This window comes from Zootoca vivipara, chromosome 4 (assembly GCF_963506605.1).
Source record: "Zootoca vivipara chromosome 4, rZooViv1.1, whole genome shotgun sequence".
NCBI classification, from domain to species: domain Eukaryota; kingdom Metazoa; phylum Chordata; class Lepidosauria; order Squamata; family Lacertidae; genus Zootoca; species Zootoca vivipara.
In genome coordinates, this window is record NC_083279.1 from 86044060 (window position 1) to 86116148 (window position 72089).

Consider the following 72089-nt stretch of genomic DNA (forward strand, 5'->3'; position numbering starts at 1 on the left):
GCAAGAGATAACTAGAGCATGCACCACTCTGGAGAGACAGTCAGTGGGCAGGTAGGGACTCAGCCTGCGTACCAGATGGAGCTGATAAACAGCTGCCCTGGACACAGAGTTGACCTGTGCCTCCATGGACAGCTGTGAGTCTAAAATGACTCCCAGGCTGCGCACCTGGTCTTTCAGGGGCACAGTTACCCCATTCAGGACCAGGGAGTCCTCCACACCCGCCCGCCTCCTGTTAAGACGAGCTCGACGAGTTCCCCCCACCCCCAAATAAAAATGTTGTCATAACAAGGCACACTGATCAATGGCTGTGCTCCACAATTTTGGGGATGCCACAGTGAGCCAATTCTCTGATATTTAACCCCAAGATGTGAAGGGTGGTGGGATGGCACCATCAAGAATATAGCAGAGGGATGGCACCATCAAGAATATAGCCTTTCCTCACACCTCCACTCCACACAATGGGAATCACCTCTATGTGAATGCCTGAATAAGATTAACTTGGTTATCAACAGTAAGGGAGAATTGTCCTTAAATTGACCTGTCCTTCCTATCCCTTGTAAGTACTGTACCATTTTGCTGGAGTGCTGTTTTTAAATTCCTTGGCTTTAGAATACAAGCAGCCTTCTTCAACCAGCACCTCTGAGCTCCTTAGACTTAAACGCACCGAAGGTAGATTTTTGAATGAAGTGATATTTACAGTCACACACGCACAAAAAAAGAGTGTGAATTCAATAGCTGCTCATATGGAGACCTGCTGAACAGGAACAGAGTTAAGCCATGCACTTCAGCTTTATGGTGGCTACTAGTGATGGTTTTGTGATAACTTTATGCTGATTTGGGGGCCGGGTTTTTTGTTTTGTTTTTTGTTTCCCTTTGCATTTTTATATCCATTGCTTTTGGTTATATTTTATTCCTTTACATTTGCAGTCTGCACAGAGGACATAGTTTATAGGGTGGCAAAAAAGAACACAGAGATATGTAACAGGAGGGAGTTCCGAAGGACAGATGTTGCTACACTAACATACCCTCCAATGTTTCTCTGATAAAAATAGAATAGAATCATAAAATCATAGAGTTGGAAGAGACCACAAGGGCCATCCAGTCCAACCCCCTGCCATGCAGGAAACACCATCAAAGCATTCTTGAGATATCCCTGTCAAGCCTCTGCTTAAAAACCTCCAAAGAAGGAGACTCCCCCACTCTCCTTGGCAGCAAATTCCACTGCTGAACAGCTCTTACTGTCAGGAAGTTCTTCCTAATGTTTAGGTGGAATCTTCTTCCTTGTAGTTTGAATCCATTGCTCCGTGTCCGCTTCTCTGGAGCAGCAGAAAACAACCTTTCTCCCTCCTCTATATGACATCCTTTTATATATTTGAACATGGCTATCATATCACCCCTTAACCTTCTCTTCTCCGGGCTAAGCATACCCAGCTCCCTAAGCTGTTCCTCATAGGGGCATCCTATTCTATACTCTCCAATATATCTCTGATGAAAATAGAGACGTCCTCGTCCTAAGGAAAAGCAGGACATTCCAAGATCAAATCAGAAACAGGGGCAGTTTCCATAAATCTGGGACTGTCCTTGGAAAATAGGGTCACTTGGAGGGTCTGCACTAAAGGCTCAATTCCAAGGTGTAGAGTGGACCACCTGATAAAATAGTACCTGCAGGATGCTCTTTCCTGGACAACATAGTCAAATGAAGGATGAGAGAGATGGTTGTCTGGTTCTATCTCCCAAGCTGTGGCACCATCCTTTTGATCTGACAGTTCCAGTTGTGCCAGTAATTTTGTGTTCTGCTATGAATAGAGTGATGAAACATAATGGAAGCAGCCGAACATGGCAGTGAAATGGTATCACGCCAAATGAAACAAGACAGGCTTCTCCAAAGTGGAAGGGGAAGCACGGGCTTTTCTTGGACATCCATTGTTGGATTCAGCATAACATCATTTCCTGCGTAGGTGTGAGTGTGTCCCTCTCAGAAATGTGAGTTTTGCACACATGACTCCAACCTTGTCATTGCCCTATCTCAGGGCTTGGAAACCTCAGATCTAGGAGCTGAATTAGATTCTCAAGGCTTCCACTTTTACAGTACCTTTTCAAACCTTATACTTGTTTGCTTCCCATCATTTCCCAATCGATCCCATTCCTATTCTTATAACAAACAAACAAACATGGTTCATTTCCCATGCCTTAGTTACTTAGGAAGTGCCACTTTCCTTAGTGTCCTAGTTTTTTAGGTTAGGATTGTATTTATTTACAGGTGTTTTCTGCGCCTGTCTTTATTAGAACTTTGTCATGTGTGGGTGAGTGTGGCGTTTCACCTCTATGGGTCTAGAAAGAGTTAAGTTGCCAGGGAGGTAAACAGCCAATGGGAGCTCTCCAGGCAGAAGCAGGGGTATATAAGGAGAAGCAGGCAGACAGGAGGGGGAGATAAAGGAGTGGAGTTGAGGGGATTTGATGAGAGAGGTGGAGAGGATTTTGAAATAGAGGGTTAGAGAAGCTAGTGAGGTGAGCGGTGGTGCAGAATCTGTAAGGGTTAAGAAGAGAACTTCAGTCAGGGAGGACAAGGGGGGAACTAAGACTAAAGGTTAAGTTTAAAGTAAACGTATTTGAGAAACCAATAAGAATTGATATGCTTGTAAGATCTTCACATTAAATAAACTTAATTGTTTTGTTCACTGTTCATCTGACTGGGTTAAAATCAATTGTGTACCAGTACACAGATTTACTGGTTGGTGGCAGCAAAAGGAAGAAATAGGCGAGGGAGGTATTGGGTCAATAGACCGTCAAACGTCCGGGGACCCTTTACCGGTGTATCTCGCCACAGTGTGTTTCAGCAGTGCTATTTTTCCTAGAAAAAGAGGTGCTGGAACTCATCATGAACATCTCTCCGAATCTCCTTTTCCCTGAAGAAAGGGAGGAATATTTACTTGAATATTTGCCAGATATTCTCTACAAGTTGTTCTGGTTTTGTGGGGTCAACCATATTCCCTCACAATACCCTAGGATGATGCTATATCCTAGGCATTGTGGGGGATATAAAATAGCAGCAAGGCTGCCATTAAGGACCTCTACTTTATAACAGCAGCAATAAAATAAAATAAAATAACCTTAGAAAAAAGAGAGGAAAAAACTTTCTCCAACACTGCCTTAGTTCCCTCCACCTCCCCACCCCACCTCCACCCCCCAAAATTCCCCTTTCTCAATGTTCAGTGTTTGTTTGGCCACCAGTCATCAGAGTGGAGAATTTCTAAATATAGTACGGAAGCAAATATGATCAGAACAAACAGCTTGGCTCTGTCCAAGATTTGTGAACCATTTTCATGCTATATAATCTAGTTCTCTTTTCCTTTAGCAACTATTCTCTTTGTTGATAATGTTGGCTGCTGCTGTCAGTGTCTCGCTGGGTCCTTTTCCTCCCCTGTTGTTCTTTTAACATCTTCTCCTCTTTCTTCTTGCCTTGTGGCATCGTTTCATTTCCTTCTCCAAAGTTACCATAGAAATATACATCCAGACGTTTTGGCGCAGATGAAACAAAACAACAGCTATTTAAGGATGAATCGGGAAATAATCACATCCATGTGTTGTCATTAATTGTATGACTTTAAAAAAAGAAGAAAAAAAAACACCAAACCAAACATGACTCCAGGCAGAAACCTGTGCGTCTTGCTCTCTAATATTTCGAAATTTGTGCTTATATCCTGTTGTTTTCTTTAGTGCCATTAGCTGTAAATAGCATCCTTGTTTGAAGCGGGTCTGCTTTATCTTCCTTCTACAGGAGTCTTTTGAAACTGCTGAGAGAATGAAATGATGGCTCTTGCTAAAGCAAGAGAAGCAAAGCTAAACATATTTCAGACTCCTCCGAGGACTGAGGGTGGGGAGGGTGGAAAATGGCATGTTTAAAAACCGTGAAAGGCCCAGGCAAGGCTTTTTCAGAAAAGCAGCCACGGGGGGAAGAAATCAGCCAAGGATGCTTGCAGTGGGGGTTGACCCATTGGGGCAAATGGGACAGTGCCCCCACCAACCTCTGTCTGCCCTCAAGCAGCCTCCATGCCCTCCAACATTCCTCAGATAAAAAATAGGGACATTTCACACTCCTCCCGCAACTGACCCTCCTCCCATATTTTGCCCGCGCACCCACTTCCCCTGCCAGAGCATCTCCTATAAGAAGAAAGGCAAGTGCCATCAACAGGACACAGCACACATGCCCTTCCTTCCTAACAACCACAATCAGCACCAGCTACGACAGGGTGCTTGACTTATATGTGCAGCCTATTCAAATTTCACAGAGTGTTGAGCCACACAAAAGCACCAATACAATACAAGCAGCACGCAAGGGCACAAGATTCAATCAAGTTTCAATCAAGTATTATTAGTACAAAAAGAAAACAATAAGAGAACTATATACAAATGCTGACACAGAAGCCAAAACCAAACGTCAAGCAGATAGCATATACAAATAAATACCGAAAGGCAAACCTTGATGTTTGGTTTTGGCTTCTGTGTCAGCGTTTGTATATGGTTCTCTTATTGTTTTCTTTTTGTACTAATAATACTTGATTGAATCTTGTGCCCTTGCGTGCTGCTTGTATCGTATTGGACTTTTGAAGAAATTGGCAGCATTAGCCCATTATTTCAGTTTTTGTTTTACACAAAAGCACCAAACATCTCTCCCTTGATTAAGCTCACCCACCAATCATCCCATGTGAGACACGGAGAGGAAAGGAGTGTCTCTTTTTGTGGTTTTCTTCTAATGCTTTTGGATTTTTTTATTTATTCAGTGGGCCTATTTTTCTGCACACAATTATCAGTTAATTAATGGTTAGTTCAGGGGCGTAGGAAGATAGGGGCGGTGGGGGCGGGCCGCCCTGAGCGGCGGGCTGCAAGGGGCGCCATCGCAGGTGCCCGCCCCACCCCCGGGATGTGTGTAACGCCCCTCCGGGAGGCGCGGCATGCCTCCGGAACGCGCGCCCCACCCCCCGGAATGCATGCCATGCCCCTCCGGGAGGCGTGCCACGGCCCTGGAATGCGTGCCCCTCCCCTCCAGGAGGCGCACCCTGCCCCCGGTACGTTCCTCCTGCCCCTCCGGGAGGCGCGCCCCACCCCCAGAACAGGCGCCAGCCCCACCCCCGGTGCCGGAGCATGAAGCTCCACCACTGGGTTAGTTCAACGTTGGAGTGCTTTCTTGAAACAAGAATTGTTTGAGTGGGGTGATGTGATGGGTATAGGGGCGCTGTGGTCTAAACCACTGAGCCTCTTGGGCTTGCTGATCGGAAGGTCGGTAGTTCAAATTATTATTATTATTATTATTATTATTATTATTATTATTATTATTACTACTACTACTACAGTGGTACCTCGAGTTACACCTTGGGTTACAAACACTTCGAGTTACAAACTCTGCTAACCCGGAAGTAGTACCTTGGGTTGAGAACTTTACCTCAGGATGAGAACAGAAATCGTGTGCCAGTGGCGTGGCGGCAGCGGGAGGCCCCATTAGCTAAAGTGGTACCTCAGGTTAAGAACGGTTTCAGGTTAAGAATGGATCCCCGGAATGAATTAAGTTCATAACCAGAGGTACCACTGTATTGTTGTTGTTGTTGTTGTTGTTGTTGTTGTTGTTGTTGTTAAATATTATTATTTATATGCCACTCATCTGACTGGGTTGACCCAAGCACTGTGGGTGGCTTCCAACAATTTATAAAACCGTAGCATCTAAGAATATGTGAGAGGAAGACATTTGAAGCAAACCAGTCAGATAAATCTATTCTGGTAACAGTTTTTTATTTAAGAAATGAATTTTTAGGGAGGCGGGGGCGGGGATGTGAATTAATCTTGTATTGAAGCTTGGGGTGGGATTAAGGTAGGGATGGATACATTGACAGTGCTGCTGATTACATTTCTTCTCTTGGTATGAAGGCAGAAGAACAACTGATGGATTGAACTTCCCTCCCTCAACCTCTGTACTCTCTAGAAATATCAAATTATTTCAGCCTTTCATTGCCTGGTTTGTCTTTCAGAAAGCAGTTGTATTGTCCTTTGAGTTCTTCTCTGCATTTATTCCACTTGTTTGACCAACTGCTTTTACTTTATAACACATATAGCTGAAGTCTTTGCTGAATTATGTTGAATGGGATGTTTTAAATTTATCCCCCCCCCCCGGTTTTAATGTATCTCTGTGGGGGTTTGTTTGTTTGTTGTTGTTTGGCTGTGAGTTGCTTTGGGTTGCCTTGGGCAAGATATAGGTTTGTTGTATTAAAAGGTAAATAAAGTTGTGACCCTAGTTTACTCCAATGCCCAAAGCATCTATTCTATTTTTCTAGGTGTTGGCAAAAATATTGCACCATTACAAGTGCAAGCTGGGTATCCCAAACTAATCTTAATGAATGCCATATCTGATCCCTTATAGAACATACATGCCTCTTCTTTTCCTAAAATGTCCCAGTACCATCAGAGGAAAGCAGTGGAGTACTGCAGCTGTATCAGACTAGCACATAGCTGCCAAGTACCCCGTATTTCCCGGGAAACCCCCGTTTTTCCTTACCATTTCCTGGAGGTTTCCTGTTTCAGCTCCTCTCCCGTTAATCTCCCTTATTTTGGTTCCTGTTGGCCCCATTTTTCTGGGGCCGCTTTGCCCATTTATGGGCACCAGAAAATGGCCAGCGCCGGCGCCGGAAGTCGCATCTACGCATGTCCGGAAGTGCGTAGACGCAACATCCGGTGTCGCTTTGCACATCGATGGGCACCAAAAATGGCCGACACCGGAAGTTGCAGCTACGCACTTCCGGACATGCGTAGACGCGACTTGTGACACCAGCGCTGGCCATTTTCTGGTGCCCATAGATGGGCAAAGTGACACTGGAAGTTGCATCTACGCAACGCCCGGTGTCATGCGGCTGCCGATCCCGGATTTCTCCGCGGGAGACTTGGCAGGTATGGACTGGCACCATCTTGATGTTAACAGCTAGTGCAAAGCACTTTTGGACACCCAGCAGGTGGGACCAGCAATGGCAACCGTTTCAGACGGCTTTCTCTACGTTCCTGCCAAGTTGACACTTCCCCTTAGGAAATACACACACAGAGAGAGAGAGACCAAGTCTTTTCAGTTTATACTTCAGGCACACTCCATCTTGATGTGGTGCATATTTTTAATGTCAATGCGCCGTGGAAATTTCTATTGATCTCCCACCAGAAAGTGCTGCATAACATTTTAAGATTTGGCACTAAACGTGTTTCTGTGAGTGTATCTGTAATAAATGGTTGATGAACAGACTCAGAACTAGTACATGTGTAGCCTATCCAGTGTACTAAAAAAAGCCTACCTGGGGAGGGATGTATTTCAGACTAGGGATGGAGGATAAATTTGTTCACTCTGCATTTTTGAAGCAAAGCGACCTAATTTGCCCATCCGGAATCTGAACACAGCTATCAATCAGACTGCACACACCTCTGCATTTCGTAATGTAGTTTCAGTTCAAAACTGTGCTAAAAAAAATGCAACAGAAAAAGAGTGAGTTGTGCAGCTATATGGTGCTGGGTGCTGAGGTTGAAAAATTGTAAGCGTGCCTGAATGGTAGAAATGACTATCTCAGGGGTGGGGAAGCTGTGGCCTTCTGTGCATCACTGTGCCGTCGTTCCTGGCCATAGGCCATGTTCACTGGGAATGATGTAATCTAGCAACACTTGGGGAGGGGGAGCAGGTTCTCTGATGACCTACCTGTCACAGTTCTATAGATACAGGTGGATACATTCCTGATGGGTCTCGGGAAGAGGTCTTTCTGTACCATGGGAGATCCTTTGACTGAAGGCATCAGGGGTTGAACCTGGGATCTTCCACATGCTGATGGTCAAAGATAGGAGCTGTAGTCCAGCAACGGCTAAGGGCCACAAATTCCCCCCATCCCTGTACCAGCTAAATGATGCTCATTTGGGTCTTTTTTTTAAATCTGAACACCAGACCAGAAGTAAAAAATGACAGATACAGTGGTACCTTGGTTTACAAACACAATTGGTTCTGGAAGTCTGTACTTAACCTGAAGCGTACTTAACCTGAAGCGAACTTTCCCATTGAAAGTAATGGAAAGTGGATTAATCCGTTCCAGACGGTCCGTGGGGTACTTAAACTGAAGCGTACTTAACCTGAAGCGAACTTTCCCATTGAAAGTAATGGAAAGTGGATTAATCTGTTCCAGACGGGTCCGCGGAGTACTCAACCTGAAGCGTACTTAACCCGAGGTATGAGTGTAATTGGTTCCGGAAGTCCGTACATAACCTGAAGCGTACTTAACCTGAAGCGAACTTACCATTGAAAGTAATGGAAAGTGGATTAATCCATTCCAGACAGGTCTGCGGAGTACTTAAACTGAAAATACTTAAACCGAGGTAGGACTGTATATCACCTGATACACACGTGGCCTTGTATGTTGACTATCCTTGTCTGATGTTTCTTTCAGAGCTGCAATTTTTGTATCAGTTACGTGTGACTGTGTACACCATCCATATCTTAGTCCCAATTAAATGTGCTTCAGCAATGAATAGAGACTTGATTAGAGATGGGAAGTGCAAACAGCACTTTGGAGGGAAAACTGATTACACATGGCCATCACAATATAATGGATCACTATTCATTATTGCAGGTTCCCTTTGATTTTTGTACTTTACGCAGATTGTAGTGCCCACTTCTCATATCATTCTTAATCATTCACTTTACCATGCACCTTTTTGTTCTTCTTTATTTGAACTTTTCAACAATTGCAACAAAGAAAGCGAGAAACTGAGAGAGCAAAGTAAGCCATTTCTTATCTATATATTTTATATAATGTACCTGCAGTCTCTCAAAACTTTTGGATGGGTAAGAAAATCAGTTGAAATTGTAATGAGAACTTCCATCATTTGCACATTCTGAACAAATATGCGAGCCAAAGCATAGCTAACCTTTGAAATTGTCAGGGGCTGGGCAGAGGAGAAGGAATGGTGGAGACCGCCTCTCCATCCTGACCGGGAGCAGGAAGACAGTAGATGTACAACAGTGGTTTGCGCTAGGGCACAGCTCAGAGGCAGATGAGGGGGAAGGTTGGGAAATAATGGGAGAGGAGGCAGGCAGGCAGAACTGGAGCAGCAGCTGGCTGACACATTGTCACTAGAAAGCATTCCAGACCCACCATCTCCCAGAACCCGGCGAGCCTTAAAAGTAGGAGAGCAAAGAGCTCAAAGATAGAGGGCACTTAGCGGTACCCGTGGAGGAAGTGATGATGATGACGAATGAGGAAGTGGGAGAAAAAGGGGTGGAGATTCACTGGGGACAACACCATTACCCAAGAGGCTGGGTTCTATAGCTTCTCTCTGTAAAGTTTGAAATAAAAAAGGACTGTAGGAAACTTTTCCTTATCGTTAGTTTCCTGGGCAACCAGCCGGGAGCCTCTGACAGCATCCTGAAAGAAATTCACACTTCTCTCATTTTCATGATGTGGTTCTTCAACCAAATAATGTGTACAAAAATATCTACATTAAGGGAAAGTTTACATAAAAATGCATGCATTGGTGAAAATAAATGTCAAAAAATGACTTATATTAAGGAAATTTGCTTACAAATTTATATGTGTATTAAATGTGTATTTTAACATGGAAAGTGTATATTAGGTGTATGCATCAACTCTGCATGAGAGTTGAGTAACAAGGCAAATCAAGGCAACTTGGAGGTCTTCTCCACCACTGCCTGAGCCAAAAAGACCTACACAAAGCCTCATGTCACTGTAGCTTCATACCCTCCAACTTTTCTCCGATGAAAATAGGGAGATCCTATTCCATCATCGGGACGTGGATGGCATAGTCCTCACAGCTAGTAGCTTTTGATAGCCTTTTCCTCCATGAGTTTGCCCAACCCTTTGTGTCAATTGGCAAGCAAAATCCTCTCCCTCCCTTGCAAGTTTGTAATGGACTTCCTCTTCTCTATTGCAATATGGAAAACAGGTTTAATTACAGCACTTCCTTACAAGCAGTGCATTGTAAAGAGCAGGCATATGAAAGATTGTGAAGCAACGTAATTGGGGTCACAGGCAAAATAGATGTCTTCTGTAGTTAACGATGCAGTTATATGAGTTAATAATCTGTTGGTTGACAAAACCGTTGAAGTGCATAAATGCACTTCAGGGTAATCCCCTGTCCCATTTTGAGGGTCATTTTACACATCACTGTTTTGAAGTTGCTGGAGTCACCCTCTGTCCCTAAATACAGAAGGAATGTTTGAGTTTGTAATAGAGTACAGTGGTACCTCGGGTTAAGAACTTAATTCATTCTGGAGGTTCGTTCTTAACTTTAAACTTTTCTTAACCTGAGGTACCACTTTAGCTAATGGGGCCTCCCACCGCTGCCGCACTGCCGCTGCGCAATTTCTCTTCTCATTCTGAAGCAAAGTTCTTAACCCGAGGTACTATTTCTGGGTTAGCGGAGTCTGTAACCTGAAGCGCCTGTAACCTGAAGCACCTGTAACCCGAGGTACCACTGTACTTAGTTTTGGCTGTGGAAGACTGAAGGCAGTTCTGGATTAAACTGCTATTCTGAGTTTCACAAGGACATAAGGCATCTTTGGCTGTGTGGTCATTCCATCGGGCTGTCAGAGAGGGAAGGAAGTCCATGTAGCTTAAAGACGAGCTCCCGTCGGGCTCCTCCCTGAGTCATACAGCAGCCATTCCACCAGGCTACAAGAGAGGGAGAGATGGGACTTTAGGGTTTCTCCATCAGCTATGCAACTTTGGACTCCTGTTCTTCTTGAGACCTTTCTATTCCAACTGGTCATTACAAGGATATTTTAACTAAGAAATAGTGTCTGAGTTTGCTTTGTTCCTTCTCCCTTCCAAATATTTGTTTCCTTTTGTGACATGTCTTTTACATTGTAAACCTGAGGCATGAACTGTCTTTTCACTGACATTTGTAAGCCACAGAAGGGAAGATGGGAGGCTTCCCAATGACGTTCTCTATGAGAGCTGGCTTCAGGCAGCAGGCCCATTGACAGACCACTCTGCATTACAAAGGTGTCTGAAAACGTGACAAGAAGACTGGCTGGAGACAGTCAAGTTGTGTATCCTACAGTGACCAAAAAAGGAATGACCACTGGCAGGAGCACAGAAAAAAGAAATGCCATGGCCCATCTGCAGCAGCACAACTGGATGACTTCATCTGCCCCAGCTGCAACAAAACATGTCTTTCCCATATCGGTCTCTACAGCCACAGCAGGCACTGTAACCTTCCAATGACTTCATTCACAAAGGCGTACTCCTCCATTGTTTTCCAAGACAGGTGGATGCCAACCAACCATAAGAGCTGAACAGCAAGGCAGAACTGTTTTACATCATAACTAAGAACCTTTCTAGATCAGATGAGAAAGTCTGTCTAATGTCCTGCTTCTCATGCTGATGAACCAAAATATACAGAGAATGAAGGCACCAGCCCTCTATGTCAGGAGTATGGGCAGGAGTCAGGCTCTGGGGCCTGTAGTGCCTTGAATGACTGGGGCCTGCCTCAGCTTGTGCTGGGGAAGCAAGGCGTGGCCACACAGGTGAAGACATCAGCTTGTGCTGGAGAGGCAAGGAGTAGTCACCCAGGTGAGGCCACTTGAGATCTGACTGCACCTGGTGGCAGGAGCTGGGAGGGTTAAAAGCTCAGCTTTTCCCTTCAGCTCTTTGCCACAGCAACGCTATCCATGCCTGGTTGCATCTGGCCTCCTGATCCTTGCTCCGTGGACCCTTGCCTTGCCGACGCCTTGATCCTGCTCCTTGGACCCTCGTCTTGTCGAGGCCTGAATCCTCGACCCTTGGACCTTCACCTTGCTTCTTGTTCCTTGATCCTTTGCCTTGCTCCTGGCTCCTGAGACCCTTGCTTTGCCTTCGCCTTGCTCCTCGACCCTTGGACCTTCGCCTTGCTTCTTGTTCCCTGGACCTTCACCTTGCTTCTTGTTCCCTGGACCTTCGCCTTGCTTCTTGTTCCTTGCACCTTCGCCTTGCTTCTTGTTCCTTGGACCTTCGCCTTGCTTCTTGCCCCGTGGACCTTCGTCTCTGCCTTGCTCCTTGACCCTGCAACTGCCTGCTGCTGGACCCTCAGCCCTGCACCTGTTCCTGCTTCTTCACCACCATCTTGCCTCTGGTCCTGACGCCCGCCGACCGGACCGTGACACTCTATCAGTGTTTCTCCTCAACAACTAGTCTCTGATTCTTGAACTCCTCTTTATATATCATAATTCAGCAGTCATTGGAATTCCTATCCTCCAGGAATTTATTCCTATCCTCCGTTTTTTTTTAATCAGTGCCTTTGCCGAATTTGCAAATTTGTATTCCATACAACAATTGTACTTTATCTTAAGAACGTATTTTGTTAGAGGATAATTTTTCCCCTCTATCTGCTTTCTGCATGCCACACATAATTTTATTAACCTTTGTCAAACTCGCTCTTTGTCATCTACCCCTCCCCTGATCACCCCCCAACCCCCCTAAAAATCCTCTAGGATCTTTTTACAGTCTCCAGAGGCTTGTTTGTAAGTAAGATAATGCAGATGAGTCATTCACATGTAAATCTGGGCACTCCTGTTTTCTCAGTCATTGGCTTTTCTCCAGGTTTAATTCTGAGGCTGTTCTGTTTTGTAATGGGAGTACAGTGGAACTTGCATTTAAATAAGGAAAAATGTTTACAGTGGAGCAAACTTTTCATTAAAATGTATCTTCATCAAGAACTGTTTGTTGGGTACTCGCATCTTTTTGCTCTGCTACTTGAAAAACAAGCCCTGGTGTTGCAGTTCATGCTGATTAAAGTCTAAAAGACATGCTTTTCAGAAATAATTGCATTAAGGAGGCATTAAACTTAATGCATGAAGTTACTGCACATTTGAGAGACTAAAAACTGCCCTGGCCAAAGCATACCATCACATATACATATTTTAAAAATGTGTTCTAGAGCAAATAATTTTTTTAAAAAAAGAGGAAATGGAAAGCTAGCCTTTTTTTTAAAAAAGCTCATGGGCCACATTCTCTTTTGGACCATGGGGTTTGGCATGCCAATGGTGGGCACTGCCAGAGCAAAGATGGACAGAACAATGGATGAAGAAAACAAGATGGAGTGATTGCCACCAACCTGGATGGCTTTTTAAAAGGATTAGCCAAATCTATGGAAAACAGAGCCATCAGCAGCTACTAGTCATAGAATCATAGAGTTGGGGGGGGGAGAGGTTATGTTCCATCTCCACTGTTGGAGCCAGTATGTGTTAAGTACAGTGGTACCTCGGGTTACGAACGCGATCCGTTCCGGGTCGCAGTTCGTAACCCAAAAAGTTCGTAACCCGAAAAAGGCCCGAACCGCCGTTTTGCGCATGCGCAAAGCGCGCACCCCGCTTCTGCGCCCGCACGCGCGGCGAAAACACTTCCGGGTTTGCGCAGTTCGTAACCCGAGGTGTTCGCAACCCGAGGTGTTCGCAACCCGAGGTATGGCTGTATAGTGATTCTGGAGAGAAGATATAAAGTTCACCGCATGTTCACCTGAAAGAAAACATGATGAAAATGTTTTATCGATGGTACCAGACCCCAGCCAAATTGGACAAAATGTATAAAAAACCTCAAATATTTGTTGGAGATGTAAAAAGGGGAGAGGGCACCTTAAAGCACATGTGGTGGGACTGTGTGAGGATATGAGAATTTTGGGACATAATATACATTGAACTTTTAAAGATCTTTAAATTCTCCTCCCCCCCCCAAAAAAAACCAGAAGCCTTTCTGTTTGGCATTATGTCCACTGAAATCCCAAAAACCCTTTAGAACCATCTTTATGTATGCAACCACGGCAGCCAGAATTCTGGTAGCAAAAAAAATGGACAGGTGACTTAATTCCTACAAAGCTTGACTGGCAAGTGAAGATGACAGAATACCTGGAACTTGCAAAAATGACTGGGAGAATAAGAGGAAACTCAAATCAGAAAGTGAGCAAAGAATGGACAATATTTAAAGAATAGTTAAAACAATACTGTGAAAATACAAATCTCCTGACAGGTATAGACTGAATCTTGAATATTAAAGAAAATTATAAATGTAAAAATTGTTCCTGATATGTAATAGATATAATAGGAAGTGTGTATAGGTTAAGAATATTTAGGAAGCACAATGAGGTGATTCGGAAATCAGAAATATGTGTGATGTTAGATGATGTGTAGTCAATTCCTACCCCTTTCCTATCTTTCTTTTTTTTTGGCAGCCAAAACATCCTTAAATCAGGAAGTCTTTCTATGTAAGAAGAGAGCCATAGCTCCAGGATTATTTTTATTGTCTTTTTTAGGCATTTGCCCCCACCTCTATAGCATCTTTTTGCAATGAGATGACCAATGCTAAAAACAGTATTTTCAAACAGGTCTTAAGAAAGGCATTTTCATGCTTCCCATTTTACAGTAAAAAATTAAATTAGCCTCACTACTTTCTTTCTTTTTTAAAAAAATTAACCCGATGAGTTAATGAACACGCAGTTAAGCACTAAAGTCTCATTGATCTCAATGACATTTTAAGTTGGTTTAATTTCATCTGGACTGCGGCTATTACATTTACTCATGAATGCCAACCCAACATCTGCAGAAACTTAGCATGCAGATCTGCCCTTACCGAGTGTATTTTTGAGATGTAATGGGCTCGTTTTAATTAGCCTCTCATCAGTTTAATATTTTTCTCCATCCATTTAGATACTGTGTAATAAGCACATCTGTGAATCACTTTGCTCTCATGCCCCAACGCTTTCTTATTCAGTGAATGATTGCTTATATACTGTAATGGTCCCCCTGGAAAATTAATGTCTTTGTGTAAGGAAAGTATTTAGCTGGTGCTTTCGTCTTTCTCAAATCTTCCATTTATGTTCCCATTAAATGGGTGCCTCTTCGCTGCATTGTTGCAATAAAAAATTAAATCCTAAACAATAAAGAAATAAAACCACCAGCAGCGTTTTTATTTATTGGTCATTTACCTAAAATAGCCATTTTCAAACTTTCCACCATCAAGGAAGGAACTGTTTCCACATCAATTAGTCTGTCAAGCAACACCTGTGCATCTGCCACCAACACTGCAGAAAAGTCAGGATATATTCTATTCTAGGGGGCAAATAAATTCCATGTGGCCATCCAGTGCCTTCTTAAAAACCTTGAATGAAGAAGCTTCTTTCTTCTAAAGCAGCCGGTTCCAGTGCTAAAAAGCTCACACCTTCAGGAAATTCTTCCCAGTCTTCAGTTGAAATTCCTTTTCCTGCAGTTGGAACACACCGACTTGGGTGTCACCTTGTTGTGCAACAGAAAACCATATTTGCTCCATCTTCTGTGTGACAGCCCTCTGCAGGTTTAATGGTGGGTATTGCAGCACCTCTGACTTGTTTTTCCCCCCAAGTGAAACATACTCAACACTTTCAACCTTTTCTCGTTGCATTTGGTCTCCAAGTCTGTCATCCTCTTTCTTCCCCTGTCATCAGGGAACCCACGGTTAGCATAGCTGCCAAGTACCCCGTATTCCCCGGGAAACCCTCGTTTTTCCTTACCATTTCCCGGCGGTCTCCCATTTGAGCTCCTCTCCCATAAATCTCCCTTAAATCCGCTCCTGCCAGCAGCCATTTTTCTGGTGCCGGTTTGCCCATCTATGGGCACCAGAAAATGGCCACCGCTGGTGCCGGAAATAGCTTCTACGCATGCCTGACGGCCATCTTAGGGGTGGCCACATGGCGACGGCCATCTTGGAGGTGGCCGCATGGCCACCCCTAAGATGGCCGCTGGACAACTTCCGGTGCCACTGCTGCTGCTGATCCCGTATTTTTCTGCTGGAGACTTGGCAAGTATGACGGTTAGTATCCAAGAAACCTCAGCAATCCTTAGAACAGATTGAAAAGCACCATCTAGTATCACAATAGCCCTTTCAGCCAGGGTGCCAGGATTCACATTTCCTTCTGAGCAACCCTTGTGCCAGTAAGGGGCCGGGGCAAGGGAATGCCCAGTGGTGATTTGGGCCACAGGCAGATCAGTGCATATACATCTTACATTTGTACTGTAGGCTTGTTGCATCACACTCACACATCCTTACCTATCCTTTATCTAGGTAGGCAAGAGTCATTATGACATGCCACCCAATATTTCTGGGCAGGGAAGCAGGACAAAAACACCCTGCACCCCCCACCCAAACTGCTGTCTCTTTTTACCACCCCCAAAGTTGTGCTCTTTCTCGCCACCCAATCTTCATGCCGTGGCCACCCCCAGCTGCCACCACCTTACCTTTGTCGGCTGTCTCTCCTTCTCCACCCCTGTGGTGGCTAGGCCTTGGCTGTAGGCCTTCTCGCAGCCTATTCTGCCTTGCTGCAGCTGGCAGAAGAGGTATGTTCGCTTCTGGAAGTGTGCTTTGCCAACTTGCAGGTGCGCAGCGGCAGTGGAGGCCTTGGCAGAGGCTGCCCTGAAGGAGGCTGTGGAGGTAAGGAGGCAGAAGTGGGACATCCCAGAACTCAAACAGAAGCATGAATCCATGGTGTCCCGCTCCATGGTGTCCCTGTGAATCCATGGTGTCCCGCTCAAATCAGGACTATTGAGTGGCATGTTATGAGAGTTCAGTGACATGTTCGAGCCAGGCAGAAACACTCCAGCATGGCGCAAAGTAGGACTGGTGGGGATTATGGCTTGAGTTAAGTCTGTGGGCCAGGCAAAAAGGCCGGGACAGTTGCATTTGGGCCGTGAGGCCTGAGGCTCCCTACCCCTGCCTTGCAGCAATCCTGACCACAGTCGCTGGCTGAGACTGATGGGCATTGCAGTCCAAAACAATGGAGGGCAGCAGTTTCGGGAAAGCAATGCCAAGTGTAAGCTCTGCTGGCATTATTGCACACCTATTGCAAATTGAGAGTGGGGTCTAAAGCAAAGAAATTGTGGCTTGCATAAGGCAAGCTGTGAAGTTCCTTGCAGAGGCGAAAATTGAATCAGAGAGACTTGCTTCCCAGTTCATTTCAGTGCAATCCTGTGCATGTGTGTGTGTGCGCCCAGAAATCAGTCCCATTTTTCCAATGGTGTATAATAATAATAATAATAATAATAATAATAATAATAATAATAATACAGTGGTGCCTTGCAAGACAAATTTAATTCGTTCCATGAGTCAATTCATTTTGCGAAAAATTCGTCTTGGAATCACGGTTTCCCATAGGAATGCATTGGAATTTCTTTTTTTGCCCATAAGAAAACATTAATTAAATTTCAATGTATTCCTATGGGAAACTGCGATTCGCAAGACGAATTTTTCGCAAAATGAATTCGTCTTGCAAGTCACCATCAGATCGCAAGACGCATTCATCTTGTGAAAAATTCGTCTTGCAGGACGTTTGTCTTGCGAGGTACCACTGTAATTTATTATTTATACCCCGCCCATCTGTCTGGGTTTCCCCAGCCACTCTGGGCGGCTTCCAACAGAAAAATGAAATAAAAGAATCTATTAAACATTAAAAGCCTCCCTAAACAGGGCTGCCTTCAGATGTCTTCTAAAAATCTGGTAGCTGTTTCTCTCTTTGACATCTGATGGGAGGGCGTTCCACAGGGCGGGCACCACTACCAAGAAGGCCCTCTGCCTGCTTCCCTGCAACTTGGCTTCTCGCAACGAGGGAACCGCCAGAAGGCCCTCGGTACTGGACCTCAGTGTCCGGGCAGAATGATGGGGGTGGAGACGCTCCTTCAGGTATACTGGACCGAGGCCATTTAAGACTTTAAAGGTCAGCACCAACACTTTGAACTGTGCTCGGAAACGTACTGGGAGCCAATGTAGATCTCCAGTGTATGCTCCAAAATACATGTGAAATAGATTGCAGCCTTGGTCACCATGCTATGCCACCTCCTTCACCATTGAGTTTGTTAGGCCATCGCATTCTCGTCCAACACTAGAAGCCAACGTTAGAAATAATCAGTACAAACCACAGCAACATACCCCAGGCGTTTCCTCCGTAAGTGAAACCATGCAGTGCAATTTTCCTGCAGAACTTGCCAGGCCTCTGTGGGCCTGATGCTTGTACAATTACTGCTGAGATGAATTATATGAAGCATTCCATTCAACCAGAACAGGGATTACAAGGATGAACATATTACTGGCAGTGAGATTGATTTACGTGGAGGAGCTTTATGCTTTCCAAAAGGGCAGTCACTGGGACTATCACATTATGGTAAATCCTGCAAAGATGGTGTTTGATAATGTCCCCTATCTCTAGACCAATGACATCGCAGACACTTAAGGAAACATGTCATACATTAGGCAGGAGCAAACCGGCTAACTTGAAGGCAAACATCTGAGGAAAGTCTTATAGAGCTGGTGTTCAGCCTAGGGGAAAAGATTAGACTGGAAGGTTACAGGAGGCCATGATAACAGAATACCAACATATAATAAGATGTCAGAAGCAGATGACACCCCATCTTCTGACAACAGGAAGGGAAGCAATAGGTTTAGAATTCTAGCAAAGACCCAGAAGTTATGGCAACCCTTAGTTCCCAGGGATCATTGCACTGAGAAGTTGTAGAGAGTTAGCCTTTGGAACCAAACCAGTGGGACCTGCAAGTAAAGGTTGCAATGTCAAACTCTGCCATTTAGGATCTCGGCCATGCCATTTCACAGGATATGCCATTCCTCTCCCTCCCCTCCACCAACAGTTACCCCCTCTTCCTTACACATTTTAAATAAACTGTAGAGACAAGCATGCCATCTCTAACCCATCACTATTCTTCTCGCTCTCTGTGAGTTGGAGAGAAATCTGTTAAAATGTGGAAAGCTTCCTTTACTTATGGAGGCTCCCTATGTGGAACTGAAATGGGAGTAAATACCCAAAAAGAGCACCTAGAAGTTTAAAGGTGGTTGTTCAGTTAGATCAGACATCCCCAAACTGCGGCCCTCCAGATGTTTTGGCCTACAACTCCCATGATCCCTAGCTAACAGGACCGGTGGTCAGTGAAGACGGGAACTGTAGTCCAAAACATCTGGAGGGCCGAAGTTTGGGGATGCCTGAGTTAGATAAAGCAAAACAAGGCAAGTTATTTATTAATAAAAACTTGGAGGAACAGGGTGGACTTGGCTTGTCACCTAAAACACCTGTGGCCCTCCAGGTGTTGATGGACTACACTGCCCATCATCCCTGACCATTGGTCATGCTAGCTGAGGGCTGATGGTGTCAGGAGTATGGGCAGGAGTCAGGCTCTGGGGCCTGTAGTGCTTTGCAGGACTGGGGCCTGCCTCAGCTTGTGCTGGAGAAGCAAGGAGTGGCCACTCAGGTGAGGCCACTTGATAACTCACTGCACCTGGTGGCAGGAGCTGGGAGGGATAAAAGCTCAGCATTTCCCTTCAGCTCTTGGCCACAGCAACACTATCCCTGCCTTGTTGCATCTGGCTCCTTGTTCCTTGGACCCTTGCCTTGCCGACGCCTTGTTCCTTGGACCTTCGCCTTGCCGACGCCTTGATCCTCGACCCTTGGACCCTCGCCTTGCCGACGCCTTGCTCCTTGACTCCCAGACCTTCGTCTTCCCTTCTGCCTTGCTCATTGGTCCTGCGACTGCCTGCTGCTGGACCCTCAGCCCTGCACCTGTTCCTGATTCTACACCACCATCTTGCCTCTGGTCCTGACGTCCTCAGCCAGGGCTTCAACCGCCCGCCAACCAGACCGTGACAGATGGAAGCCTTGTCTTTTAAAGAACTCCAATGGAATTTAATTTAAACACATTGCCCCCCAAAATAGACCAGAGGCAATTGTGTTTCATCCATCAGAGCTTTACTGCTACTGAAGGCAAATGAGCATAATGGTCACAAATCCAACACATTCAGGGTTGGCGCTGTCCATAAGAAATCCAGTTGCAGTAGACTTGACTTAAACTTACAATAACTTATAAGACTAAAACTTTAATGCTAAGCATACAGAAACACCATACCAGACAGAAAATAGATAGAAAGAGAAAGTGAGTTAAACCCAGGCTTCCTTCTGGCCTGTAATTATAGTCAGCATGACCTTGACTGAAAGAGATAAGAGAACCAGTTTAAACCAGCTGTACTCGGCTTCTCTGAAGGAATAACTCAAACATCATTAACCTTCTGCTTGTTTCTTTTACACGGAGAGGCTTCCAGAACCCTCTTGAATTAAGTAGAATAGGAAAGATCTCTACACATCCGATCAATACTTTCTGTACTAAGAAATGCAAACTGACAAGCCTATCAATGTCCAGGGGACCACAGATTCATAGAATCATAGAATCGTAGAGTTGGGGGAGACCACAAGGGCCATCCAGTCCAACCCCCTGCAAAGCAGGAAACACCATCAAAGCATTCTTGACATATGCCTGTCAAGCCTCTGCTTAAAGACCCCCCAAAAAGATTCCCCGTCCTTGACCTAAAAGATAATAATGGTGATGTCAGAATCCATCTGTGGAGAGGTTTCCAGAACTAAGATGTCACCAAAGAGATGGCTGCACTGAACAAGAGGTTAGAGTGGATGACATCACAGGTTCCTCCCAACTCTGAAATGACATTAATCCATTATTCTATGAAATCCCCTAAAAGCATAGTTAAAATGGGAGGGGGCGCTGTAAACATGCCTTTCAGCTATATTTATAAAAAATGTATGTGTGATTTATATCACTGAATGTGTACAGTGCTAATAATATACACTACTGTGTCTTAAACCAACAAACTCTTGAAGGATGACAATCTGGACATTATCATTCCAGTCACAACAATTAACAATTTTAAATTAATGTCAAGATCTCTGTACTTAATTTCTTTAGTGCAAGGTAAACCTCTCACTATCAATCCTCTCCAAGCCACTTAACTTATTTTGTGTTATTTACTCATTGCTATATTTGTACACTGGCTTAATCTGGCCCAGTATGGACTGTGCAATTTAATAGGAAAAGGGAAAGTAAATCATACGGAGACCAGCTATTGTAAACAACTGGAGTAAAATAAAAAAGTAGAGAAAGGAAAAAAGAACAGTGATGAGCTTCAAATCCCATGTACTAGTATGCAGCACAGTGATTCAGTATTATAGAGTATAACTCTATAATACATAATGACTCTATACTCATTCTAAGCAGGTTCTTAGTCGTCATGTCTCCCACATGCATCCTTGCCACATATAACCTGCATATAACCCGCCAAATGCAATGAATGGGCATTTTGTCAGCAATGAATAATGGCAATTGTTATAATATATGCCTAAATTTAGATCTCTTGAGAAATCAAGAGTGGGCAGGGAAATATCCTGCAACCAAGGCTCTTCGGGCAATGCTGAGATCACATTCCCCCAAACATGATTTTGATACACTGAATTTGGAATCAATCCTACCCAGACAAAATTAGCATACAAACCCCTAATTATGTCCCCTCGGTCTCTATCACTGGAAAAAAGTAGAGTTGCTGGCTATCTACCAACTGCCCAGAGGTACGTTACCATCAGTAGAGTAGTTACCCTTCCTCTTTCTTCCTTCTGCAAAAAACAAGCATTGGAAGACACCATCAAAGCATTTCAGTCCTTAATAGGCCTACAATCCATTCAATTATTCACGCTTTTAAGAGGCACTTGATTTAGAATGTTGTTGAGCAGATTGAATATTGCAACACTTTCTCTTACTTGAGGATCTTGTTTCTTGAAAACACTGGCCCACATTTAAAGAGAGAGGAGCTATCTCTAGATTTTAAGAGAACTGTGTAAGTTAAGGGGGATATAAGTTGAGTGGTAAATGTGCATAATAACGCATTGTGAACATTTACCGGTCTCATGGGGGAATGGGCACAGAATCCTTCCACGATGAGGTAATTTTGTACATTTTCTGGTCAATATGCATAATCACCAACAGGACACGAGAAATGTGCATAAATCAACTGAATTTACATCCTCTGGTCATTATGCATAATCTCCAACAGGGTTTGGGGGAATGTGTTTACCTTGAGTCCATATTGTACACAAGGGAGTTTTCAGCTGGTCAACTATTCCTTCCTCTGTATTTCACATGTTGCTATTAAGCTTTTTCCTAAGCGATGGGACGGGGAAGGCTCCATTTGCAGAATTGTGGAAGGGGAAGGGGGTTCCATTCCCCTCTCTGCAAATCCCCCCCTTGTGCTGCTCAGCTGACTGGAGAACAGCTGAGAATAGTGTAAATGTTTCAAGATGATATCAGATGATGATGACTGTCAGAGAATATACAAAATTCAGCCGAGATAGGCACATTCCTCAAAGCCTGTTGGGCATTGTGCATAATGGCCAAAGAATGTACAAAGTATAAGTTTTCTATGTTTCTATGTCTACCCAACTCTAGAAATCGAGGTGCTGGGTAGGTTTTTCTCCACCAGTGTTCTTAAAAGCTCCTCAGTTGAAATGGTTTGGGACTGGGTTCTAAAATAACCCTGAAACTATTAGAACTTTGGGGGACACTAACATATTCACATTGTATCTCATTAAGGTGCACAAGCTTAAAAACTCAGTTTCAAACTGCATTTATCAATTAGTGGGGAGGGAGAGGCAGCATAAATTGGGGAGCCTGTGGCCCTCCAGATGTTCTCCCATTCCCATTTCCATCAGCCTGGAGATGTAGGAGAAAATCAGTCTTGTTCCCATTTTGATGAGAAATTATCTAATTTGCACTTCTCGAACCAATATGCAAACTAGAACCGTAATTACCCTGTGAAATCCACACTTCTCTGAATTTTGCAATGCATCTCGCCAACAAAGTGAGCATTAAAATGCAGATATGTGTGAAAATAACACAGAGAAATTCATCACATCAAGAATAACGTCTTTCAAGAATGTGTATGGCGCTCAAAACTACATACAGCAAGAAAAAATCATGCTGAAGTGCTGTTGAATTTCCATGAACATCCCCCCCCCCCCCAGTCAATTGCAATCTGATGTGGAAATGTAGAGAGCTCAATTTATGGCTGGAAAAATGAGAAACCAAAATTGAGAGATCTGCCCATCCTTACTTGAGCTCCAGCCAGTGTGGCCAGTGGCCAAGGATGATGGCAGTGGTGATCCAACAACTTCCGGAGCACTGGAGGTTTCCCATCCCTGACATAAGGGGATGGAAAGCCGTAGAAGTCAGCAAAATTGTGAGACCCAGTTCCAAGTAAGCCAGACAGTGCTAAAAGGTTATTTCAAAGAGTAGACAGGTGGTCTCTCAACATCTGCTAAGCAAAGGCAAACAGCTGCTCTGCATCCGGGCAAAAGAAGCGCAGTGCATAGGAGGAAAATGTGACTGCAATTATCCTTTCTGAATGCACAATCCTTTAAAGGGAATATCTGGCTGTCTCAGAGCAGGTGGGGCTTTTTAAACACACACACATACACAGAGAAAATGGAGGTTCTGTACTTGGTTTCTGAACATAATGTTGTCGGCATGAACAGCAAAGTTGGATACTTATTTAACATCTTGCTCTTGCAGAGATGTTGCTTTTCTGCAGGTCTGCTGAATATTATCGGTGATGCGGAGAGGATTATCTGATTAAGAACTAGCACTGTGCAGTCCTATGCATATCTACTCAGAAGGAAGTCTCAGTGAAACCTACCTTCCTCCCATGTGCAATGGGAACAACAGGAGCACTGTGTGCAGGCTAGGAGCAGGGATGGGGTGGGGAGAGGATTTGGTTCGCCTCCCTCATTTGCATTTGTGTGCCGAGGTACCAAGATATCTCCCCCCCCCCCAATAACTCACATATCACACGATATTTAAGTTTGAGGTTTTTGGCATTAATTTTGGCCACAACTTTATTTAATGCAACTGAATGTGAGTGGTTGCTTAGGCATTGGTTCTTGCCGCCTGTCTCCCGCCTGGGACAGATCTGACTCCCACTAGCCTAGTAGGGGAGCCAGTAGGTGAGCACCCTCTGGGAGAGATCGGGGCAGGGGCCCAAGCCCTTGACCTCATCCCTCCGATGCTCCCCGAGGCTCATGCGCGGTCCTGCCCCTAACGGGGATAAACGGACAAACATGTAGAGCCCCAGGATTCCTTTAACGGAATACCCCTAAAGGCAGCAGCAACCATGAGGGGCAGGCCCAGCCAAAATCCGTACCCCTCCACCAATTAATATGAACCAATGCCTAACCGCCAACCTTACAAGTTGTGACTTATTGCAGCGTAGTAGGCAAAAACCACGTAGCACAAGCCAACCAGCCAAGTGGCAAAATTCCTACCAGGCCCCTGATCCAAAACAGGCGACCCCATGACAGGCGCAGCAAGGTCAAGCAAGAACACCTAAAATAAGAGGAGGGTGGGCGGGAGATTCGATGCAAGCAGCAAAAGTGGGGAAAAGCTGCTTGCTCAACCTATTTAAATGCAGAAGCTGTCAATCAATCGTTCTGACCGGACACTGAGGTCCAGTGCCGAGGGCCTTCTGGCGGGTCCCTCACTACGAGAAGCTAAGTTACAGGGAACCAGGCAGAGGGCCTTCTCGGTAGTGGCACCCACCCTGTGGAATGCCCTCCCACCAGAGGTCAAAGAGAACAACAATTACCAGACCTTTAGAAGGCATCTCAAGGCAGCCCTGTTTAGGGAAGCTTTTAATGTTTGATGGATTTCTGTATTTTAATGTTTTGTTGGAACCCGCCCAGAGTGGCTGGGGGAACCCGGCCAGATGGGCGGGGTATAAATAATTTATTATTATTATTATTATTATTATTATTATTATTATTATTGCTACATGCTAAATTCCCCAGCAACAGCACAACCCACCAATCAACCATGTGGCCATCCAAACTGACCCGCCTCTCCAACCCTGGGATATCTTGTTAACCCTTCCGCAACCCATATTCATACTTTAAGGGTAGAACCTGCTTTCCTGAAACAATACATGGACCAAAAGTCAGCGCTCCTTCAAAAATTCCCACTTCAGCGAATTTTGTAGTGCGGTTCTCCAAACAAAGAATGCGTGCATTGGAGAAAGTGCGCATAGACTGGTGAAAATAACATGAAAATGCATCATATTTGAGGAAATTGCTTGCTAAATGGGTGTGCTAGGCAAATTCACATACAAAATTGCATATATGAGGGGAAAATAGGGGCGGATTTCCAGAGGGACTCTTTTCAGGGAAAACATCTCACACTGGAAAACAGAGAAACCAAAATTGAACCTATTGATCCATCCCTAGTTTGTGTCTGTATCAGGAGTCTGTGGCTGCTTTGGATTACAGGAAGCTGTATTACATCAAGTTGGACCAATTGTCTATCAAGCCCAGGATCATCTATGCTGGCTGGCAGCAGCTCTCCTGGGTTTCAGAAAAGGACCTTTTCAAGCTCTAACTAGAGATGCCAAAATCTGAATAGAAGAACTTCTGCATGCACAGTGTTTATTCTGTTATTATTCCATGGGTCCTCCCCTCCCAAGTTGTTTCCCGGTTCCCTAGTTGTTTTCCCAATAGAACCCTCCTTTTCGGAGCCTGCTAATGTCTGTTGGGTCAGGGCATCAAAAGATTCTGCAGCAGAGAGGAGGAATCCAATATCAGATATTCCTCTCCAGTATCAGAAATGGGTCTGTGTTGCCATTCCAGGGACCACTGGCCTGCACCCTAAAGTTTTACAGTGGTGCCTCGACTTACGAATTTAATCCGTTCCGAAGGCACCTTCGTGAGTCGAAAAACGCCATTGGAAATGCGATTTCCCATAGGAATGCATTGGAAACGGAAAAATTCGTAAGTCGAAGCAACCCCATCTAAAAATTCGTAAGTCAAAAAATCCCTATCTAAAACCGCCACAGTTTTTTCCGGATGTCCAGACATTCGTAAGCGCGTGGCCATTACCCCCATTTGTAAGTCAAAAAATTCGGTTTATTCATTGGAGATCATAACACCACTAAGCATTGGACAGAGTAATATAGTTGGATTTTTTAAAAAATGAATTGTGATGGGAACTAACGAATGTAACACGAAGTCAACTTTCTAGAACTTTATGGAAGGAAATTTATTGTTTAAATGGAGCTCTGTTCCCCCCAACACACACCTTTAATTGCAAGACTTTCCCCACCCTTTGAAATATTGTACTGCCGTTTTGAAAGATGCCTGTGAGGGGTCTCTCAGCAACCAAGGCAGGAGGTGAAGTCTGCAAGCGAGTGCTCTCCCTTAAAAATGATAGCTTCGCGCTGACTACCTATAGCTTTCTGACCCTGTTTCCACAGAACTCATAGGCTCACACTCGCTATAAGCAATGCTCTTCTGAATAATGCAGTGTGTTCTACTTAAACAATATCACTTTGGTAAAGAAGCTGCTGGCATGTTTAATTATACCTCTGAAGTTCTACCCTTAGTCTTGTTATAGACTGCAACATTTTTATGCGAGTGCTCCAGCTAATTAGATGGTGTTATATGAAGCCTGCGCAGGTAGCATTGTTGAAAGTTTTTAAAAAGATGTGAGTTAACTTTTACTTCAAATTAAAAGCTTGCTAGCAAGCTCAGAATCTTCCTGTCTAGTGTCACCAGCTAGCTTGTGGCATTGCCGGAGTCTTTGACATGGCGTACTTGAGGTCTTCCCAGCTAGCAAGCCAAAAAGAGCCTGCCAGAGATAGGGTAGAAGTTGGTTTTTGGCTACAGACCCCCTAAATGGCAACCAATGGGAAGGTCTCCCTTGCTATGACCACCAGCAGTGAAGCAGTAGTGTCCTTAGAAGTGGAGGAGCCCCAATAGACATACCCTCAAGGAGAACCCAACAACGCAGGGAGTTGCATTGACAGCTGAGTGTGATAGAATAGTGAGGTGCCAAAGGATGGTTGGCATGTCACTTTGGTTGGCATGCCACCTTTGGCATGGACTCAGTCTGACCCCTATGTTTTCCTCCCTTATGGTTTTTGACCTGGGCCTTTTTAAAAATGAGGCTGCATTTAAAATTTTAAATGTAAATTGTATTTTAACCTGTAAAGGTAAAGGTAAAGGGGCCCCTGACCATTAGGTCCAGTCGTGACCGACTCTGGGGTTGCGCGCTCATCTCGCATTATTGGCCGAGGGAGCCGGCGTATAGCTTCCAGGTCATGTGGTCAGCATGACAAAGCCGCTTCTGGCAAACCAGAGTAGCACATGGAAACGCTGTTTACCTTCCCACTGTAGCGGTTCCTATTTATCTACTTGCATTTTGACGTGCTTTCGAACTGCTAGGTTGGCAGGAGCTGGGACCAAGCAACGGGAGCTCACCCCATCACAGGGATTCGAACCGCCGACCTTCTGGTCAGCAAGCCCTAGGCCCAGTGGTTTAACCACAGCGCCACCTGGGTCCCTATTTTTACCTGTATTTTAACTAATTGTTTTTCATTCTTTATGTCTTATTGTAATTTTACTGGTGTCAGCCGCCCTGAGCCTGGTTTCGGCTGGGGAGGGTGGAGTATAAATATTATTATTATTATTATTATTATTGTTGTTGTTGTTGTTGTTGTTATTATTATTTCATATCAGTCACATGGTCTGAGTGCAATTATGTGCCTGGGAGTAAGTCCAAGAACTCCAGTGATGCTTACTTCTGACTGCATAGTTAGCTTTAACAAAAATTGATGAATCATAGAATCATAGAGTTGGAAGAGACCACAAGGGCCATCCAGTCCAACCCCCTGCCAAGCAGGAAACACCATCAAAGCATTCCTGACAGATGGCTGTCAAGCCTCCACTTAAAGACCTCCAAAGAAGGAGACTCCACCACACTCCTTGGCAGCAAATTCCACTGTCGAACAGCTCTTACTGATGACTCCTAGCCATGATGTCTATGCTCTGCCTCTGCAGTTGGAGGAAGTCACGTCCCTGAATACTAGTTTCTGGAAACTGCAGGATCATTATCATCATAATTTTATTCGTATGCCACCTTTCCGAGACGGCTTACAGTGTGATAAGACTTAGATAATTACAAACATAAGCAAAGTAGTCACAAACAATAAATGAAGCACCTCAAAAATGGCACAACCATAATCAAACAAGTCCAACCTAAATTACTATAAGATCTAAAAATAAAGATACAAAAGATTAATATAAATAACAGCAGATACCCCGACCCAAGAGTCTATCCAGCAGCCTCATCTTTTGAAGCTGAAGTCAGTCAGGGACCTACCCTCCCAGGCAGGGAGCAGGTCTTCCAGGACTCACAGCCAAGATGGTCTTATGCTCGGATCCTGCTTGCTGGTTTCCCACAGGCATCTGGTTGGGCATTGTGAGAACAGGATGCTGGACTAGATGGGTCACTGGCTTGATCGAGAAACCTCTTTTTATGTTCTTGTGTTTACCTAGTTCTTTTTTTTAAAAAAAATGTAATCCATCAGTAGAGCTTTGCTTTTGATTTTTCCCAGAAATAAATGCTGCAGATGGGTCAAATTGAAAGATTTATGCTGGGGGGAAACACAACATGTTCCTTGAGATCTCAGAAACCAATGGCAACATCTTTTGGTTGCTGAATTCATACAAGAAATGGCAAAAAAATAACATTAAAATATCCCTTGCCAGTTTTCTTGCACCCGACCATCTCAACCATAGTTTCTGGATGAAATCATAGTTCACTGGATTCAACCATCAGACTGAAAATACTGACCTATGTACATTTCCTCTCTTCCTGCCCCCCCCCTCCCTACTCTTATTAAATCTTTAATGAGTGGTGTCTTATTGCCGGGAGCCCTGGAGTAACGATGGTACTTACCAGTGAACTCTTTCAATCAAATAATTTACTTTCTCAATTAATCTTCTTGCAAGACCCACATTTTTCATTACTCTCCCTTGGTATCATTTTCTTCTCAGACACTATGTCCTCTCAATAGGCTCGATAGTACAAGAACCCCATTAATAATAACTGATGTATAGTGAACACAGAAGTAATAGCCTGTATCCAAGGAAGCTATGTTTTAGTTGGCTGATTTTGCAAATAAAATGCACAAGCCAGCTCAGAACTGTAGACTGCACCCATTTTGTAGAATCGTGCTTCCTTTGTAATATTCAAAATGTAGGTAGTGGTCTTAAATTGTAAACCAGAAATGACCAGCAATGGTTGTTGGTTCATGTTCTGTGATTTGCTTTCAGGGAGGCCCTGAAATATTAATCATTAATGAAAACAGCAAAGCAAAACACAGATGTGCCCAAACCCAGCTAGCATCTCCTTCCATATGAATGCCCTCACACTCAGGGTTGGCTCCAGAGCACTGCTCTGGGGCCTGTAGTTGCCAAGCTCTGGCTCCAAAGCTTCTCCATTCTTACTTTGCAAAGACTCCCAGAGAAGCTGAAAGGAACTTAACTGCCAGATAAGTGCCTAGAGACAGGACGCGGGTGGTGCTGTGGTCTAAACCACTGAGTCTCTTGGGCTTGCCGATCAGAAGGTCGGCGGTTTGATTCCCCACGGCGGGATGAGCTCCCGTTGCTTGGTCCCAGCTCCTGCCAACCTAGCAGTTTGAAAGCACGCCAAAAAAGTGCAAGTAGATAAATAGGTACCACTCTGGTGGGAAGGTAAACAGCGTTTCCGTGCCCTGCTCTGGTTTCGGTGTTCCACTGCGTCAGAAGCGGCTTAGTCATGCTGGCCACAAGACCCAGAAAAACTGTCTGCGGACAAACGCTGGCTCCCTCAGCCTGTAAAGTGAGATGAGCACAGCAACCCCCGAGTCGTCTGCAACTGAACTTAACTGTCAGGGGTCGTTTACCTTTACCTTTAAGTGTCTAGAGATGATTTATAGAGATGGCTTGGAAACCTGAGTTGGTCCAAAATGCAGTTGCCAGATAGATGGGTGAGCATGCATAACTTCTTCTTTAAATAAAAAAAAAGGGGGGGGGGATTCACTGGTTGTCACTTTGTTTCTGAACCCAGTTCAAGATGCTCATATTATTAATTTCAGATATTTATATACTTCTTGACATGCAGAATTTCTAAGTGGTGTACGTAAACTGTTAGAAATAAAATAAAAAAATTCCTTCAGTAGCACCTTAAAGACCAACTAAGTTTATATTTTGGTATGAGCTTTCGTGTGCATGCACACTTCTTCAGATACACTAGAAACAGAAGTGTCAGACCCTTATGTATATACAGAGGGTGGTGGGGGTGGGTGGGAATGGGAGATGGGCTGATGGGAGTGGTAAACCTGTAGATGGCTGTTAATGGCTGCTGATGGCTGCAATTAGTCCTGGGCTGAGGTGCTAAAGAAAGCTTGATCATGCATAATGAGATAAGAATCCGATATCTCTTGATCATGCATAATGAGATAAGAATCCGATATCCAAAATATAAACTTCTTGGTCTTTAAGGTGCTACTGAAGGAATTTTTTTATTTTGCTTCGACTCAGACCAACACGGCTACCTACCTGTTGTTAGAAATAAACCATGCAAAGAACAAAAACAGAAGATCCATGTTGCATGGATATTTTTGCTGGTTTAGCACTGAATGTCATATGGAGGTATATGTGTGTGTATATATATATATATATATATATATATATATATATATATATATATACACCCACTGGGACAAGAATCTTGAATAATCCTACTGAGTAATAAAAGTGGCCTAAGAGTAGATGATAAGCATTATAGAGGTATCGGTGAAACTTGCAATCATCTACGAAGGGGAAGCAGCATGCAGTTGTCAGTCAATCAACAGAGGACTGAGTGATCACTTGATCGGCCAGCAATTTCCAGAGGAAAGTATGGCAAACCCAGGATTCGAAACATTCAACTTTCAGGTGTCCACGCTAAAGGGAATGGGCATACAAACTCCCAACCCTGCTTTGGGAGCAAGCTAAATGGAAATCCAAGTAGATGAATTGCAAAAGCAGTTTGGTGGGTCAGATTTTTAAGGGGTTAAAATCTGCTAGCTGGCACAAATATGAATAATAGAAATGAGTCCGTGATTTGAGAAGCCTTTGATTTCTGTCTATATGCAATATTATTATCCCTGGAGCCAAGCATTCATTCCATCTCCTGCTAGATTTCATCAGCCGTGATGGCCAAGGATCAAGAGGTCTCATTGTCATCTTCCCTGCTACAAGTTTTGTGTCTACATCTTTAGGCTGCTACAACTGAAACTGACCTCACCAAGGAGTAATTTGCTACTGCTTCAGAGACCTCCAGTGGACCTGAACTAATTGTGGCATCAGGTTTGGCATGAATGGGAGTAATTTTGCTTTCAAAACGATTTCCAAATCTCTCACAGCAGGTAATTGACTTGTCCATTGTCAATGATACAGCCCTGTTCTGGGCATTTGTAGAAGATCAGCTCATGACGATCTTAAGTCTTGACAACCTCATAAAAACACAATAAGGAATTAATTATTATTTATTGATTGCACTTGGTTTAGGGATTTGCAGATATTGTTCATGTAGCAGTTTTGAAATGTTTTGTTTGCAGGAGAATGTATATGTAATATGAATATCAATAATAATAAGAATGTAATCACATGACATTAATGATTCATATATAAAATGTGTGTGTGTGACAGGAAACTAAAATTTGCCTGCTGCAAAACCATGTGAAATCCTTACCCAGTTTTGCAATAAAATATATTCACATTGGCTCCTTAAGTATAGGTTTCTTACAAAGTAAAGTCGCTACCTGGTTTAGCCTAAAGCAAAAAATTGAATTTGGAGATTCCTGCCTGGATGAAACATCAGAGGATTTTCAAAGAGAATAGCTAGCAAAAATGAAAATGAAAACCATGTATGTGGGGGGTCAGGAAAGAAGTTCCACATATTCTTAGTGAAGGGTGGGGGAGACATATTAAATTCCGGAGGAAGATCATCAAGATGGCGACGTGAACGGTAGCCTTGTTTTATGCTCGGTAAAGCTTTTGTTTTTATTTTCTGTTTTGAAGGGTTTTAAGGGCTCTAAGATGCCTTAGGGCGTTTATTTTAGAAGTTTTATGGTTTTATGGTTCAGATTATTTCTACTTCTCCCATAAATCTGCAAGATAACGCTGTAGATAAAGACTGTTAAAGGGAGCTGGGCTCATTAACAGCACAACCTGCCCTGACCCTGCAGTTTTGAGAAATTTTCTCCTTATCTTCTTGCCGGTATGAGAGGGAAGAAACGTTGCAGGCAGCATTCCAATGAAGCAACGAGCACTGCCAAAAAACAGACAAATATCAGGGATTTCCTGCCTGACAATGACCTAAATGAGATCTGTAGAAACTTCCCTACCGCAAACAGTTACGAGGTCCTTGCTCCCAGTACAGCTCATGAGGAGCCTACCGGCATTGTGGATGGTCCACAACTAGCCTCGAGCCTGTGTAGGAAGGAACAGAAGGAACAGACTCTCGAGTCCCTGCAAAAAACTTCACCTGAATTATCCCAGTCACCAGCCCAGTTAAACGAGGACCGAAAGGCACTGGAACTGCTAATCTGCCAGACTGAGTTGATAACACATACCATCACCAACTTATATAAAAGGCTGGATGGGATCGAAAAGAAGCTTGAAAAAGTCCTTGGCCTGTTCAGTTGCCCCCCCTCACTTCCTCAGCTTAACAATATTGCAAACTCCGCTCATCCCTGCCCAAGTGTGCAGGCCAACCTTGCACCAAAACAAACGAGATGCCTGCCCAACCATGTACAAAACTCAAGTCTGCAACTCCAAAACAACAAACTTGCAGTACTGGTGGGAAACCACCCTTTGAACTATAACAAATGGGTGGATAAACACTCGGTCGCAAATTCCCTGACCCAACTGTTGGGGCAGACACTACGACCCGTAGATATCGTGGACATCTCATGGTTGCCTTCTGGACCTTATATGAGACGTATGGTTATTAACTTTAGATCTGCCCATCTTGTTGCAAAGATCCTAAAACTAAGAAACCGTACAAGAAAATGGTACATCTATTTTACAAGGGTATTCACCAATCTGACCCGTACATCGCTATGCACCAGGATAGGTGCTGCCTGTGTTGATGCTGGGCCTGTGTGCCACAAAGAACAAATAGACGGGAGAATGGAGCCGGGGACCCCAAACAAGGGCAAATCTATTACCCCACAGGGAGTGGCAAGCCTGCCTGCAAATGACTTAATTGATTTTCTACACCCCCCGCTTGGTACCCTGGTCTCTACGTGCAATGAGCCTGATATTGGACTACCCAAGCAAGACCAATCTGAAATGCTCTCGTCCTCATATGCCTCGATGCCGGATTTGGAGGCTTCCATTATTCTAAGCCCAATACGCAATCAAGATTCACAGCATTTGTCAAATCCTGACCCGCTAGCAGTATCGACGCAAGATACAGTTGTTGACCTGTTACCTTTGCAACCTACACGGGTCAGCAAAGCCCTTGCTCTGGAAAAACCAGCTGAACATCTTGATATTTGTAATAGTGTCATCGAAGATCCCCTGGGCCACATTAACTTATTGGCCCCTCAGTTAAAGTTATTACACCTACCTAGGGACCAGCGACCTCAAACCTGGAACCACCAAGCAGGGCAGAAAGAGGATGAGCCTAACTCAGGAGCCTTAAACCATCAGAAAAGAGATTGACTGCCACTATTTCCACCATCACCCTATTTTCACATTCTATCTTGGAATGTGGCGGGATGGCTATCTAAGCAGGGTGATGTCGACCTTCTAGATTTCCTTACAAAATTTCAGATTATATGTCTACAGGAGACATGGTGTCTAGATCTCCATGTCCCTCCTTTACAGGGATATGAAGCCTTTGCTACCCCTGCGATAAAACCAAATATCCGAGGCCGACCTAGTGGTGGTTTAGTCACTTTTGTCTCTACCAAGCTAAAGTGCAAGGTCCGGCAACAGCAGTGGGTGAAGAATAACAACTTACAAATCCTACTTATCTCTAGCAGTGAAGGAGGAGATTTCCTTTGCTTTAATATATATATCCCTCCCATGGGCACCCCTCCCCAGTCGTCACAAATCTGGGAAGATTTAGAGTTATGTTTGGAGAAGGCTGAACTAGAACTCCCTGGCATGGATATCCTGCTGGCAGGTGATTTCAACGCCAGGATAGGAAATGACATTAATATGTACTGCTCTAAATCTCAGTTCCTGCCAGAGGCAGATTGGTTTATTCCCTGGTCCTCTGATAAGGTCTTGAATAAGGCAGGCATTACATTAATGGAGACTGCCTTCAAACATAATTTGTATAATTTGCATGGTACCTATATGGACAGGTCAGGAGGTTTCTTTTCTTTTCTCGGGCCTAGAGGTGCGAGCGTTATTGATCATATCCTGGTCTCCCCAAAACTTTTGGAGAGGTCACAGGGCTTCAGGACTTTTAATAGAATTGAGAGTGACCATCTTCCTATAGCAATCTCACTAACTCCCCTTGGTTTGGAGGATCCGCTACACCATCACTGTGCAGACCCACCTCCAACTCTGGCCCTCCGTAGGCGTAAATGGAACAGCGACCTGGAATCTAAAATCAAACAACACCTGCATTCATCAGACTTACTGGCCTTGAGAGACCAGTGTATTTTATCTAATTCTGACCCCTTTTCAACATTCCAGCGGGTCTCAGAGTCGCTCTTCCCACTACTTACGAACTCCAATCCTCCCAAACAACAAAACAATTCAAGGGCCTGGTTCGACAGAGACTGCAGGAATCTAAGATCCTTGCTTAGAAAATTACAAAATAAGGTAAAACAGGAAGGGACTCTGTCCTCCATGGAAAACCTGCACAGGTGGCGTTCTCATTATAAAAATACTCTAAAGTTTAAGAAATCCCTCTACAGAAAGGAACAATGGGAGGCACTTGACAAAGCGATCAAATTGCGGGACGACAAAAAATTCTGGGAAATAATTGCTCAGGGAGTTTCACCCAAAGGGAAAATTGCAACCAACAGTATTTCATCTAACTTATGGTACCAACATTTTCCCCGGCTATATACAACTCCAAACATTGTTAAACCAAGCCAGTTTCCTCCTTTTAAAAACGATCTATTAATGGGTTGGGATCCTGTTACCGAATTAGAATGTTTACAGCTAATTAAAACACTCAAAAATGGCAAAGCTCCCGGTGAGGATATGATTCCCCCGGAGGTGTTTAAACTAAATGCCCAGTGGTGGGCCGCTATTTTGGCCCAACTTTTTACGGTAATAAATGATACATGCAGAATCCCACCAAACTGGAAACTGAGTCTCGTAGCCCCCATCTATAAGAAGGGAGACCCCCAAGACCCTTCAAACTACCGCCCCATAAGTCTCCTGGACATCGCGTATAAACTTTATACTCGTTACCTGCTAAATAAACTGGTTGACTGGGCTGACCACTCTAACTTGTTTAATCCGGAACAGGCAGGGTTCAGAAAGGGCCATAGCACAACAGGTCATTGTTTGGTACTACAGACAATGATAGATAAGTATACAAAGGTACATAAGAGCAAACTTTTTGTGGCTTTTGTAGACCTTACATCTGCTTTTGACTCAATTTGTAGGGACAAATTATGGCAAAAACTATATCAAACAGATATTGATAGACGACTTCTCAAAATACTTAGAGAGTTACATACAGATACCACAGTTAAAATCAGAACTGGGATGTCAGGCAACTATACTGACCCACTGCCACTGGGGAAAGGGGTTAAACAGGGTTGTTTGTTAGCGCCATTCCTCTTTAACTTTTATATAAATGATGTTGTTCAGCATATGGCGAAGTACAAGTCATCAGCTCCTGCCCTGGAAGGCAAATACCTGAATATATTGCTATATGCTGATGACATGGCTGTCATGGCACTTACTCGAAGGGGTCTACACAGCATGCTGGAGGGGCTCGCAGCTTATTGTTCCCAAAACTCTCTAAAGATAAACTATGACAAAACAAAAATTGTGGTGTTTACTAGAGCTCGCCACACATTTAGATGGTCTTTAGATGAACGCATAATTGAACAGTGTCCTCTTTTTAAATATCTTGGTATCACCTTCCAAGCTACATCTAGCTGGCTTGCCCACTTCAAGGCCGCGACCCTTCTAACACGTAGGACAATCGGTGCTCTGCTCAGCTTTTTTTATTCAAGGGGAGGGCAACTGGTGATCCCGGCACTAAAAGCTTTTGTTGGTAAAGTGATTCCCCAGATGTTATATGGGGTAGAACTCTGGGGATGGAATCAGAAGCTGCTAGAACGGCTTGAAATCTTCCAAAATTTTTATCTCAGAAGAATTCTAGGCCTCCCTCAGAGTACTCCGGCAGCTTTCCTAAGAGTGGAAGTAGGATTACCTTCTGTGTCTGCCAGGGCCCACTTAAGATTTCTGCGTTTTTTCACCAACCTCGCAGATGCCTCGAACACCTTATTGGCTAAACAAGCCTTTGTATCTTTACAACATAATACTACTTGGCGTCAAAACCTATCAGATATTCTATCCAGATACAATCTACCTGAGTTTAATACTCTCAAACTGTGGAGCCCTGATAAAGTTCGGGAATGGATATTTGAAAAAGACGCCTTTTTGGACACCACGAAGATAAAAAACTCTGGGTTTTCCTACTGGTTTCCCCGAGTAAAAGCAGTCAAAATCTGTGCCAACTACTTGGTGGAGATCACTGATCCCACCCTTCGGAGAGCTTTTACTATGGTGCGGTTTCAAACATTGCCAACTGCATATTTGACCGGTAGATTCACAAAAACCCCAGTAGAACATCGTCTATGCCCTTGCCTTATGAAAATTAAAGAGGATCTTATACATTACCTCCTCTATTGCCCCATTTATTCGGGCTTTAGAGACGCAATGCTGCAAATTATACCCAACTCCATAATCAATCCTGAAGACAGAGTAAAATTTTTGTTGGTTGATGCAAACCCACGTATTACCCATGCGGTAGCGGTTTTTGTGATGAAGGCCATGAAAGCCAGGGAAAGATTTATAGATGACAATGTAAAGACCCCTTCATCGTCTGTTTAACTCGTTGCTTGTTTTCCTTCTCTTCGTGTTTTGTGGGATGAAGGTTTTGTTGGGATATTATGAAATGGATTTTAATATTTTTAATTATTGTTGTGTTGATATTTGTGTACAGGCATGGTCCTCACAATAAACGGATTTGATTGATATTAAATTCCGTTACCAAAAAACAGGGAGGGAGTGTAACTTAAAATGTGTTTTCCCACAGTCAAGGAAACACATAGCATCTTAATAGGAAGTAGTCAGTAAAGGGTTGCATGAAGGCATTAATGCTGCAATCCTGGCAACACAGTGGGATTTAATTCTGAGTGAACATGCTGAGGATTGAGTGGCACACATCCTTTCCATGCCAGGCTTCTTCATTACTACAATGTCAAAGAAAATTAACACCACCTGTTTAAACTGTGAAATAAAAATATTGACAATAATTCAGAAATAGCCATCATGGCACTTTAAAATACTCTTACAGTTGTTGCATGTTTGCATATTCTGGTCATCAAAGGGTTAGAGGCATGAATTGTGTGAAGGAATTTTCACAGACTGATCGCTGTGGATAGAAGTGTCACATTACCCAGTGCTGACTGAAATTTGACTAGGCATTGTCTGGGGCTGTAGTTCAGCAGCAGAGCACATGCATGCTTAAAGCCAGAGGTTGGATCCTGTTGTCTGAAGGTGGTGCTGGGAATAGACCCATGTCTGAAATCCCAAAGAGCTGCTGAGTGAGTTGGTTCTGACTCCATCTGCACTATATAGATTTAAAGCAGTATTGTAGCACCTTAAACAGTCCTGGCTCCACCCCCCCACCCCCCACAAAAAGGGGAAAAAATCCTGGAAACTGTCATTTGTTAACAGAGGAAACCCCTGTTCCCACCCACAGAGCTACAGTTCTCCAAGTGGTTTAACCAGTGATTTTTTTTCCTTAAAAAAAATGTTTAGGAGTTCTCTCATTTTGACTCGAGAAAATCACCATTTTATAGTTCAAATCGGGGAAAATAAATACAGTAAATGGACTGGAAGGGCAGATCGTGAAGCTGAGTGCTGGACTGGAAGGACAGATCGTGAAGCTGAGGCTCCAATACTTTGGCCACCTCATGAGAAGAGAAGACTCCGTGGAAAAGACCCTGATGTTGGGAAAGATTGAGGGCACTAGGAGAAGGGGACAACAGAGGACGAGATGGTTGGACAGTGTTCTCGAAGCTACGAACATGAGTTTGACCAAACTGCGGGAGGCAGTGCAAGACAGGAGTGCCTGGCATGCTATGGTCCATGGGGTCACGAAGAGGGGACACAACTAAACGACTAAACAACAACAAATGGACAAAAGTACAAATAACATGCACAACACCGTTGGCCCATCTTTTGTCTTCACAGAGGCATCATTAACTTTATGCTTCTTTGCTGGCTGTGATGATGAAAAATAGCTAGTAATTTTCCTGCTCAGATTGAAATACTGCCCCTCAATGAGGCCAAACTTTCATCAGTAAAACACCACACATCCACATTGCACACTGCTTCACACATTAAACACTTGCTTCCATCTGAGAAAAACACAGGGAAAGGAAATGAGGGCACCATTGGGGGTAGCAACAGAACTGATGATTCACCATGCTATTCAACGGAACTGACGACTCACTGTGCTAGAGAAGAAACTAAATGTTTTTTTTCTTTTAAAAAATGTTTCTTCTCTCGTTAGATTCACAAAGTGTTTAGGGGCATGCGTACCCCCAGAAAAAAGCACTGGGTTTAACAGGCAATCTTTCCTCCCAGGGAACTGTCACTCTGTGTTGGGAACAAGGGTCCCCCTCACAACTTTCAACACCCTTAACAAACTACATTCCCTAGGTGATTGTTTAAAGTGGCCTGTTGCTTTAAATGTTGCTTTGCAGATGGGGCGTTAGTATAAGGCAGTTTCCTTTGTTCGAATAAAGTAGCGGACATGAATTAAACAAGGCCCTTGTGTGCGAAAGTGAAAATAAGATAAATGACTGCAGTTGACAGATTTCAAATTTGTAATTGTTTCGAGTTGTTTTCATTTCAATCAGGACGCCGGAACTTGTGATATGAAAAGCAAGAGAGGCAGGAAGGAATTGAGCAGGCAAATGATCATGTAATACAAGTCCAACCCCCCCCCCCGCTTCCTAACAACAGTTCCATAAATGTGCCATACAGAGGGGGAAGTCTGCCAAAATTGCCACCAGGGTTTAATTACATTTTGTGGAGTCACCTTATATCGCTGTATACACATGGCACCGAGAGCTTTTAGCATTTGTAATGGGAAAACAGCAGCTGAAGAGAGTCGGCTCGGTTTAATTAGTCTACGATGTCCAGAATTCAGACTCCTTGTCAATGTAATGTCCACGTCTGGATGTAACCCCTGGACACGGCAAAGGAGCATGCCAAGCAGATCATCATGTCTCTAATTAAAAGTTCACTTGTGTCATAAACTCAACCGGGTAGCCTTGGGCAAGCCACATCTCTTAGCCTATTCTCTTATCCTAGAGTTTAGGATTAATGATACTGACCACCTTGGAGGGGTAAGTGACCTTTTTGGCCAGGTGGGTCAGATTTTTTTCACACCGCACCCCGTGGGTAAACTTTGACAGGTAATGATGATGCCAGGTAAATGATAGGTGAATATTTCTGCCCACCTATCAAGGTTGCCAGTACATTCCTCACAGGAAATGTGCTAGAGAAGCCTCACCCAGCACGATTGAACTCTCCCTTCACCAGCACAGTGCTGAGTTCAATACTGCTCTCTGCCGCCTTCTGTTTTGCCAGCACACTCCCCCAAGGAATATGCTGGTGAAGGATGGAACATTGCCCATCAGCTGTTGTCACCCACCAACGTCATCTGATTGACAAGTGGGCATGGGTTGGGGAAAATGTCCACATGGGCCAAATTGAAACCCCTTGGCAGGTCAAGACTGACCCATGGGCTGGAGGTCCACCACCCCTTTTGTAAGGATCACTGAGATGACTTTGTATTCCCTGAAGAAGGATGGTAACATGCACAGACATCTGCAAATGATCAAGTTTAGATCTCTGGCAAGAACAATCTGCCCCTCCACCAGTTGCCCACTGGGTGGGAAGGAACAGAGGGTGAGAAATGTGTTTTGGGGGGAAAGAGAGAAGAAAAAAATACCGGTAGGTGATCCTGTCCACCACCCTGGTGATGCATAAAGCCGCTGACAGATTATCCCCACGGAAAGGCAGCCATCAAAAGAAAATGCCCCCCACCCCTGTTCTTAAGTAGTTTGTATAAAAATGCCCTCCAGAAGACCTTAAACCTCAGTTGACCCTCTTGTACCAGAAAACAGGGCTTAGATCTGCTAGTGGTCTCTGCTCTTGGACCAACAACTTATGATAGGGTAGGGATAGGGGATACAAGCTTTGTATCACCTACCTTTGACTAATGCCAGTGTACTCCTCAATTTGTCCTTATGTTCTTCCTGGGAGGTAGGGGGTGGAAGTGTCTCGTAGCAGTCCTTGGTCCACTGGCTGGTTGCTGAACCATTGAGCTTCCCTTTAACTCTGCAGTCCTAGAGTAGCTATCTTTTCACAATGTAGCTCGTTTCATAACATTGCAGATACTTGGTTCTTTCATTTCACTGGCAAGCAGGTTGATGATGGGCTAATGAGGCACAAACAAGTTACACAAAGAATGAAATATAAAAGGGAGGGCAAGACATGCATTATAGGAAAACATCATCCTATGTACCAGTGGTGGAAAATATAGAACTCTTGTTCCGTTCTGTAATAGTACGCTGATCTCGCTTACAGTCTAATTGCCTGCACTCTGCAATAATAAAATGTGCAAATCAAATTCCAAATACATGAAGGAGGTTTTTGATAGTTGCCATATTTTCATACACCATCCAGATGAAGCATCTGCAGAAGGAGCCATTTTCTTTCACATATCTTTTCATTTCCTATTTTATTTTTCCAGGACAGCTGTTTTTTAGTAAAGCATTGCACAATTTTGAAAGTTTCGGTGCTGTTCACACAACATAACTTTTTCTATTGTGTATGTTGCTTCCTGTCTGAGCTTCACATTTCTGCTATTTATGACTGAATGGCTTTTCCTTAGCATTCCACAAGCAGTGAAATGTGGAGAAGTAAAATGCAATGAGGAAAATGTGAAGTATTTAGTGCAAGAAGAAACATGAAAGGAACGTCACCAATACCCTACTTACTGTTCTCATTTGTTATCAGGTAGAGCTGCCAGCAAAGTGTTTCCAACAGCTAAATTCAAAGTAAAGTTTTGCATTCCTCTTCAGGTGGAATTCTGAAGAAAGTGAACAGAAAGCAAAAAAAAAAAGTTCAGATAATTCTGACAAAAACGAATAGGGAAAGAACAGTCTGCAAAGCCCTAGCTGTGGTAGATCAATGGTAGAACAGCTGTTATGCATGCAGAATGTACCAGATTTGACCCCTGGCAACTCCAGTGGTGGTATTGCATTAAGTGTTACTCAGAGTAGACCTATTAAAAATAAAGCACCCAAGTTACTTATGTTCTCTAATTTCAATAGGGCAACTCAAAGTAAAATTTAGTTGAATGCTACCCTTAGTTCTTTGAATGTAAGTACCATTCATGTGCTTGCTGGTGTTGTTATTTTGCTGAGGACATCCTGAGCCACTTACTCATGTGTAAAAGTCAACACATGGGTGGAGAAAACAGGGGATAATTTGTTTGTTTATTTTGTAAAACCGATATGCCCTCAAAGTGGTGAATGTGTGGTGTGTGTTAAGCTCCACCCCCTCTTGCCTTCCACAAAATGGAGAGCGAAATCCAGTTCAGATGGAGGCTGTGTGAAGGTTATTTGAAATGCAGGTGGCAGTTTCTCGGCACAGTTCCTTCAGGCCCTGGATGAAGTCCATCGACTCAGCCAGAACATTGGGTCCTCCTGGGCAGGAATGAGTATCAGAAGATTTCCTGTTCCAGCTGAAAGTTGCTTGAGCAGCAAGCCCTTTCTGAGCTCTGGTGTGCTCCTGAATCCTTTGGTCCATGAGAGCCAGCATGGTGTAGTGGTTAAGAGCGGTAGACTCGTAATCTGGGGAACCGGGTTCGTGTCTCCGCTCCTCCACATGCAGTTGCTGGGTGACCTTGGGCTAGTCACACTTCTCTGAAGTCTCTCAGCCCCACTCACCTCACAGAGTGTTTGTTGTGGGGGAGGAAGGGAAAGGAGAATGTTAGCCGCTTTGAGACTCCTTAGGGTAGTGATATGGCGGGATATCAAATCCAAACTCTTCTTCTCAACTCTACTCTTCAGTCCTCACAAGCTCTTTGGACTGAGCTTTTGGCTCACTTCACAACCAGACCTGCCTCAGGGTGGTTTTTCCTACAGTTCCAATTGCTCTTGTTCCTGATTACTGACTGGTTCCATGGTATACAGTTCTGGACTTCTTGCTCACCTCAGACTTCTGCCTGTGACCCTTCCCCAAACCTCTGAAAATACCACGTACGTTGACATTGCTGTGTAAATAACAAATCATCCTAAATCTCCTTGGTGTTGCCACTGCTGAACTCAGTACTGGCGATGATCTTCTCCATGTTTACTGTCTCATCGCCAAGCAGTGATCGCATAGGGCCCCCTTCAGGAAACACCTCAAGTTGCAAAGAAACCTTCGTGCCCCGTGCAATTCTCTCTCTTTTTGATTCCTCTCCTTCCCAAATGTATCAAACCAGTTGAAAGCACACTTTAATCTTCCCAGAGATAAAAGGTGGAGGAGGAGGAAAGATGAAGGCTAGGGCTAATAAGATATCAGAAGAGCCTGAGGGAGACAGTGAACATAAGATGGAACAGTAACTCTGACAAAAGAAGGGTTTGCAGAAAGACAAGGGGGTAGTATATAAAGCTATAAAGTAAAATTAACAAAGCCAGGAGACCATTGAAGAAAATGCATTAAAGGACCCAACTTGAAGCCAGATGAGAGCTGTCACTGAGTAGCAGTCTTCTGAGCAGCAATTTGTACCAAAAAGTACAGGAAACATTCAAGAGGGCGTGTGTATATATGTGTGCATAAGCAGTGCAGCTTTAAACTTGCACTATAATCGCCTCAAAATGGTTATCAGTTTTGGGAAGGTGAATCAACAACTCTGGCTGTAAATTTGATGGAGGTACATTTCGTGGCCTTTGCTGTATAGATGGGCATGGCAAACATCCCTCCCTTTATCAAAGGGATGGGGGAGCTTCCAGCACTTTACCAGCTGAATAACTCCCAGGGCATATGCTGACAATGCAATTGGACACATTAATTAAAAACATAAGGAGAGACCATCTAATCCTGCATCCTGTTCTCACAGTGGCCAACCAGGTGCCTGTGGGAAGACCACAAGCAAGATAAGAACAGGAGAGCCCTCTCCCATCTTGTGGTTTCCAGCAGCTGGCATTCACAAACTTTACTGTCTCTCACCATTGAGACAAGTGTAGCCATTATGGGCAGCAGCCATTAAACCAGGCATCCCCAAACTGCAGCCCTCCAGATGCTTTGGCCTACAACTCCCATGATCCCTAGCTAACAGGACCAGTGGTCGGGTATGATGGGAATTGTAGTCCAAAACATCTGGAGGGCCGGAGTTTGGGGATGCCTGCAAACCCTCTAGGGACTTCCCACTCCCCAACAGGAGGTTGTCTCCATGGTCTATCCCCTGGTTTTGCCCCTTTCTGCCCAGTCTCTGTTGGCATAGTTTCTATTTGATATCTGTTTTTGGAGAGAATGGGGTGGGGAGTCCTATTTCTTAAATTGCATCATCGCCATCGCCATCATTTGAACTTGTTAGCTACCCAGTTACACACAAAGATGTCCCTAGGTGGTTTACATTTTTAAGAGCACAAGCGTAGGTTAAAAATACATGAGAGTAATAATGCATATAATTTATAAAAATCGACAAAGCAATAAGGAGCTCTGACTGCCCCATTAACAGCAAAGATCACTGTCGTCCATTGAAAGCATGGGAACAGTGTTTGGTTGCTGATGAAATGATGTCACCATATAGATTTGTTTGTTTGTTTGTTTGTTTGTTTGTTTATAAGGTGTATAAAAATTCATTTAATTAATAAATAATAGCAGCACTGCTAGAACAGCGGACCCTCAGTCGGCCTTGGGGTCTCGGCAAATGCCCAACCTCACCACCAGCTCTGACTGATATTCCTTAAAGTTTGACATTTGCTAAAGAAAAATTACTCATCCACTTAAGTAAGCAGAACTCCATCAAGGCCCCAAGGCCTAGAAACAGAGAAGTTTGGTATGTGGTACTTTTATTTTCCTCTTTCTAAAAGAGCCATAGAAGAGCTATTGTGAATGATATTTATGATTATACTGCAAGAAATTCTAAAAATAGTCAGCCAACTGGAGAGACCACAATTAACTATAATTCGGCAGTTGCCTGGCTGCTGCACGCACTTGGTATTTCTGCTGAAATGTGGCTAACTAACTTTACAATCCCACAAGGTGGTATTATGTGTGAAGAGAAAAGCTATTACCTGCTCTCCTCTTCATTTATGACATTTTTTCCCTTCGCAGTAAATGCTACGCTGTGACTCTATCTGTTTCTAAATCAAGATTGAAATTGTACCTTTTCATGACTTTGCTTCCATCATTCAAATAAGCTGAAAAGGCAGTTATTTTACTCCAGTAGCAGGCTATTGTCCTAGCATCTTTCAATGTCTCATATTTAAGGAAGTGCTTTGTGGTGAATTGTTGGGAAAGGCTTTCAGAACTGATGCAGATTTCAGCTCATTTAAAGCAGGCCACTAGCATTAGACAATGATAGTTTTCCCAGACGGAGTCCTCGCTGGCTGCTGATAGTAGCCAGATTATTTCCAGCACCCCTCCCTCCAACAGCAAACTCGAGTGGTGAGTGACAACAGGACTAGAGCCAGGGGCGTCTTAGCCATAGAGGCTAGTGGCACAGGGAACCACGATGCCGGGCGCTGGAGGGCGCCAGGGAAGAGGTCCGGGGGGCCATGGCTCGGTAGGGGCGGCAGCCTGCCCGTGAGCCGGGCGCACAGCGATCAGCCCTCCATCCTTCCCTCCCTCCGCCCGTCCCTCTCTGGCTGGTCAGCGCCGCAATTGGTGGCCGGAGCGCTTCTCCAGCCTTCCACAGCAGCCAGCCAGCTCCCTCAGGAGGGTGCATAGCACGGAGGTGAACTGGCACCAAGCGGTGGCTGCAGAGGAGAACAGCGGTGGAGAGAAGAGCTTCCCGGGGACGTGGCATTGCCATTTCCCTCAGCCTCGCCTGCGCAAAGAGCCCCGCTGCCTTTTCCCACAGCCCCGTGCCTGCTGTTGCTGTTGCTGCTGCTGCTGCCGCCTCCTCCCCCCATCCCAACCGCCATCTTCCAGCCCCCACGGCAGCGGCGTCTTCTGTCTTCATTTCCCTCCCTCCCCAATGGCACCCTCTGTCCCAAGCTAAATTTTGTGAAGGGAGGGGGCGCTGGAGGGACCTTTGCACCACAGCGCTGGATGTGGTTAAGATGGGCCTGACTAGAGCCAAAATAGGACCACCAAGAAACATCTACAAGATCTTGCCAGAAATCAGTGTAACTGTCACGGTCCAGTCGGCGGGCGGTTGAAGCCCTGGCGGAGGACATCAGAACCAGAGGCAAGATGGTGGTGTAGAAGCAGGAACAGGTGCAGGGCTGAGGGTCCAGCAGCAGGCAGTTGCAGGGTCAAGGAGCAAGGCAGAGGCGAAGATGAAGGTCTGGGAGCCAAGGAGCAAGACGTCGGCAAGGCAAGGGTCCAAGGAGCAAGAGGCCAGATGCAACAAGGCAGGGATATCGTTGCTGTGGCAAAGAGCTGAAGGAAAATGCTGAGCTTTTATCCCTCCCAGCTCCTGCCACCAGCTGCAGTGATTTATCAAGTGGCCTCACTTGAGTGGCCACTCCTTGCTTCTCCAGCACAAGCTGAGGTCTTCACCTGAGTGGCCACTCCTTGCTTCTCCAGCACAAGCTGAGGCAGGCCCCAGTCCTGCAAAGCACTACAGGCCCCAGAGCCTGACTCCTGCCCATACTCCTGACAGTAACCTCACTTGAAATCCCTGCTGATGCTGGTGCTGCTTCTCTGCCAGTAGCTGAGGTGGTGGGGTGGGTGGTGCAGGTGGCAGAGGCAGCAAAGGACAGAACTTCCCATTTCACTTCATGTGGCAAAACGGGACGCGCTGGCCCTGCTTGAGGTTTTAAAAGTTTCCTTCCGTAAGTCTCAGAGGACCAACAATCCTGGCCTGACACTGCCTGCCAATTAGTTTCTGGACTCCATTCAAAGTGCTGGGCTCAAGGATTGCTTCTCCAATAATAATAATAATAATAATAATAATAATAATAATAATAATAATATATTTATACCCCGCCCATCTCCAGCCACTCTGGGCGGCTTCCAACAGAAAACTAAAATGCAATAATCTATTAAACATTAAAAGCTTCCCTAAGCAGGGCTGCCTTCAGATGTCTTCCAAAAGTCTGGTAGTTGTTGTTCTCTTTGACATCTGGTGGGAGGGCGTTCCACAGGGCGGGTGCCACTACCAAGAAGGCCCTCTGCCTGGTTCCCTGTAATTTGGCTTCTTGCAGCGAGGGAACCGTCAGAAGGCCCTCGGCACTGGACCTCAGCAGATCCTGCAAACCACTATTCCTGCCCACAGAGTTTTCCTTGTAAGGATGCTATGTTGTCATTCCATGGGCACCATCCCAGACTCTGCGTTCATCGTCTGAGGCCCTTCTCTGTGTGCTGCCTCCACATAAACTGTGGAGCGTGGCAACACGAGAATGGGCACTTTTCTGTGGTGGCTCCCCATTTGTGGGATCATCACACATGCTCATTGGAAAAACCACTATGGCATTCAGGAAACCCTCAGATTTCACAAGTTTCCAGAGCTTCAGCAGTGTCTTTTCTGCTGAAATTGTTTACCTGGTGACTCCATGAAGTAGGGATGCATCCTGCCCGCTGATCAAAGTGAACAGAGATTCCCAATGCAAGAACTGCCAGCAGCAGACCAGTCCCCTACACACTCTTGCCACTGCTTTCTAATAACAAAGTTATTTTGTTGATCTGTACAACAAAACTTTGAGGGTAGTAATGGAAAAGGCAGTGTGACATCTAGAAGGAGCATGCCAAAAGAATAAAATACCAACCAGACAACTGCTGCACGAAAAAGGTAAAGGACCCCTGACAGTTAAGTCCAGTCACAGACGACTCTGGGGTTGCAGCTCTCATCTCTTTACAAGCCAAGGGAGCCAGCATTTGTCCGCAGACAGTTTTTCCAGGTCATGTGGCCAGCATGACTAAGCTGCTTCTGGTGCGATGGAACACTGAAACCAGAGCAGCGCATGGAAACACTGTTTACCTTCCCACTGGAGTGGTACCTATTTATCTACTTGCACTGGCATGCTTTCGAACTGCTAGGTTGACAGGAGCTGGGATGGAGCAATGGGAGCTCACCCCTTCACGGGGATTCTTACTGCCGACCTGATCAGCAAGCTGAAGAGGCTCAGTGGTTTAGACCACAGCGCCACCCACGTCCCATTGTTGCACTACGTCGCCACAAAGTTTATTATATTTTCACCTTATTTGTCAAGTGAAGCTCCCACGTTTTCAGCAAACCATTCAGGCATTGCAGGGATTTCCTTAATGCTCCTAGAAAGGGCACTTAACTTTTCAGCGGTCAGAGACTGCACTTCTGAGACTTCCTTTAATGGGCTCTGTGACCACTGGACAGTCCTTGTTAAATAGATCGAAGCTCTGTTTGGAAAATGCATCACATTAAGAGAAGGAATGGATTCCCAAATGTCTGCCTATGCCAGACAGTTTAGACTGCCTTCCAAAGTGGTTTTTTTGGAGTTGTTAATGAGTTACGTGGCAACCCTCCACTTAAAAAAGGAAGTTAACTTTAATGAGGAGGAAACTTCTAACTTCTGTTAGTTTGGTAGGAACGGCTGGGATCTGTGGGCAGCTGCCCCAAGTGAGGAGCCCCTGAACTGCAGGTGAAAGTTTCTCAGTGAAGTTCCTTCAGGTTCTGTTCTGACTCTGTTCACCCAGATTGGCTTTTGGATCCTGCCCCACATGTTGCTTCTGATTTAGCCTTTGGTCTTGACTTACCTCAGAATGTTGCTTGTGTCCCAGCCCTGATACAAGTGTGTGTGTGTGTGTGTGTGTGTGTGTGTGTGTGAGAGAGAGAGAGAGAGAGAGAGAGAGAGAGAGAGAGAGAGAGAGAGAGAGAGATGCGCAAGAAGCAGGGTACTTAGGAATCAACCTATTTCGTAGGTGACACCTCAATGGGCTACAAAGGATAACTAGTCAAAGGTCATAAACTGCCCTGATAAAAATTTCCTAGACTCATCCAAGCTCTTTTGGTAATCAGCGAAGTTATTCACATCTGTTGCTTGAGGTACCTGCAAATTTGCTTCGGATTTCACTTTGGGTGACAAAGTATGGCTGTATGGAATAGGAATACAAGAAGCTACCTTATGCTGAGTTAAACCATTGGGCCATCTAGCCCATGATTTTCTATGCTGGCTCTCAAGGGGGACATTATTGTCCCTGTTGAACTAGGATACCCTGGGGGCTTCTGTATACAAAGCAGATGCTCTGCCACTGAACTATGGTCCTTCCCCATCCTGAGAAATGTCACTACATCAGAGAATCACAGACTTGTAGAGTTGGAAGGGATCGCGAGGGTCATCTAGTGCTATCAGCTTTATTCATTTCCCTCAGATGTTTCACTCTGGCAAAAAGACTATGCATACACACTCCGCATACTGAAGATAAACTGGAGGGAGCACTGGATTGGCTCTACTGGTGTGTTCATGTAGCCTGAACTTTCCCACTGCCCTCTCCCCCCCCCCCAGCCCACACCCCACTCAGAAATACTGCAGTGATGCCAGTGATGGGGAAGCATCTCTACTGCATTGACCACTAATGAAGTTGGTTTTGCGCAAAAGTTCTAATCTATCATGATGTCCACCACCAAGGCAAGTTGATGGCAGATGAGTAGGCCCAGGATTCTGGAAGTTCAAGCTAAGATCAGGACCATGGACAGCAGTCCTGCAGCTGATAAAGGAAAATAAAACAAGTACTGTAGTCTCACCAATGTTTTCGAGTAACCAGCAGTTTTTTGCAGTCTGGGCTAGGTAATCAAGATGAAAGCACCACTCCATGAGTGTTGCATCTAGCTAGTTCAAGGGATGGTGCCTTTCTCCGCAGCTGTTGGCGTCTTCCTCGCAAAAGGGCTTTCACATTTTAGGGACTTTGAGGAAAGTTTTGTGGTCCAGCCCTCAGAGTCGAGTGGCAGAGATGTCTCCTTGGGGTTCTCAGGGGACAGGTTATGGGCCCCAGTGCCGGTAGATCCACAAACATGGATCAGTACAACCATGTATTGCTTGATCTGTCTCTTTGCAGTGTTTTATCAATGTGTACGAGTGTGCATGTGTAAAACCCTACACTAAATGAATGTGGACACAATCGTGCAATTTGGGTGGCTGAAGGGGAATTTCTCTTTCTGTAGTGCTTTATCAGTACAAACATGTATCGTAATAATGTAGTGTTGGGGGGGAGAGAACAGCAATCTTTTCATGCACAGTACTCAGCATAAAAATTGTTGTTGTTGTTGTTTAGTCGTTTAGTCGTGTCCGACTCTTCGTGACCCCATGGACCATAGCACGCCAGGCACTCCTGTCTTGCACTGCCTCCCGCAGTTTGGTCAAACTCATGTTCGTAGCTTCGAGAACACTGTCCAACCATCTTGTCCTCTGTCGTCCCCTTCTCCTAGTGCCCTCAATCTTTCCCAACATCAGGGTCTTTTCCAAGGATTCTTCTCTTCTCATGAGGTGGCCAAAGTATTGGAGCCTCAGCTTCACGATCTGTCCTTCCAGGGAGCACTCAGGGCTGATTTCCTTAAGAATGGATAGGTTTGATCTTCTAGCAGTCCATGGGACTCTCAAGAGTCTCCTCCAGCACCATAATTCAAAAGCATCAATTCTTCGACGATCAGCCTTCTTTATGGTCCAGCTCTCACTTCCATACATCACTACTGGGAAAACCATAGCTTTAACTATACGGACCTTTGTCGGCAAAGTGATGTCTCTGCTTTTTAAGATGCTGTCTAGGTTTGTCATTGCTTTTCTCCCAAGAAGCAGGCGTCTTTTAATTTCGTGACTGCTGTCACCATCTGCAGTGATCAAGGAGCCCAAGAAAGTAAAATCTCTCACTGCCTCCATTTCTTCCCCTTCTATTTGCCAGGAGGTGATGGGACCAGTGGCCATGATCTTGGTTTTTTTGATGTTGAGCTTCAGACCATATTTTGCGCTCTCCTCTTTCACCCTCATTAAAAGGTTCTTTAATTCCTCCTCGCTTTCTGCCATCAAGGTTGTGTCATCTGCATATCTGAGGTTGTTGATATTTCTTCCGGCAATCTTAATTCCGGCTTGGGATTCATCTAGTCCAGCCTTTCGCATGATGAATTCTGCATATAAGTTAAATAAGCAGGGAGACAATATACAACCTTGTCGTACTCCTTTCCCAATTTTGAACCAATCAGTTGTTCCATATCCAGTTCTAACTGTAGCTTCTTGTCCCACATAGAGATTTCTCAGGAGACAGATGAGGTGATCAGGCACTCCCATTTCTTTAAGAACTTGCCATAGTTTGCTGTGGTCGACACAGTCAAAGGCTTTTGCATAGTCAATGAAGCAGAAGTAGACGTTTTTCTGGAACTCTCTAGCTTTCTCCATAATCCAGCGCATGTTTGCTATTTGGTCTCTGGTTCCTCTGCCCTTTCGAAATCCAGCTTGCACTTCTGGGAGTTCTCGGTCCACATACTGCCTAAGCCTGCCTTGTAGAATTTTAAGCATAACCTTGCTAGCGTGTGAAATGAGCGCAATTGTGCGGTAGTTAGAGCATTCTTTGGCACTGCCCTTCTTTGGAATTGGGATGTAGACTGATCTTTTCCAATCCTCTGGCCATTGCTGAGTTTTCCAAACTTGCTGGCATATTGGGTGTAGCACCTTAACAGCATCATCTTTTAAAATTTTAAATAGTTCAGCTGGAATATCATCACTTCCACTGGCCTTGTTATTAGCAATGCTTTCTAAGGCCCATTTGACTTCACTCTCCAAGATGTCTGGCTCAAGGTCAGCAACCACACTACCTGGGGTGTATGAGACCTCCATATCTTTCTGGTATAATTCCTCTGTGTATTCTTGCCACCTCTTCTTGATGTCTTCTGCTTCTGTTAGGTCCTTACCACTTTTGTCCTTGATTATGGTAATCTTTGTACGAAATGTTCCTTTCATATCACCAATTTTCTTGAACAGATCTCTGGTTTTCCCCATTCTATTGTTTTCCTCTATTTCTTTGCATTGCTCATTTAAGAAGACCCTCTTGTCTCTCCTTGCTGTTTTTTGGAAATCTGCATTCAGTTTCCTGTATCTTTCCCTATCTCCCTTGCATTTTGCTTGCCTCCTCTCCTCCGCTATTTGTAAGGCCTCGTTGGACAGCCATTTTGCTTTCTTGCATTTCCTTTTCCTTGGGATGGTTTTCATTGCTGCCTCCTGTATAATGTTACGAGCCTCCATCCATAGTTCTTCAGGCACTCTGTCCACCAAATCTAAATCCTTAAACCTGTTCCTCACTTCCACTGTGTATTCATAAGGGATTTGATTCAGATTGTATCTTACTGGCCCAGTGGTTTTTCCTACTTTCTTCAGTTTAAGCTGGAATTTTGCTATAAGAAGCTGATGATCTGAGTTACAATCAGCTCCAGGTCTTGTTTTTGCTGACTGTATAGAGCTTCTCCATCTTTGGCTGCAGAGAATATAATCAATCTGATTTCGATGCTGCCCATTTGGTGATATCCATGTGTAGAGTCGTCTCTTGTGTTGTTGGAAGAGAGTGTTTGTGATGACCAGCTTGTTCTCTTGACAGAACTCTATTAGCCTTTGCCCTGCTTCATTTTGAACTCCAAGGCCAAACTTGCCAGTTGTTCCTTTTATCTCTTGATTCCCTACTTTAGCATTCCAATCCCCTGTAATGAGAAGAACATCCTTCTTTGGTGTCATTTCTAGAAGTTGTTGTAGGTCTTCATAGAATTGGTCAATTTCACTTTCTTCAGCACCAGTAGTTGGTGCATAAACTTGGATTACTGTGATGTTAAAAGGTCTGCCTTGGATTCGTATCGAGATCATTCTGTCATTTTTGAGATTGCATCCCATTACAGCTTTTGCCACTCTTTTGTTGACTATGAGGGCCACTCCATTTCTGCTACAGGATTCTTGCCCACAGTAGTAGATATGATAGTCACCCGAACTGAATTCGCCCATTCCCTTCCATTTTAGTTCACTGATGCCCAGGATGTCGATATTTATTCTTGTCATCTCATTTTTGACCACATCCAGCTTACCTCTATTCATGGTTCTTACATTCCAGGTTCCTATGCAATATTTTTCTTTACAGCATCGGACTTTCCTTTCGCTTCCAGGCATATCCGCAACTGAGCGTCCTTTCGGCTTTGGCCCAGCCGCTTCATCAGCTCTGAATCTACTTGTACTTATCCTCCGCTCTTCCTCAGTAGCATGTTGGACGCCTTCCGACCTGAGGGGCTCATCTTCCAGCGTCATAACTTTTATATGCCTGTTGTCTTTGTCCATGGAGTTTTCTTGGCAGGGATACTGGAGTGGCTTGCCAGTTCCTTCTCCAGGTGGATCACGTTTAGTCAAAACTCTCCACTATGACCTGTCCATCTTGGGTGGCCCTGCATGGCATAGCTCATAGCTTCTCTGAGTTATTCAAGCCCCTTCGCCACGACAAGGCATTGATCCATGAAGGGGCAGCATAAAAATAGGGGGGGATTTAAAAAAGAGGAAAATGAGATTTTTCTAATGCATTGGTTGGTTCCTCATTAATAATAAGTGCAGGTAGCTCAGATCACAAAAATCTGGGGAGAAATTTGGATGGCAAAAATACTCAGAAACTTCCCTAAACAGGAAAGATTAACTGTGAAAGAAACAAACCAAACACAATCTATATCAATAAAACCATTGAGGAAAGGTTGAAAGCAAAATATTCAAATAGCATGCCCAAAGGCAGGCTTTCCTCGTTTGCCATTAGCCCCAGTTTTGCTGACTGTAAAGCTATAATTTGATGCAAGATAGTTTGTAATTATTATTATTACTGAAATAAATAGAAAATAAAGAATATATGCTTTTTATCAAGGCCCCAGTGACCTCTTCTTATTTCTGGATTGAAAATTATTCCAAACATATTTATTTTGTTTGATTTGTAATAGAGGTTGGGGGGGGTTAGAATTAAAAAAAAACATTGTCCTTGTTGGCTTTCATCTTTTTGCATGCATATGTTGCTCTTTTGTCAATCATAACTGGGTTGCAACTTTTCTTTTATGCAGTGCTATTCATAGTGTGATGATATACAAGAAAATCACATTATGCTCCCTGCATATGCTGTTATCCAAGCCTCTCTGACTTGACCCTGGTGGAGGGTTATCAGTAATATGTGTCAGCCCAACATAAACTCAATAAACTCCCTTATTTTGCTGCTTTCCTGGGACTGAAAACAAGAGGGGGGGTACCTGCCTCCTGAAAGGTCACGACATGTGCAGTACTAGGCTTGGTGGGTTGCAAGTTGTGCAGGTCTACTGTAAGGCATAGCTTCAAAAATAATTGTACTTTCCTTCAGGACCAGAAAGAAAGGGAAAAAAGGAAAGAAATTGGATCAACTCAGAGTTATTACAGGTTAGATTTTGTGGACAGGTTGACCACTTCTCTGGGAAATTGGACAATATTGTTACACAGCTCTGTCAGTTGCTATACACATTGCTGAATTTGCCTCCTCCTCCTGCTGCTGAATTGTGAGCGTGGGGAGGGAGGGAGTTGACTGCCTATTGGTTGTATAAGGAAGCTTTCACCAACGTGGTGTCTTCCAGAGAAGAACAAAATAAGATCTTGCTGGATCAGGCCAATGCTCTATCTATTTAGTCCAGTGGCTGACCAGAGGCCTGTAGGAAACTCACAAGCAGGACCTGAGCACTCTATTCTTCTGTGGTTCCCACTAACTGGTACACTGAAGCATGGCTGCCTCCAACCATGAAGGCACAACATAGCCTTCATCATGGCTTGCAACCGTTGATAGCCTTATCCCCCATGAATTTGCCCAATACTCTTCTAAAGCTATCCAAATGGGTGGTCATCATTTGCCTCCTGTGTGAGCAAGTTCCGTAGTTTGACTATGGGCTTAACTACGGTAAGTACTTCCCTTTTCTGCCACAAATCTTCATTGGGTGTCCACAAATTCTAGGGTTATGAGAGAGGAGGATTCCCTCCCCCATATCTACTTTCTCCATGCAATGTATAATTTCACGTGCGTCTATCATGTCACCTCTTAGTTGCCTTTTCTCTAAGCTAAAAAGTTCCAGAAGCTGCAATGTTTCCTCACAGGAGTGCCACTCCACCCCATTCATCAGGTTGGTTGTCCTATTCTTCTTAAGGATAATGGTTTAATTTCCTGAAATGGGAACGTTGCTTATGTTGAATTGCTGTGTATTTTTAGCATGGGGTTGCTCCGTCTTGTGACTGGCTGACTGCGAGTCACATGAGAGAGGCATTCCATTCTGGTGTGACTGTTATTCAAGTAACTGTCGTTTTTTAATTGTTTTCTGTTCTTCTCTGTGTGTGAGAGGGAGAATGTCATCTGAGAGAGGTTTCCTTGGATGCTGCTGAGGATGGTGTGTGTCCGAATGGTCTTCACACAGATGAAGATCCCTAAATATTAACAGGGTGAAACCTGTGCTCGCTATAAGGAACAAAGTGATTAAGGATGAGATTGTAGATATGCTCTTCTCAGTTATATGTTTATGAAAGTAAAGCTCTTTTGAAGATAGAGAGTCTGGACATTACATACCTCTCATATATATATATATATATATATATATATATATATATATATATGGTAAAAGGTAAAGGACACCTGGACGGTTAAGTCCAGTCAAAGGTGACTATGGGGTTATGGCACTCATCTCACTTTCAGGCCGAGGGAGCTGGCATTTGTCCACAGACAACTTTCTGGGTCATGTGGCCAGCATGGCTAAACCACTTCTGGTGCAACGGAACACCGTGACGGAAACCAGAGTGCACGGAAACGCTGTTTGCCTTCCCACCGCAGCGGTACCTACTCGCACTGGCGTGCTTTCAAACTGCTAGGTTGGCAGGAGCTGGGACAGAGCAACGGGAGCTCACCCCGTCACATGGATTTGAACTGCCAACCTTCTGATCGGCAAGCGCAAGAGGAGAGGCTCAGTGGTTTAGACCACAGCGCCACCCGCATCCCTTATATCACACACACACACACACACACACACACACACAAAATTCTGACCCTTTTTTTAGACCACACCTCCCATCAGCTGTATCTCTATCACTGGAGGTTTTTAAACAGACATTAGATTGCCATCAGCCAGGGATTCTTTAGTTGTTATGACTGCTCTGCAGGAGGTTGGACTAATGTCCCCTTGGGTCCCTTCCAACTCTACAGTTCTATTATTCTATGAGCTGTAGTCCAAAGTATCTGGAGGGCACCAGGTTGGCAAAGACTAGTATAGGGCATGTGTGCCTCTTAGGGATATTACCAACCATAAGAGCATAGCTTGTAAATCTGACTCAAGGGAGAGGGGGAGGCGAGAGGTCATTTTCTAGTGACTTGAAATATTTTGAAAGGATTTACATTCCATGCAAGTAATTTCCTGCATAGCCTCAGGGGTGTGGAAAGCATTCAGATCTAATTCACCCTCTCCACTTCATCAGCCTTTCAACTCCTCTCAAGCTTCAGTTGGATGGACTTTTGTTCAGACATTTCAACTCTTCTTCAACCCTCCTTGGCACAGACACACACATGCACCCAAAAACCGCACTCTATATTCTCTTCTGAAACCACAATAAAAACAACCAGGAGCCTTAAATAAAGGGGGGGTGTCATATGAGAATAGGTTGCAGACTGAGGTGAAGGGACATGATAGCTTTCTTAAAATATCTGGAGGGCTGTCATGTCTTATTAGTACTACCCACCTTCATAAGATTGTGTTGGTGGCAGCCTGGGAGAAGACATTTGCTGTGGCAGCCCCATAGCCACTGAAGGAATGCAGCCTATTACTTGCTCTCTCCAGCCTCGTGGCTTTTAAAATCTAGCTGGAGGGGATTGATCAGGTGAGCACATGTTCTAATTTAAGAATGTAAATCAGAACCTGCTCAATAAGGCCAAGGGCGCATCTAGTCCAGCATCCCGAATAATGCAATCTTTCCTCATAGGGTACACTTGGGAAAGAATTAACTGTGATTATAACTGAAGACCTGGGATACCTCCATTGGTAAAGGTAAAGGTAAAGGGACCCCTGACCATTAGGTCCAGTCGTGACCGACTCTGGGGTTGCACGCTCATCTCGCATTATTGGCCGAGGGAGCCGGCGTATAGCTTCCAGGTCATGTGGCCAGCATGACAAAGCCGCTTTTGGCAAACCAGAGCAGCACATGGAAATGCCATTTACCTTCCCGCTGTAGCGGTTCCTATTTATCTACTTGCGTTTTGACGTGCTTTCGAACTGCTAGGTTGGCAGGAGCTGGGACCAAGCAACGGGAGCTCACCCCGTCACAGGGATTCGAACTGCCGACCTTCTGATCAGCAAGCCCTAGGCTCAGTGGTTTAACCACAGCGCCATGACAATTTTAAGCTCAGGGTCAAGGGTTTGAGCCCCACATTGGGCAAAATATCTCAGCATTGCAGGGGGTTGGACCAGATGATGCTTTGTGGTTCCTTCCAGCTCCATGATTCTATTATCACAGCTCAAAGCTACACAAAGCTGCCCATAAAAATGAAAGAAAGTGCCCCCCCCAAATGCATCTGCCCCCTCCACTCTTGAACTACAGCCATTTCCTCAGTCAGATTGGTTTCATTCATCAGAAAAGAAAGGGGGAAATGACTGTGGGTTCAACCGTGGAAAAACTGCGGCAGCAGATCTACTTAGGTGGTTAGGTACTTCCTGATCCACTACAGCATGCCTTGTTAACAGTATGGACTTGTTGACTTGTTAACTTGAAGAATTGTCCCAAAGCACCCCAATTTGCCTTGTTATTCCAGGGCGCACCTGAGCTGATGCACACCTCTGCTTTATGATACTTCATGGACTCGGACCCATTAGAGCTTATTATGCCACAATAAATCCTTTAAGATGCTACAAGGATAATTGCTTCTGCTGCAGCAGCACACTAGCACAGCTTCACCTCTGGAACTTGTCCATGAACATATTTAAATTTTTATCCTCCCTTTTCAGTCAGTGTTGGAAAATTTGAAAAGATGGTTGTTGTTGAATCAGACCAAAAGGCTGATCTAGTCCAGCATTCTGTTGATATAGTGACCAAGCAGGTGCCTGAAGGGAGCCCACAAGCCAGACCGGAAGGTAGCAGCAGTTTCCCCTCTTATGTTCCCCAGAAACTGGTATTCGGAGGCAACACACCGCTGGAGATAGCATATATAGCTATCATGGGTTGTAGCCATTGGTAACCTTGTCCCCCCACCAATTTGTCTGGCCCCCTGTTAAAACCACCCATGTCCCTGGCCTCCGTGGCATCATGTGAGATCAAATGCCATTGTTTCAGAAGGTACCATGTGAAGAAGAGCTTCCTTTTGCCTCTGATGAATCTTCCAATTTTATTGAGTGCTACTTAATGTCTAGCAGCCATATTTGCTCTACTGAGAAACCTTTCCGCCTTTTTTTTTTTAAAAAAAGATCAAAACAGGAAAATAAATAAATAAAAGTATACTCCTCGTTCTGAAATATAAAGAAATAAATGAATGGAAAGATGAAAAGAAACAATACAGCAAAAGAATGCATTCTACAAGGTTCAGTTTCTGCAGAACACAGTTGTTTGAACATGTTTGAAAGCTACCCTTTGATTCACTTTGATATCCACTCTGTTTGGGAGCTGATGGTTATGACAGAAACAAATAATGAAGGGAAAGGAGGAGGGAAGGGTTTTTTATTTTATTTTTATTTTTGATTTATCTCTATGAGTGAGGCAGAACAGATTGCTGGGCATCTCCTTACAGGAAGAAGAAGGTTAAGCAGAACCATTATTTATTTCACCACATTTTGGACGAGAGACGTTGAAGCTCAAATCAAGTAATGCTTGGATGTTGTCTCCTCATTAGTCCAACAGCCACAGCATCCATACATTAGTCGATTACTCAGCTTAATTGCCTCTTAACTTCCAGCAATGTTTGTTTGCAGTTGGTTTTTAATTAAGTGACAGAGGTTAGTGGAATGTTAACTAGCACTATTGTCCTTTGTTTGATGGGATGGTATCCTCTACGGCAAAGATGGAGAAACACAGCAGATGCCATTGGGTTTCATCTCCCATCAGTCCCATCTAACTTAGCCAGTGTTCAAGGATGGTGACACTTCAAGTCCATCACATCTGGAGGGTCACAGGTTCCCCATAATCTATGGGTTGCATCCCGATGTAGACGTGCTTAGAGTAGACCGTTTGAGGTCAGTGGGGGAAGGATAGTTATGACTAACTCGAGTCCCATTGATTCCAATGGGTTTAGTCTAAGCACGGTCAAGCCTGGATCCAACCCTATTTCCAACATTCAGCTTCTGAATGTTTCTCTGCAAGGCTTGGATTTCACCTCCTCAGAGAGCAGAGGGGAGGAAGAAAAGAGGAAGACCCATTTGTGCAAGCAGAAGTTCAGTGTGATGCAACAGCTGGTTATCACACAGTGAGAAGAAGAAGAAGAAGAAGAAGAAGAAGAAGAAGAAGAAGAAGAAGAAGAAGAAGAAGAAGAAGAAGAAGAAGAAGAAGAGAAAAAGAAGAAGAGTAGTTTGGATTTGATATCCCACTTTATCACTACCCTAAGGAGTCTCAAAGCGGCTAACAATCTCCTTTCCCCTCCTCCCCCACAACAGACACCCTGTGAGGTGGGTGGGGCTGAGAGACTTCAGAGAAGTGTGACTAGCCCAAGGTCACCCAGCAGCTGCATGTGGAGGAGCAGAGATGTGAACCCGGTTCGCCAGATTACGAGTCTACCGCTCTTAACCACTACACCACACTGAGAGGAGAACCATCAACCATTAACCAACATATTAATCTATTTTGCTCAAACATTTGCCGGGTGTCATTCAATACAATACCTGGGATTTTCATCCTACATTTATCTCTTATGCTCACTAACTGCAATTTTTTGTTTACTGAGAATGAATCACATGGGTCTATGCAGCCAATAAACCATGTGACATACCTTCCTAGATTCTGTGGAGCAAAATTGCTGCTGCTGGTGGTGATACTTCTTCCACTGTTGATGCCATATGCTTCTGAATACCAGTTGCTGGAAACCACAGGAAGGAAAAGTGCTGTTGTGCTCAAGTCCTACTTGCAAGCTTCCTCTCGGTAGCTGGCTGGCCACTGTGAGAACAGAATCCTAGACTGGATGGGTCACTGGCTATTTTATGCTTTTACGATGTTTATGTGGTTTGATATTATTTCATTTACTTTTGTATATATTTTTTGCTGTTTATATAATTTAGAATGTTGGCTATTTCATAATAGTGTTAATATTATGCAAGCCTTGGAATATTTTTCATGGCTTCTTCCCCCCCACCGCCCCACCCCAAAAAAACTAAATAAAAATTGAATGAATAATTGAATGAATACCCTTTACACACAGGAATTGTTGAGCATTGGCACATCGCATCAACAGGAAACCATCAGCACATTAAATCACATTGGCCGGGACAATAATTGACATGCTGTCTCCACAACTGCATGCCATAACATGGTAACATGATTACAGCCGGATGACCATAGCTGCCAAGTTATCCCTTTTTTAAAGGGATTTTTCCTTATGCTGAATAGGCTTCCTCACAAGAAAAGGGAAAACTTGGCAGCTATGTGGATGACTGTGTTGGCAATGTTGCACAAAACACAAGTGAATATGGTTGAACATTTTGCAAGAGCTACTGGAAGGGGGCAGACACTCAGCCCTCTGAACCAGAGATCAGTTCTCAGCAATAGAAAAAAAGTAATCTAGACATGGGTGAGTGATTTAAACTCAGCTCTAATTTTAACCAACTAGCAATCTGTGTGGTATACATTACAGAAGAAAGGAACATAAATAAATAATTGGCTTGGAGTGTGTACATATGGAGGAATTTGGAAACTTTGCCAGCTTAATTGGAATCCTGTGTGTGTGTGTGTGTGTGTGTGTGTGTGTGTGTGTGTGTGTATTCTCCACCAGGGAAGTTGTATCCAATTAAGGAAGCATATTAAATTGGAGGTATTAGTGTGCTGTAGTCTCTTACTAATTCAACTTTTTATGGGCACTATCAGAAAGCCTGATCCCTAGCAGGTGGCATATATAAATCATCAATAAATGAAAATGACCTTAACATCTGGGTTTTTTTTTTTTTTTTTACAAAAATAAAATAAAATTACAGAACCTTTAACAAGTCTGAAATCAAGGCTTGGGGAAGTAGGAATGGACTCATTATTCTCTTACGGCTGTTCAGTCCCAATTTCTAGACATCTGAATAGGCTTTAATCAGTGAGAAATTATATTTGCATTGCAGGTGACCCACAGCACAACCGTATGCATACATTGAATAACCCTACCAGGAAACTGCTTTTACCGTACTTTAAACATTTTTTGCAAGGAAAACAGAAGGGTGTCACAAAAAACCTGCAATGCATCAATGTTCAAAATGTATTGAGGGGGGGAGCAACGTGAGCTCCTTTCATTTCAAATCTGGCTAGTTTTGGTTTAGAATCAGTTTAGCCTGTGGGCCATTTACCATATTGATAGCCCTTTTTTGCTGATAAGCTTGATTTAGTACACAATCATCCTTTGAATCATAGAATTGTAGAGCAGGAAGGAACCCTATAAGTCAGGCTCCCATGATCCCTAGCTAACAGGACCAGTGGTCAGGGATGATGGGAATTGTAGTCCCAAAACATCTGGAGGGCCAAGGTTGCCTATTCCTGCTGTAAGTCATCTAGTCCCCTGCAGTTCAGGAATCTCAACTAGATCATACATGACAGATGGCCACCCAACTCCACAACCTCCCAAGGGAGTCCGTTCCACTGTCAAACAGTTCTTAGTGGCAGAAAGTTCTTCCTGAAATTTAGTCGCAATCTCCTTTCTTGCAGTTTGAAGCCATTAGGTTGGGTCCTACCCTTCAGAGCAGGAGAAAACAAGTTTGCTCCATCTTCCATGTGACAGCCCTTAAGATATTTTATGGGTGGCTATCAGTGCTGTCTTAAGCGCCCCTGGCGCTGTGGTGCTCCGGATCCTTCCGGCACCCTCCCGCCCCGTTTCCCAACGTGGTGGGCGGGCAGGCGCAGTGCAGCTGCCGTGGGCGCAGCTGCGCGGCGGATCGGCCGGCCAGTGGGTGGGCGCAGCTCGCGGCGCCCTCCTGGTGGGCCGCCGCCGTGGTGATCTGCGCCACCCAGCCTGCAAGTAGGGCCGGCCCTGTTGGATATCATATCTTCTCTCAGTCTCCTCTTTACAGGCTAAGCATTACATTCAGTTATTGAACACCAGCATGAAAAGAACACCTCATAGTTAACATAGTCTAATTAGATGTATCTAAACTGCAGGGGGGGGGGACCTTGTAAGTCTGATAGGGCAATTCGATTTTGCTATGTGATAAATGGTTCAAAATTATGTGAAAGTTCTTAACAGTAATTGGAATGTATTCCCAGGCTTTGTTTTTTCGCCAGAGCTTCCATGTGCAGATGATTCTTTATGATGATTCCCAACCCCCTGAATTCACAGTTGCTCCTTTTCTCTTCCATCATGGTATTTTTTTAATAAAAAAAAACCCTCCCCTCCCCCCATCAACTACAAGGATGGATCAGACAAAAGGCTCATCTAGTCCAGCATTCATCAGAAGCCTTCATTCACATTTCTTCATGCTATACTATAATCATCCACTCTCTTTCTTAATCTGCCTTTTGCTTGGAGTCTGCATCACTGTGACCTTGATCAGCCCCATAACTCTACAGGAAAAGTAAATGGAGCAGTTCATGTCTAAAAAAAAGATTTCAGGGAGATTTGCAAATATCCATATGGCCTCCTTCTGAAGCCTGTTGTGATACATTTATTTGCAAGGGGTCCTTTCCAACCCTACAGTTCTATGATTCTAGGATAGAGAGGCAAGAGAAAGCCGGGTGCATTCAGACATGCACTCTAGACTTTAGAGAATGCTGATTTCAAAAAGTTTAAGGAACTTACTGCTTGAGAACCTATGGTAAGAAATACTCAAAGAGAAGGGAGTCCAAGATGGATGGGAGTTTCTTAAAAGTGAAGCACTGAAGGCACAAAAGCAGACAATTCCAAGAAATAAAAGTGCAAGGCACCTAAAAAAAAACCCACCAGTGTGGCTACATAATGAGCTTACAGCTGAGCAGAGATGTAGGGAGAAAATCAGGCAGGCCAAAGATCAGAATAAACTCAGGAGAGGTTAGAAATAATAAAAAGGTTTATAAGTAAAAATAATAATAATAATAATAATAATAATTTATTATTTATACCCCACCCATCTGGCTGAGTCTCCCCAGCCACTCTGGGCAACTCCCAATTGAATATTAAAACAATACAGCATTAAATATTAAAAGCTTCCCTAAACAGGGCTGCCTTCAGATGTCTTCTAAAAATAGGATAGCTGCTTATTTCCTTCACATCTGATGGGAGGGCGTTCCACAGGATGGGTGCTGCTACCGAGAAGGCCCTCTGTCTGGTTCCCTGTAACCTCACTTCTTGCAATGAGGGAACCACCAGAAGGCCCTTGGAGCTGTATCTGTGTCCGGGCAGAACGGTGGGTGTGGAGACGCTCCTTCCGGCATACTGGGCTGAGGCAGTTTAGGGCTTTAAAGGTCAGCACCAACACTTTGAACTGTGCTTGGAAACGTACTGGGAGCCAATGTAGATCTTTCAAGACCGGTGTTATACGGTCTCGGCGGCCGCTCCCAGTCACCAGTCTAGCTGCCGCATTCTGGATTAGTTGCAGTTTCCGGGTCACCTTCAAAGGTAGCCCCATTTAGAGTGCATTGTAGTAATCCAAGCGGGGGATAACCAGAGCATGCACCACTCTGGCGAGACAGTCCGCAGGCAGGTAGTGTCTCAGCCTGCGTACCAGATGCCTATGTTATTTGGCTATGTTCGAAGGAAGAGGAGGAACGAGAAGGTAGTAGGTCCTCTGTGTGGAGAAGATAGAGAAATGCTATTGGGTGACAGAGAGAAGGCGGAACTGCTCAACACCTACTTTTCCTCTGTTTTCACCCAGAAGGAAAACAGTGCCCAACCTGGCAATAGCAGAATAAATGATGCAAGGGAAAGCTGCAGCGCCCAAGAAAGGAAAAGAGGTGGTAATCTATGATTCTATGAATTCCAACCACAACCAAACTACAGTAGTACCTCGGATTACAAACACTTCAGGTTACAAATGCTTCAGGTTACAAACTCGGCTAACCCAGAAATAGTACCTACCTCAGGTTAAGAACTTTGCTTCAGGATGAGAACAGAAATCGCACGCTGGCGGCGCGGCGGCAGCAGGAGGCCCTATTAGCTAAAGTGGTGCTTCAGGTTAAGAACAGTTCCAGGTTAAGAACGGACCTCCGGAACGAATTAAGTTCTTAACCAGAGGTACCACTGTACTAAATTAATTGGTTTGTAGCTTGCTAGAATGTCCCAGTAGTGTGTTGTTTTTTTCTTCAAATGGGAGCATTAGAAGTGCTTTTCAACTCCAACTTTACAACAACAACAAAACAAAACAAAACACCACCCACCTCTCTGGCAGTCTCTTCATTCTGATGGAATTTCCTCTAGGAATTTGAGGTGTGCTACCTTCCACACACAGACACATCTACACACATATAGCCTAATTTCAAAATGCCCTCAGGAATATTCTGGAAACGGTGGGCAGTATCTCCTATGTGTCTCCAGCTTTCACTTTTAAAGCAATATTCCATATTTTCATGTTCTGGAAACAACAATGCATAAATATTTTATTCATAGGTTCTTTGGGGTTCCAGACATAGCTGCATGAAGCATTTCCCTATACCGCCACTGCTAGCACATCTGTGCATTAATGTTTTTTAAAGCTTTTGCTACTTGGCTGAAACTTCCAGAAGGAATCCCACATGGCTGGCCTTTATTTAGATGCAAAATTTCATTCATCTCTCTCTCTTTCTCTGCCTTCATTCCCCACAGCACCGATGACAAGTTTGGAAGCTTTGTGCTCATGACTATTGCACTGATGGGAGAACTGGATGCCCACCTTAATCCGTCCTGCCTCTGCTGAGCCATCAGTCTGATTCTCCTCCCGTGTTCAGTCAGCACCTCTGGAAGCAGAGACTCTGGAGAGCTTTTCAGAGTTGCTGATTTAGTGCGCTGGAAAGGCGCTCAAGCAGATGAATGGCAGCAAACAGATCAGCGCGGAAAACTAATGAAGGCTTTAAAGCCATTAAGTCCTGCAAGTGAGGAGGATAATCACCATAATCCTTAGCGCTTATAGGGCCCACACTTCCAAAGGGCTAAGCACCTTCACCAAAGTACACAGCAGCTGGGAGGCTGAGAGCCGCACAGCGCTCTACAGACGTGGGAAAGTTATTGGGGCATTTCCACACAACTCTAATGCAGGGATAAGGATTTTCTGGCCTGCAGGCCAGATGTGGCCCATGGAGCCACTGGATTGCAGTGTGAGTAGAGTATATCCAAAGGTGACGTAAAATCAACTGTAAGTTTGATCATAAAAGCATCTTGCTACACATCCTGGCTGCACAACTAATACTAGCAGTTTAATTGGGGGAAGATTCAGGTAGGTAGCCGTGTTGGTCTGATGCAGTCGAAATATATATACAGTGGTACCTCTACTTACGAATAACTCTACTTATGAATGTTTCTACTTACGAACGGAGCTTCGTCCGCCATCTTGGATGCGGTTTAGATAGGATTTTTTCTACTTGCGAATTTTTAGATAGGGTTGCTTCGACTTACGAATTTTTTCTCCCAATGCATTCCTATGGGATTCAACTTACAATTTTTTTCGACTTACGAATGTGCGTTCGGAACGCATTAAATTCGTAAGTAGAGGTACCACTGTATGTTCTGGGTATACGTTTTTGTGTGCATGCACCTTTCTTTAGATAATTGGGGGGGGGTCTTAGGGCAATGGTCCCCTTCATGGATGGTCCACCTTGTCATGGCGAAGGGGCTTGACTAACTCCGAAAAGCTATGAACTATGCCGTGCAGGGCCACCCAAGACAGACAGGTCATAGCCGAGAGTTTAGACTAAATGTGATCCACCTGGAGCAGGAACTGGCAATCCACTCCTGTATTTTGCCAAGAAAACTCCATGGACATAAAAAGGGAGAAGCTTTGAGAAGAAAGTGAGAGTTTCCATGTCATGCTCTGGTTCATGGGGTCACGGAGAGTTGAACGTGACTAAGACAACTAAACAGAGGGCAAGGGTAGTATGGTACCTCTGGTGGGGGACATGTCATGCTCCTTCTGGGCTAGTTTGTCCATCTTTTGTCCCCACCCTGCACTCAGCTCCCACCTGTGGCTCCTAGAAGCTGTCAGCCAGCCACAGCCACACCCCAGGAATGGCTTTGACTGACCAGCTAAGCCAGGTGAGGCTAGCTAATGGGTCTCAAACCCTTGGTGAGTTAGGGACTTCCCCTGCCTGTGAAGACAGACTTTGGAGGATTCAATGGATGAGACCAATGGATGAGACCCAACAGTTTAGAAAGCAGCTCCTGCACATGGCTGGAGAGGGAAATGAGTGGCAGATGGGGCTCGTCAACCTAGGAAGGTAGCCCATCTAGGAGAAGGAAAACTCTGATCCTAAACCTCTGCTGTCTTGCACGAGATCTTTGGAAGAAGAAAAGGCTAAGGAGTGAACCTGACACAAATTCAGAGTGGAGTCCCTAAGATGGTTCAATGGCATCTTGTACGCCTCTTTCCGGCAACTCCTGCAGCCAAGCTGGTGCCAAATATATTGCTCTGCTTTCCTTTGGACCACTGAAACAAGGGTGAGGGGGGCAGGTCTTGTCAGCTATGCAGTCCAGGACCTCCATACGCACTGGCCAGGCTGCCGGTGCAGCAGTCTGACTCCATCCCCAGAGGCATACTCCATTGTCTCTTGAGACAGAAGGAAGCCAGCTAATTGCCATCACTCTCAGTTAGGTTCATTTATATTCCATGACATTTTCATACAGCCGAATATGATTGGATATACTGTAATACTTGAGTTCCGACTGGCTAGGCTCTAGGGTGATGACTTTTTCATTTTTCCCCCAAAAATTATTTCCTGTAGCACAAATGGATGAACTTTTGCCTATTAATGACTAAAATGAGGTATATTCCATTGAAATATTTAAAAAGGTTACGCACAAACCGTTTTTAATTTTTTTGTACGCCCTTTTACCATTTCATAAAATTGTATTAACAATTCTATATATTTTTCGTATCAAATTTGGACACAACACCACATTCCACAATGGGGAGTGTTCTTAGCAACATAGGGTATACAAATGTCACACCTGTGCAAGGTAAAAGCCACTTTTTCGGACCTCAAAACTCAGCCAGCAGACCCTGCCGGGCATGCTGGGAAAAGAACCTACAGGAGAGGTAGCAAAACATCGTCCTCTAGTGGCGTCTATACTGTTACTGCAGCTAAAAAAAGCTTCCTTGTGTGTTTGATGACCCTATATAATGTTGTATATATGTGACTCTAAAGCTTACAGTGACTTCAAAAATGGTAAAAAAAAACACCTGATAAATAAAATTTTTAAAATCATTTTGTGTGTGAGGGTTTTTTTAATCAAATCTCTTTGAAAGTAAGATTTTATCTAATCTTTAATGAAAGCTCATCAAATTATGATACATGGAAATGAGGTTTTAAAAAGTCATCACCCTACTGGGCTCACATAGTGAATGAGAAAATAACTTAATTGGGAGAAGAATGTTACTGAATCAGCACTACCACATTAGGCAGCAAACAGGTGTGGGAAAAGATGAGCGTTCAGGGTTGGGGAAAGTTTGCTGAAAGGTGAACATCAAGGGAAAGCTTAAAGGAGAAAAGTAGGGTTAAACTCAGAGGAAGCAAAGCACAGAAGAAGACATGTTGGGGGGGGGGTTGAGAACAAAAAAATGAAGGAGTTACAAAGAAGCTGTATATCACATCAAATAAAAAAAACAGTCATCTGAATTATTGAGCTATAATTCTATCTCAAGTCATTGATGAAAACATACATCACAGAAGCTTTGCCCTTGTGGTTCATAATTTCAGTGGTGCCCCTCTGGAGAATTTCAACCTATAATTTATGCCTTTGATATGGGCTCCCCCCCCCCTTGCTCCTTGCAAGTTCAAAAGGCCTGCATGCTAAGTCATAACTGTGCATAGTACTAGCAATCTTAAACAAATTCTCCACATGTTTTTAAAGTCAAATGTATTTTCTTGTTCCAATGACTCCAAGTCCGGTAAAATGAAGGCTAACCCAGACTTCAAGGTTCATTAACTTGGGCCCTGTTAAAAACTGGCAAGATTCTTAAGAATTAACATCCAAAATTGTACACCATTTCCCCAATTAACTCTTTAAGGGTAAGGTTGTATCAAGTTAATGCCTTTTTATAACACAAAGGTTTCTTTGCTCTGCATATATGTGCAAAGCCCAAATATGAGACATGTCCTTTAAAAAACATTCTACCCAAAAAATGACTTTCGGCTTTTTTAAAGTTTTAAAAATAAGCTTTGTTTCTTATTAAAACATCAGCAAATCATAACAAACAAACAAACAAACACATACATATAACAAATCATAACAAATCATATCAACTTCCATCCAAATAAAGAAAAAAGGAAGGAAGGGAAAGAAAAAGAAGGGGGGAGAAGAAAGAAAAAGTATAATAGAATAAAATTCAACTTCCAATCATTTTAGTATCGCTTCCCTTTTTCAAGATATTACAATTACTATGCTTCTTCCTCAGTAAGTATAATTAAAAGTAAAATATATCATATTTTTCTTACTTTATCTATCTTTGTATTTATATTCTTGTGGACAAGAATGATGGCGGCAATTAGGAGTGTCCCAAAACAAAAACAAAAACAAAACAAAAAGAGGAATGGAGATATGTGGAAGATTATCTGTGCAAAGAAGGTATAAATACAAAATTAGTAATATGCTTAGACTAAGACCCACAAGACTTTCGTTATGATATTGCTGGAATTGGAACCTTAGGACCAGGGGCAAAATCTGACCAACAGAGACTGGTCTTCAGAACCCTTCCTTGGCCACATTCATCATAGGCCCTTGTTTGACTGGGACGTGTCCTTGAATTCTGTCTCTTGTTTTTCTGGATGGAGTACAGGGGACTATAAACATGTGTGAATGTGAGAAACTGGCCAGCTATACCAAGGTTAAATGTACATTTGTTGTTCTGCCTACTTTTGCCTGCCATCTGACCCTTAGAGATTAAAAATATGTAATGCTTAACAAGCTCTACAGTTGTTGGATGAAATAGACTCTCCCCCGCCAAAAAAAAAAAATCTTAAAGATTTTATGTCACCAGTGATCTCCAAAATGTAATGAAGTCATGTTAATTAGAAGCTGTAATGCTAACTACCAAAGTTGTAGGGCAAATGAATCGGGAGCTGCAGTGGTAGTTTTTACCCAGTTTTACAAACCTAGACAGCATCTTAAAAAGCAGAGACATCACCTTGCTGACAAAGGTCCATATATCTAGTTACAGGTAGGTAGCCGTGTTGGTCTGAGTCGAAGCAAAATAAAAAAATTCCTTCAGTAGCACCTTAAAGACCAACTAAGTTTATATTTTGGTATGACCTTTCGTGTGCATGCACACTTCTTCAGATACACCATATAGTTAAAGCTATGGTTTTCCCAGTAGTGATGTATGGAAGTGAGAGCTGGACCATAAAGAAGGCTGATCGCCAAAGGATTGATGCTTTTGAATTATGGTGCTGGAGGAGACTCTTGAGACTCTTGAGAGTCCCATGGACTGCAAGGAGATCAAACCTATCCATTCTGAAGGAAATCAGCCCTGAGTGCTCACTGGAAGGACAGATCGTGAAGCTGAGGCTCCAATACTCCAATACCAGAAGGCCCTCAGAGCTGGACCTCAGTGTCCAGGCAGAATGATGGGGGTGAAGACGCTCATTCAGATATACTGGACTGAGGCTGTTTGGGGCTTTAAATGTCAGCACAACACTTTGAAATGTGCTCGGAAACATACTGTGAGCCAATGTAGGTTTTTCAAGACCAGTGTTTGTATTGCATGGCAATGTGCAGGGGGGAAATGTTATATAGGCTTTAAGTGCAGTTTGCTAATAAAAAGTGTTAGGCGGGCCTCCTGTACACATAAACTTCATTCTGAATTAATTTAAAAACAATGAACATCTTGTCACACAAATTAACGAGGGTGCTGGACTGGGGTCGAAGCCCAGCCAGGCTTGCCATTATCAAATGCTAACAGCCTGCCTTGTTTGCTTTGCGCGTGTTGGCATTTAAGTCCTTGAAGGACTTCATATGCTTAATCCTGATTTAGAGAACCTTTATTTGGATGTATGGAATCCTCCAGAGAAATTTCACGAGCTTTAGCAAAATGACTTGGGGTGAGTCGTCTGCCTGACAACCGGGGATTGCACTCTGTGCTTCTGATGGAGCGAGCCCTAGTCCATCACAGATCATACCAATGTCCTCCAACATCACAACCTTGAGATGTTTGGGGCAACAAACCCCAGCAGCCTCGGCCCGCGAGGCCAGCACCAACCACATGGGCCTGACGTGAGCTGTAGCCCTATTTTCATGTGAGGAATGTTGGAGGGTATGCACTTTGAGAACAGGATGCTGTGCCAGATGGGGCTTTGGTCTGTTCAAGCAGAGTCTTCTTACGTTGGAAAACGTCCTCGACTTTAAGGTGTCCAAAGGGTTGTGGTTTTTCCTGCAACAGACTAGCCTGGGTACCATGCTTAATGTTAGATTATACACAGCCAGCAGTGCAGAAAGGAACCTCCACATTGGTCTTTATAAAGCTAAGAATATGGAAAATCACTTCCCCCAAATGTTATTGCCTTATCAATACTCTGTTGGCTTTCCTTGAAACTTCTCAAACATTTCAACTAAGGGAGGATCAAACCCTAAAGTCATTTTGAAAGTTGCTTCAGTCAAAATTTCAGCGGCGATGCCACATAAAATTGTGTTAGATTAATGTCGTACTACATCAAAGCAAAACCTCCTCTTCTTTTTCCTCCCCCCTCCTTCATTTTGCCATCTAATCATTTTATGTATAACATCCATCGACCAGCATACAGGACTTTTTTTTTAACTGCTGCTTGCTGACTCCAGTAGCTTTTGCTTATAGTCTAATTTACAGACCTCAGGAGAGAGAAGAACATTTGTGCCAAGAATCTCTTTAATGGATGCAATTTTTTTTTTCCACAACACATTTATACGTGGAAAACTCACATCATTTACTAGATCACACATGCAAGTATAAAAAAGAGAGAGATTATTATAACATTCCTTTAAAGAAAAGAGGAAAGTGAGATGCTGAGATATATATTAGCTGCTGTCTTGTGTTCTGTTTACTGCAATTTAATAACAGAATGTTTGGGGTAATTATGCTGACCAAAAAAAGAAGTTAAGATTCAGGAAGATTTTAAATCATTGTGACCACAAAGTAAACACTTTTGATGCAAATGAGGAGGGAAATTACTCTGGAAGTTTAGAATCACAGATTTGTAGAGTAGGAAGGGACCCCGAGGGTCATGTAGTCCCACCCCCTGCAATGCAGGACCCCCAACTAAAACATCCATGACAAGGAACCATCTATCCTCATCTTGAAAACCTCCAAGGAAGGATAGATAGATAGATTCTTTATTGCGGCTAAAAGCCCACACAAGCGAAATACATCAAACACAAAAAGCAAAAAAACTGCATTTCAGAACAAAACAAAGACAAACAGAGGCAGCATCTCTATAAAAGTTACACCACAGCCATTTGGGGTGAACGCAGTCGGATATCTATCTATCTATCTATCTATCTATCTATCTATAATTCCCGAAGAATAATAGAATAAAATAACGTATTAAAAAGTTTCAATAATCACACAGCATTCTGGTTCGTCTCTTGTGGGAGAGAACTGAGGTTAAGAACCTTGCCACCTGCAGAGTTCTGTTTGAGTCACTGTCTTGCAAAACAAGTGCAAGACGGGACTCTGATGGTTTATCCGCAATTTCCTGAATTGTTGAGTTCAATATATTTGTGCAGGCCGCACAGTATAAGGGGCAGTTGACCATTATATGCTGGAGAGATTCTATCGTTCTATTGTCGCAACCACATAAAGCACAGACATGACCTTTGGAAAATCTGTGACTCAAAACATTTGAGGGAAAAACATTAAATCTTGCTCTGATAAACGCAAACCTATGTGAGGCAACAGAGAGAGAGGGAAGATATGCTGGAACCTGATAAATTGGGGTGATACCAATATTCAGCGGTGAACAGACCCCTCCACCCGTCATAAGATTGTACTGTAAGTCAACATCATCCAGTCTTTGTTTAATGGACCTTTTGGCTGAAGCAAGGTCTAAATTTAGGGAGTCTGACGGAGAGATTCCATAAAATAGGAGTTTGGCATGGATTTTACTCACCCATGGGCTAGCAAATTCATCTCACACCTCCAAGGAAGGAGAGTCCATAACCTCCTGAGAGAATTTGTTCCACTGTTCAGCAGCTCTTACCACCAGAAAGTTATTCCTTTAGTCATTGTTTTAAAAGACCAAAGTGTCATATAAGTCACTGGGTTTGTGAGTGTGATGGGTTGGTGTAGATTGGGAGTGGGAGGGAAATTTGATTCCATTCACATTTAAGAGCGAACTTACCGGATTTGCGCTTTGTGAAACAATGCATGGACTGAAACATAGCCATCCTTTGACATTTGCATTTCTCGAATTTTGCAAGGCAGTTCTCCAATGAGAACGAGCGATTGTAAAGAAAAAGACTACATCTGTGATTTATGAGTTTGCTTGTTTATACTCCTTATCATGGAGCAGTTGCCCTCGGTGACATATTTAGGTGTGACTTCGCATTTTGCTATCACTAGTGACCCTGTGTATTGTTTGCAAGAGGGCCTTCTCAGCAGGGGAACGCTCCCTGCGGAACACCCTCCCATCAGAAATCGATGAGATAAATAGCTACACAACTTTTAGAAG